This window comes from Dipodomys merriami, unplaced genomic scaffold, assembly GCF_024711535.1.
Source record: "Dipodomys merriami isolate MVZ:Mamm:240054 unplaced genomic scaffold, mDipMer1.0.p SCAF_29, whole genome shotgun sequence".
Lineage (NCBI taxonomy): Eukaryota > Metazoa > Chordata > Mammalia > Rodentia > Heteromyidae > Dipodomys > Dipodomys merriami.
Window position 1 is genome coordinate 3,027,822 of NW_027204381.1, and position 72,089 is coordinate 3,099,910.

Consider the following 72,089-nt stretch of genomic DNA (forward strand, 5'->3'; position numbering starts at 1 on the left):
AGTCATTCTTATCTAGGAATATTCAAATCACTGTGAAGAGTTTTACATTTTTACCAAACACCATGTGTCTCTAAGCTTCCCTTTCTGTATCGCTGGAACCTCATGGTCAGTAGCTTCTGTGTATGATGAGTCACAGTACCAGAAGGCACTGGTCATGTGGTCAGTTACTTCTTGGTCAACAACAAGATCCTTTTGCTTCTAGTAATAGTTGGCTGTCGTTCACAGGGCTTACTCTCTCTGTTTTGCTGGATCCTCATTTTATTTTTCTTCCTGTGAAGAAGTATAAAGATGAGAATAGCATCACGTGCTGCTAAAAATTGCATACAGTTCAGACTGCCCTTGGCTGGGAATACAATGCTACTTAAGTCATCTGTCTTGTGACCTGTGAGTGCTGTGTGGGTAAAGAATAAAGTTCAGAATGGATGTGAATGGATTCAGGCTTTCACTGTGAGAATTACTGTTTGCATTTTTTATGCTTTTTTTGTACATTTTTTAAATTGTGAAAATGCTGTACCAAGGTGTTACAGTTAAATGAGCAAGGTAATGAGTACATTTCTTATTGAGCACTGTTGCCTCCTGCTTTGTTTTGATGCTTTTAAAGACTGTCTATTGTAATTAATTATGAAAAGTTATCTATTACAGAGATCCAGATATTGTCTAAGATTGAGCAAAAGTAAATTAGAAATCTTCATCTGTAGGAAGCAAAAGTGAGCTTATATATACATGAGCTACACAGCCTGGCTCCGAAGAGAAACATTTCTCTTCTTCTGATAAGCCAATGTGTAGTCAGCTCTTCATCACTATAATCAAATAACAGAGAAAATAAACTTAAAGTAGAAAAGGTCTTTTTGGTTTACAGGTTTAGAGATTTCAGTGAATGGCTGGGTGGCTCTAGTGATTGTAAGCTTTAGTTGAGGCAGAAATACCATGGTAGAAAGGCATGGTGGAAGAAATGTGTTCTTTTCATGGAAGCTGGGTGACACTAAAATGCAGAGCCAGAGACCCAGGACCAGGTATACCCTGGACACTGCCTAGTTGACTCACTTTAGCCAATTGGGTCATACCTCTTAGTTTCCATTAAATAATAATGCCATCATTAATGGAAAAATCCATTAGTTAGGCTAGACCTTCATGACCCAGTCTCTTCCATGAAGCATTGCTTCTGAATATTGCACAGGGCTGCACACAACGCATGAACCCTTCAGCACATACCTCTTTTCCCAAGCACAGCATCATGCAATTAATAAATTAATTCATGCAATTTTTTTTGTAAATAGTTACCCCTCTAACAAATATATGTGAGTGTTAATTGTGTGTTGCTTTATCAAACTTTCATGATTGAAATCCAGTGACCATTCTATAGAACTGTGCTACATATTCTTGAGCTCACAGGGTAATGTGGAGAGATGGGTTAGGAAATGATAGTAAGAGAAGGAGTATGTGTATTCTTTGGAGTGTGTTCAAAACTACCTTCCTTCCCTCTCTTAGCAACATTTTAGATGGTCATACGGACATAGCTATTAAGCTACTGTGAGCCTTTCTAGGACTATCCTAGACATATACTAATTATTACAAATGAGAGATTTCTTAACACTCAGGAATGTGATCTATTATAGTTTAAAGGCATCTTAGTAATTTTGTCTATTATTTAATTTTGATTCCATGTTTTTCATACTACAATATTATTGTATTGTGATGTATATATATATATATATATATACTTTCTGTATATATGTTAGATAAATGTAAATAATTTGTTTATTGAGCAGTTCTAAGCCTTACTTATATAGCAATAGGAATAATACTAAGTAAAAAGGATGATAGTTAAATGTTTTAACTTTCTTCTATCTAATTTATTTATAATCTGCATCAAGATGTTTTTCCAGCACTGTCAAGCACTGAGATTCTTTACGTCTTTCTTCCTCCTATGAAAATTACTTTTGCAGTATGTCTATTGATTCCCTTGCCTAGCAAAATATGTTTTATCAGGTTAATGTGAAATATTTTCCATTTCCATGCAGTTAATATTGTCCTTTTGATCAACTGCATTGTTTTAGATTTTGCCCGAGGCCACATTGCAAATCTGTAGGCAAAACACATTCAGGGAGTTGCTTTGCTGTTGTAGTTACATCATGTGAGCCAAGACTTTGCTGTGTGCTGCAGAGATGTGATAGACAGGACAAGCGATGGGGAAACAGCTAAGATCCCCTGGTGCTGATTATAGGGTCATCACTGGCTCCCTTTCTGTTGGTTCAGGAAAGGATTTATCACAATCAACTGATTTATCACAATACACTGAATGAAATTCTGCTAAATTAATTTACCAAGACTTTCATAACTGAAAAATATAAGTTCACTTTGTATGTTCATAAAATGATAACATGCAATGCCCTCACAAACTGCAAGCTTTACAAAGTGAGAGAAAATCTAGATTACTAGTTTCAGTTCAAAGTAAATTAACATGGCATATTGGAATTAAAATGTCTCTTAATACTCTTAACAACTCAAAATTCATTGTACATTTTAGATAATTGTTACAGAAAAACTTTGCATACACTCATTTATCTTAGAAAAGTAAACTACAGGGAAGGAAAAAAGGGATTGGTCTGAATATTAAAAACACAAAAATAGTAATAAAATGAAAACAAACAATTCCATTCTCTTTGTGTGTGTGTGTGTGTGTGTGTATATATATATATATATATATATTTATTTATATATATATATAATTGTATAGCACACCTAATTATTCTTTTTCATTGTTCTAGATAGTTTTGCTTTTCAACCATGTATAAGTTACTACAAAACCTAGGTATAAGCTGTTGTGGGCATGTTTTGTTATGAATTCAAAACTGCTGCCAACATGTGCTTAGCACTAATGCATCAACAATATGACAGTCCTTGTAATGAAAAATAAGGAAATGCAGTTCTATTCTTTTAAATATAGTTCTATTTTTAATTAGAGAATATACATCATATTAAAATTTAAAAAGAATTTCTTTCTATTCCTAAAATTGTAATATAAACAATCATGAATTTCTCTAGTTCACTCACCATTTTAAAACCATGAAACAAACCATAGACTAAAATGTTGAAGCATGTCCATACTAAGAAACTTAGAGAAGCATTAAGAGTCAAGTCACAAGAAAACAAGGGTGAGGTATTTTTGTCCCAGAGAATTTAATTTCTTGACCTCTGAGTCTATTATTGAGATGCAAAAAGGTACAAAATTTTGTTGCCAGATGTGATGCTTAAGTTGCCATCCAAACAGCCTTGAGAGGTGCAAAGTCAATTGCTTTTTAAAGGAACATCCTGTTCAAATAATGATTATGTACTTCATATTCACTCTCATACCAGAAAAAGGTTATTATGAGCTATTTGTTTTCCTAGAAAGAATATCGACACCTCAATTTACATTACCTTAAAATGCATAATGAATCTTGTGGGTAGCACAAAGAGGGGCTGGCTACATGACTTTGAAATAGAATAGTTGATGTGCTAAGTAGTTGGGGTCATTGAAGACTTAAAGAGAAACTTCTCTGAAGAGGAAATAAGAATGGCCAATAGATATGTGAAGAAATGCTCAACCTCCCTAGCCATAAAAGAAATGCAAATCAAAACAACATTGAGCTTGCACCTCACCCAAGTTAGAATGGCTATAATCAAGAACTCTAGTAACAACATATGCTGGAGAGGATGTGGACAGAAGGGAACCTTACTGCATTGTTGGTGGGAGTGTAAACTTGTTCAACCACTTTGGAAAGCAGTATGGAGGTTCCTCAAAAGACTCCACATAGAGCTCCACTTTGACCCCGCAATCCCACTTTTGGGCATTTACCCAAATGATCACAACCAAGACCATACTAAAGCTACCAGCACAATTATGTTTATTTCAGCATTATTTACTATAGCTAAGATATGGAACCAACCCAGATGTCCCTCAGTAGATGAATGGTTCAAGAAAATGTTATCTATCTATCTATCTATCTATCTATCTATCTATCTATCTATCTATCTATCTATCTATCTATCTATTTATCTACCTAGGAATTCTATGCCTCCATCACAATGAATGACATTGCCCCATTTGTCAGGAAATGGAAAGACTTGGAAAAAATTATATTAAGTGAAGTAAGCCAGGCCCAAAGAAACATAGGTCCCATGGTTTCCTTTATTTGCAATAACTATTATAGGTCTGGGACAAGCAGAAAAAGGTCAAAAGCTACGTACATAGGACCAGGTAAGATGATGTTAAGTGAAATGGACCCCAACATAGGGACACAAGTGTTTTTTTCTTTCTTGCTATTTTGTTCCTAACGTATTTATAATGTACCGTGTGATATTTTGTTGCTTTGTATGTTCCTCCCCCATGGTATAACCCATTTTTACTGTATTTGGTGTCGATCTAATTTGGAGAGGGGAAGGGAAAAAGCAAAATGTTTAAATAGGGATACAGGTTGACCCATTATTACAATAAGATGTACAAGACACTATGTTGAAAAACGAGCTTTACAATTTAGGTGGGGGAGGGAGGAGTGTAGTTGTGGAGTGGGAAGAAAGGGATGGTAGGGAAAACAAAGGAGGAGGCACTAATGCTTGATAGGAAATGTACTCATTACCTTGCTCATGTAACTGTAACCCCTCTGTATTTTTACAATAAAAAACATTTAAAAAAAAGAAAAACATGGGAAACTCAAGTCCTTGTTTTCTAATTAAATTTTAATATTGATCAGTGTAAGGATGAAATTCCCACAGTGTAATTTCCAAACATCTTCCTCTCTTTATTTATTTATTTATTTATTTATTTATTTATTTATTTATTTATTTATTTATTTTTTGTTGGTTGTGGGGCTTGACCTCTGGGCCTGGGCGCTGTCCCTCAGCTCTTCAGCTCAAGGCGAGCACTCTACCACTTGAGCTACAGCGCCACTTCTGGTTTTCTGGTGGTTTATTCGAGATTGGAGTCTCACGGTCTCTCCTGCCCTGGCTGGCTTTGAACCGTGATCCTCAGATCTCAGCCTCCTGAGTAGCTAGGATTACAGGCGTGAGCCACCAGCGCCCATCAATCTTCCTCTCTTTAATCTGACATGTTAGTCATGGAATAATTGTAAAGGCTTTTTCATATTTTTAACTTAAATTTCTCCTCTAATTCCATACATCCTGAGATAAATTCAATCCATGGATCTACCATGATCTATTGACCAAAAAACCTTTCATCAAACTTGGATTTTTATGCATTAAAATGTGATTGTTTCTAACATTTTTATAAGATGATTTCTTTGTTGTTTTGTATGTCCCTCCCCCACGGCATAAACCCTGGTTTCACTGTATTTGATGTTGGTATAATTTGTGGAGGGGAAGGGAAAATGCAAATCATTTCAATAGGGATACAGGTGGACCCATTGCAACAATGAGATGTACAAGCCGTTATGTCGAAAAATGACCTTTACAACTTTGGTGTGGGGGGGCATGCTGGGGGGGCAGGAGGGTATGGGAAGGGAGGGGAAGGGGAAACAAAGGAGGAGGCAACAATGCTTGATAAGAAATGTACTCATTATCTTGCCCATGTAATTGTAACCCCTCTGTACAGTATTTTCACAATAAAAAATAAAATAAAATAAAATATTAGCAAAAAAAAGCCAAGTACTATTTTTACACCTCTGAATTCTGAGCTCAGACTTTTTCTCTGTGTCAGATTCGTGGATTAAACATATGGTCTCTTTGAGTCTTCATATACCTTCCTCTGCCTTGTCTCTTACTGGAACTTAAGAGTGCGGTATCCATTCCCTACTTACATGTTTATCTAAGGAAATGATGCTGAAAAACTGGTATGCACATGTGCAGAGTCCTTTCCAAAGGATTACTACATTAGATCGAGCCCGAGGAAAGAGAAGGAACATGTTGAATACAATTAAAAATAGGCATGAATTTATTTAATTTTCTATAATATAGGAGGTCTGGAGTAAACAACCATCCTGCTTTACTCTTCAAAAAGCTGGGGAGAAAGAGCATGGATGCCAAGGCTTTGTTTTCTAACAAGGCCTGTATCTGAGGATAGCTTCCAGAAAGATGTCTGTTTTCAAACTCAGCATTCTGTTATGTGGCTAAGAGCAGGGAAGACAAAGGGAAGCAGAAACAAAGATATGGGCAAAGGAACCCTCTTTGACAGACATTTGCCTGTTCTACTTGGCTTCTTGATCTGAATGTCCTGCAGAAGGACAAGGCAAAAAGCCAAGTAGCCCACTGAGCTTTGAGAAGTGTAGGTCCAAATCTGGGAGGATCTGGGACTAGAAACCTCATAAAGAAGACCTGGGAGGAATTCACTCTTCTCCTGTGAAATCAGGATTTGTGTGTTGAATGAACCTGAGTGCTCCGTAACATGGAACGTTGATGCATCTCTAATAAACAGATGACAAGGGAGAGCAGAGTGCTGTACACATTTGTATAAACACAGCTGCACAGTTCTGACAGTGTTAGAGTACAAGGAATGAGTCCTCCAGAAAAATAAGAAAAAGAGAAAAATCAATTATTCATAATTTTTTTTCTCTTGAACCCCCTGAAACAATGTAGAAGGAAATGGATGGGCACTTTCATGATGCACACATAAATTATGGCTATTTCTGTTGTCAAGTCAGTAGACAAAGACATATTCCATATCCTGTCAGTAGAAGCACAAAGCTAAATCAGAAATGGGCCGGCAAACTTTTGACTTACACTACCATTTTAAAAGTCCCTACGATTAGCTAAATTTTTATTAATTACAGTACTCCAGTGTCTCATGTCTTGTCAGCAACCTAGAATTCTAAGTTGGTTTCATTCTATTGCTCTAAAAGTAGAAAAACTGCCTAGGTTATTTATTGAAATAAGCTTTGTAATATTTAGCATTTGGTACGTATTGTAATATTTCTTACAGATCTGAAACAAAACAAAGCTGGCAGACACGAAACAAGCATGCCTGAATGCTACCAAAGTCACTGACATGTCTCCTTCCTGTGAAGGAGAGCTGAAATGAGGGAAAAGTACCAAGGCGAGAAAAGCACTTGCTGGGTCTTGAATTTAACTTGCATCTGGAGGAGAAAGGAGAGCCAAAACCAGGTGGCCCTGAACAACAGCTCTGCCAAAGCTCTTCAGCCTTCCTTCCTTCACAGGCTAGCATTATTCCCTCAAACAACAAGCATCTGGTTTATCATTTTAAAGCCTCCTACATGGTGATTTATGCTTCATCAGAAAAAGGCAGTGGAATAACAAGAACTCAGCTTCCTTGTTATCTCAGAGGAGATCCTCCTTAGGAACTTCCCACGATGAAAGAGGCCAGGGCAAGGCTCCATGCAGATATTCGGCATCAGATCTGCTGTGTGAGCCTCCTTACTTCCATCATGAAGACAGGGTTCATTCTGTGTTTTCTCTAATGGCATTACAATTATTTGTGTGCCTCAACCTCTTGCCCCCCATTCCCGTCTTTCTGGTCATCTCTAATTTCCATCATGTCCCAAATATTCTCTCAGCAAGCAGACAAAGGGCTTCATACTAACTTTGTAGAGAAAATGAAAAGGGAAAAAATGAATACTACAAGCAAACGATAAATTAAAATTTCTAAAGATTTCTATTCAGATAAGTATTTTTGTCACCACTATATTACTAGAATCTGTAATAATGTCTGGCACACAGAATTTATGTTTACTAAATATCTGAATATTCTTATTGAATGAATCATTGAAATGATTCAAGGTTTTGACATGGATACATCCAATAGTTATTGACAAATATCCTCTGTGTCAGATACTATTTCACTAACTTATATTTACTCCTGAAATGCAAAAGAGTACAGGGTAGGAATTACTCTCAAACCTATTTGGCAGATGAAACTGAGGCAGTTAAGTTTCTTGCCTAAGATCAGCAGTTATGGTACTATCTCAGTAATTTTGATTTGAGTCCATCTTAATCTCTATAATACACTGTCCACTAAAATACAGCTATCTGAAAAGACAAACCATGGGTAAGGAACATTTTCATTCCAAAAAGTAAATCTGCTTCATAGAAACAGCCACCATTCCTGTGTCTGGAGACAGCCATCTCATACCCACTAGATTGGCAACTATTAAAAAACTGGAACTTTCACATTAAAACAGTATGCTGATTCTGTATACCTAAACCTGGGTACTTTGATCTGTGATAAATCTGTTTATAGACAATGTTTCTTACTCTTACATTGCCTACTTGATTATGTTTCCCTTCCAAATCCATCAAGATCAGTGAAGGCCAGGGAGAATTATAGAATAATTGAGACAGTCTTTCCCATTACTCCTTCGCTTTTTGTTCAGGATTCCTTTGTCATCCTTATAGACACTCGGGTGCACTCAGCTGCTGATATCTGCTGTGCTGGGAACCAAATAAAGCCTTTATTCAGTGAGTTTTCAATAGCATTGCATCTTTGCAAGAACCTCATCTATATTTTGTAGTACTGTCATCGGGGTTTTCAGAGCCAGATCTACAATTACTCAACACAATAAAGCAAACCTTCCTGGAAAAGCAATAGAGAAGGCCCAGGGCTGAATACCCGATTGCCAGCAACTGAACTTTGACAAAACTCAAGTGTTCCTAAAAACATTGACTGTGAATATAGGCAAAGTGCACACAGGCATCAAGAGGAGGGCTGTGGCTGGAGGAGGAACATGGCGTGATGATACTACGTGGCTCCGTACCTCCACACAGGGAGATGCCCATTCGTTCTGCATAGTTCGCCTTTTCCTTCCTATCTGGTAATAAATAATGGAGTATTATCTGCTAGAAGACTCAGGAGGGTTTCTGATTTGTTAGATCTTGCCAATTCCTGAAACTTTTGTCATAGACTGCAGAGAAGGATCAGATGCCAGGAATGAAGACCAAAGCATTTACTGGATTTCTCAGGTTGGTGCACTTTTGATGAGCCCTTCATAAAGTTAACATGAAATCTAATGTGCTTCTCTTCCTCTTTGGAATTTATTACTTGTAAATGGTGGGGTGGGGGTGACTGCATACACATTCCAAATAGAGAATGGGAGAGTTTTCAGTATTTCCTCCCTCAGAAGAGACACATGCCACTGACAGGAAGCTTCCATTTGTGACACACCAGATGCTGGATGAGGACTCTGCGTTGCCATCTGATGGTTGTTTTTGTTTGTTCTTAATTGAAAGAAAACATGCTTTCTGGGTGTTTGGTGGTATATTCTGAGGACAACAGCACCAGCTGAGGTTAAACAGGACTATCATTAACTGTATGGATGTTAGAGGAATCTCCTGACCCTTCTGAGGTACCATTTGCTCATATGTACTGTGGAATGAACAACCAATCATCTAAATGTTGTTGAAAAGAAGAACTAAGCTTGTCAAGGGCTAATCCAATGCTTGCAGCAAAAGTTACGGCTTGATCACTATTGTTCCATTTATTCATAGAGACACAGAGCAAGGTATTTGATAAAAGACAAAATCTGGGGAGTTAGAATAATATTGTAGAGATCACAAATCATTTTATTTTCTTTCCTTTTATTTTTCTTTTGTCAGTTGTGTGGTTTGAACTAAGGGCTAGGGCACTTTTTGAGCTCTTTTGCTCAAAGCTAGCACTCTTACACTTTGAGCCACACAGCTCTACTTGAGATAAGAGTCTCACAGATTTTCCTGCACGGTCTGGGTTCAAACCATGATGTTCAGATCTCAGCCTCCTCAGTAGCTAGGATTATAGCTAGGATTATACCAGTGCCAGGCTAGGAATCATTTTCTTTGACTTCATGAATAATACAAAACTTAAAAATAACAAAATCAAGGTGGTAAATATAGTTTAGTACAAAGTTTGGAGCCATATAGACACATCCATTTCAAGGGAAAGATTCATTTTAGACATCAGTCAGAAAGTGCAATTGTTTCAGATAGTTACACCTTGAAATGGATGATCAACTATCCCATGAAAGGAACTATTAGTGACAAATACTCAGTGTAGTGGGAAAAATAATCTTTAGAATTGATAAGTGATTGTTTTAATAGCATTTCTCCTCCTGGAGTATACCATTATAAAAATGATAAAAATAAATAAGGCTCCTAAGCAGCGACCTCTCCTTTTCCAGCAATACATATAATTTCCAAGGCAAGTACATCCTTTAGATGCTATCTTTTTTTATTTTAACTACTTATTCATGAAGCTAATCCATGATGAAAGGACAGTAGAGATTTTTCAGGAATTATTTGTTAAAAAATCAGGTAGGGACACAAGTGGTTTTTTTTTCTTTCTTGTTATTGTTTCTAAGGTACCATGTGATTTTTTTGTTGCTTTGTATGTTCCTCCCCCACGGCATAACCCGTTTTCACTATATTTGATGTCGGTCTAATTTGGGGAGGGAAAGGGAATAAACAAAATATTTAAATAGGGATACTCAGAAGGCTAAGATCTGAAGATCTCCATTCAAAGCCAGCCTAGGCAGGGAAGTCCATGAGACACTTACCTCCAACTAACCACCAGAAAACCAGAAGTAGAGCTGTGGCTTGAGGTGATAGAGCACTAGACTTGAGTGAAAAAGCTTAAAAACAAGTGTCCAGGCCCTGAGTTCAAGCCCCATGACTGACAAAAAAATCTAGGGTTGTAATATTTCAAAATTGCTGAAAATGCCCAGTAGGCAGCTAAGATGGATTCTGTCTGTAATACACTGTTTTTCAGAAGGGAGCTATCTAAAACAACTATCACAATAATAACTAAAGGTATGATTTTAGCAAATACTAACAGAGCTGCAGGAAGAAGCAGAGGGAACACTAGTTCTCTCAATCACACTTCATAATGAGTAGAAGCATCTTTGTTTAACTTTCAATGTATTTTCTCACTCCTTTCTTGTCTCTACTCCCTTGTCTCTTGTCCTAATTGTTTCAAATTCTGGAGAACTTTCAATAGGAGGGTTTCCAGTCTAAACCTCTGAAATCTGACTATCTCTTCACAGAGAGAAACATGCACACACATGTATGGTGAATTTCTCAACATATGTACACACCCTTCCTTTCTAGGAAGATCAAACAAGCTTTTACTTTCATTTTACACCCGATGGTAGAAGAAAGCGATGGCTGGTGAGTTTTCTACTGGGGGAAGACAGTTTTGGGGGAAGAAATAGGTCTGAGAGGGCCTTTTTTTCCTGAAAACTTTTGTTGGGCTGTGTGGATGTGTAGGAGAACAGAGCTGAGGGAAAAGCAGGACTGGTGAGGAGGGAAGGGGTTCAGAAGATTCTTGGAGACACGGGAATTGAAAGGGAAGGAAATGAAGCTTTTTTCAGCATCCTGCAATCATTTTGCGATTATAACTCTTATCTGTCTTTAAGTTTGGCAGCAGGAGCAGGGTGAGAACAAGATGAACACCTGAAACAGTGCTCTTCCCCTCCAATGAAAATGTGCTATTGTGATTTCATTCTTTCATTAGTTAAAGTTAAGTAAATGTGAGAGAGGATTTTCAGGCATTGACAGAGGGCTGCATTCCCAGTCTTCAGGACTTTGTGAACAGACATGGGTAATACCAAAGGGAAAATATGGCACATTAACAGAGTAAAAGAAGGGATTAGGGTAGTGAATGGAGAAGGACAATTTGCTCCTTTTTACTCTAAAAGGGTCCATTTTCTTTCAATAATGAAAGAGGAAAATGAGGCTGTTTCCATGACTTGATAAATCTTTGTGCTCTAAATAGACAAGTTCCTGAAAGAGAAGAGGAAGCACTTCATCCGGGCCGTAGGCACCGGTACAATAAATGGCTTGCTGGATGAATTATTAGAGAAAAGAGTGCTGAACCAGGAAGAGATGGAGAAAGTCAGATTTGAAAATGCCACAGTGATGGACAAGGCACGAGCTCTGGCTGATGCTGTCATTCGGAAGGGGCCACAGGCATGCCAGATCTGTGTGGATTACATTTGTGAAGAAGACTGCCATCTTGCAGAGACACTGGGGTTCTCCTCAGGTAAGCTTCAATGACTTAGGACCAAGTTCACACAGGCCCTGTGTCTAGCTGTGGGCAACCTCCTTATCTCTGACTGCTGAGGCCTTGTTGCAGGTTCCCAGACTCCTCTCTTCCTCCTCCTTCTGCCTCAGTGGCCTTTTGATTGGAGCTCCTTCTTATCCTGTGGATGTGGGCATTCATTTCCTAAGAACAGTCCTAACAGTGTCTGACTCCCTGCTCCAGTAGTGCTCATTATTATTAAGGCTACTATTATTAATACATTTGTTTGGTTTTGTTACATCCAGAGCTCCTTAAAGTGTTTTCATCTTTTTCTGACATTGTGTTTTTTAAAATAAATTTTCTCCATAATTTTGCTTTCTGGAAAAAAATAAAATATACTTGAGAGATGTGATGTTAGAACCCCAGAGAATAAATGAATACTATAACAAAAATCAGAATGTCATTGGTGTCCTTGCCCTTCCTTTTGAGTAAGACTGTCTACTATAGCTCAGCACTCCCTGGCACTGGTCTCCATTACACTTCTCCAAACCACTGCAAAAGGAGAGGTTCTCAAAAAGTGGGAAGCATTGTTCTAGGGATTAGGGAAGGCCTTTGCCTGTGCAATCTACACTGCAGGTGTTTTCTGTGTTTATGTATAGCCAATGTTTTTATTTTTCTTCCATTACTTCCTTTTACTTTTATACTCATCCCCCTCAGTAAAAGGCAACTAATACATTACAGGAAGAGTCAGAATGACTGTAAAATGACCAAGGTATCTACTTCCTTGCCCAATTCCTGGTAATCTATAGCCTCTGAATCATAGACAGGCTTGCACAAACTCCTGTGGGTCATTCTAGAACCTAAGGTCATCTTCTCTAGGGACCAGAGATGTCTCCTCATTCAGGATTTTACCATGATCATGATCATTGGGTGTAATTAGAGGGACTTTATGTGTGTACTCTAATGAGCAAGGAGAAAGGTTATCAGAACACCTGCAACAAATCTTCTAGAATCTCAAGGTTGTAGATACACCCAGAAAGTCAAGAATGAAAAACTGAGAGAAGCTACGGCTGTTCCCTGGGGCTTGAACTCCTATGGGCCATGGTACAGCTGTCTCACTAAGACCAGGAAGTCAGACTACACTTTTCCTGTACCTACAATGGTCCTACGTTCGATGGATATTCTGAAATAAAGACTTAGCGAACTCATTTCTTTATTCATGGAATGCTAAAAGCTTCTGGAATACATTTCTCATGTAGGTATCACTGTATTGAGATCTTTTCAAACTATAAATAACACAAAATCCTTTTCTTATCTTTGATATTGACAACATTCCAGTTCTTGACAGGAATATTATCAATAGGTCTGGAGAATTTTCTACAACAACATTGCCTCATCTCAAGTTTAGTTTGTCTCCTTAGAGCAATGCAGATGACACTAGCAGGCAGACTGCCTTTACCTAGGAGAGCAGACATTCTGGTCAGTGCTCGTGTCACTGACACTAATGTGTAGCACACTTTGTGGGCTACCTTGAAGAATGGCTGGGCCATCAATATCTCATACTAATAATGAAAGCAGACTTAGGTTCATATTTTGTTCTACCAGTTTTCCAACTTGTGACACTTACAAAATTGACTTAATGCTTCTGATGTTTAATGTGCTACTGAGGTACTGAGCTTGGAAAGGGCTGGTCCACAAATACCTAAACTACTTATTGTTATTAATTAATTTCTATTTTGTCACCATGACAAAATATAGGTAATATAAAGAATAGAGGGTAGAGTATAGCCAACTTACAATAGTTTTATTAGATTGCCACATATTTTCCTGCCACTATCATTTCTACTCTGCCAGTAAATTTTATGAACGTTTTCATCTATGCTTCGGGAATCTCATTGGGCCATGGGGGTCTGACTCATTCACAGAGTGTGAGATTATTAATATAAGTGAGGAACATATGGAAATACTTATGGAATTTTGCAAGGAAAATGTTATTGACTTTGCATAAATAGCTGTGATTCTGAATTGATGAAGGTATTTTTATTATCCTTCTAATTCTGAAGACTGATTAAAATATCATCTAAGTTGGAGAGCTTTAGATACTCCATCCTTTCAAGTAGATGAAGATATTCACCTAAGAACTTTATCTCCAGTTTGAGGCTCAGGTTAGCTGTCCCTGTACCTCACTGTTTTCTGGTGTAAAGTATGTGTGTAAAGCATTGACACTTTGCCATCATAGTTTTCCCTGCCTCTAGAATCAATTCTGAGTTGGCAACTTTACACTGCAGTAGTGTTTAGCTCCAGAGCCATCTTCATATACGCCCATCAAGAAAACTGGCTTATTCCATAGCTGATCATACCTCCATTCCATTTTGTCAAGGTGGTGTGATCAAGGAAGTCGGTTAGAAATATTCTTTGTCTTTAAACACTGAATAAACACCCAGGCATTTATGCATAGGAACTTTGTTTCCCAGGAAGCTCAACCTGAACAGATTGATTATCAGTCAGGCCAGAGGGGGAAAAATTCAGTGGGGAGCATTCAACACAGAGGGACAAAGTTCTTTGGAGATAAGTGATTTTTAGTGTGCTTTATCTTCTTTCAGGTTCAAACACTGGAAATTATGCTAATATGCAAGACTCCCCAGATGTATTTCCTTTTACCTCAGGTAACTGTGTTTTTAAATATTCGTTGAATCCCCATCTTTCTAGAAATTAAAGGTCATGGGGTAAATCTAGCCTGAGGGGGGCTACGAGTAATTTGCCATGGGTGGGAAGCTACTCTTTGTTCTAAGTCTATTCTTCTGTCCTGCTGTCCTCCCAGCTTTATTATCCATATTTATCCTACAATATTCTGATCCTGTGTCCTAATCCCCAAATTTCTACCTGAATCAGCGCCTGAACATGTTCAATCACTGCCATAGACATCATGATCTAGACAATCACATGTCTTCATGTATTTTGAAATGCATGACCAGTACATTCATTTCTTTAGTGAGTACATCACATGGTTTGGAGGAACTGAACTTGCATTCAAATAGAGGCTAATGGAATTTTTTTTTACATCAACCATTGAGGAAACTCTTCCTCCTATCACCTGTGAATCAATGTTTAGTGACACAAATCTATCTAGTGTTCACCTTGAGTTTAGCATTCATCATTGTTCTTTAGTCTAGTTCATTTATTTGATCTCACCTCTTACAAGTGTACACAGTACAAAGTGTACTTACAAGTGTACACAGTACAAAGTAATCCTGAAGATAAGACAAAGGCTTATTTTCCAAAACATACCCCTGATATCTACAATTGGGCCTATTAAATAAGCATATAACTTTTTACAAAGCATTTCAGTGGAGCTAACTGAGATTTCCCAGAACCCTTCTGAAATTTTTTGAGATTTCCCAGAACCCTTCTGAAATTTTATCCTATGCTTTAAATCGGTAGGATCAGATTTATCAAAAAAAATTTTCTAACATGTTGAGTATCTTCTGAATGTCTTTATCTATTATAATAGATGTTTATCTAAAGAATTGAGTAAAATGCTGATCTCTGTGTAATTCACAGTTAACTTATGACCATGTTGGCAACTATACCAGAGCGGTCCTTCTAGACCTGATTTCCTCCTCTGTGGCTTTACATATAAATGATGCCAGGAGGAACACAAAGTGGGATCGCAGGGGATGTAATTACTCACACTGTTTATTGTCTCTTGCAGAACCTCAGCAACTGCATGGCAACCAAACTATGCTCCCATCCCATGGCCTAAGAGGGAGTCTCAAGCTTTGCTCCCTAGAAATGGTGCAAAGGATTCAGAAAGCAAAAGCAGCAGAGGTGCTGTGTTCAGAACACAAGGACAGAGTGGGCTAAAGTTACATTTGGGTCTCTCCTGAAGTACAGTGGCTTTGTGTCAGAGCAATTTCTTTTAGATGTAGAAAATCAATGGCTGTTTCCCTACGCAAAGGATCTATCTCACCTTCTATAATTCGGGCTTATATAGAATGTACAAAGTTTGGACTAATTGCCTGAGTGAAAAATAATAGTAACAAAATCATTGGCTGATACTAGATTCTACCTATTCAATAAAGACCATATTAAACATCTGGCAAAATCAATGTCTTTAATCCTCAAAATAATCAATTCACTTTAGAGAGTAGAAAACAAAAGAATTGTTAAAATTGTGTCCATAATCAGACACTTTGAAAGTGGAAGAATTAATCTGAAAATTCAGTATCCTGACTTCAAATCCTGTATATACTTCAAATTTTCACTTGCCAAAATTAAAGGCAGATGCTGAATTGCCATCTGGGCTTGGGCAAACTCCATACCTACTCCCAACTTAAAACCCAAATCTCTTTCCAATTCTTCAGCTATCACTGATGGGATTTGGATTTTTTGATAGGGGAGGGAAGGGAAGCCGTTCTAAAATGAGTACTAAATTAAAGCAAACCAGATTGTTCATCCCGTCTACCTTCTCTACAGATTTATCCAATCATGAACAAGTTGACCCGCAAACGCCTTGCCCTCATTATCTGCAACATAGACTTTGACAGTCTTAATAGGAGGGATGGAGCTGATGCTGATGTTGAAGGAATGAAAATGCTGCTTGAACAGCTGGGATACAGCGTCATTGTGAAAAAAAATCTCACAGCTTCGGTAAGGGTTTCAAAACAGAGACAATGATTATGTCCTAGCTAACATTAGATAGAACGTTCATAGCACAAGGATATCTAATTCTTGAAGTTTATAATAAACACTTTCACTTAGAGTGTGTCTGATATTCCATATCCCCTTCAAATGCAAGAGTCCCTTAGCAAGCTTCATGTATCTTGCTGGGAAGTATTCCATGAACTTAGTAATGCTCTCTTCATTCACTCAACTCAGGATGACTTCCCATTAGCTTCCTTTCTCACTTTTCAGAGAAGACTTCAATTTTCTTTCCTCTTTCATTTTTGTGGACTAGTCAAAGCTTTCATTAAATGTCTTTTTGTTAGTTTCTGAAGGTATGACGATAAACTTATAGTGTTATGGTTTCCTTTAGGAAATGATCGAGGAGATGAAGGCATTTGCAAACCGCTCAGAGCACCGGGTCTCTGACAGTACCTTCGTGGTGTTCATGTCTCATGGGATCCAGGAGGGGATCTGTGGGAAGACATACTCTGAACAAGTACCTGATGTATTGAAAGTCGACACTATCTTCCAAATGTTGAACACCTCAAATTGCCCGAGTTTGAAGGACAAACCCAAGGTGATCATCATTCAGGCCTGCCGTGGAGGTGAGTGCTGATGTCTTAGAACTCAAGCCAATCAAACACTGAGTGTATCATCTGTTGACATCTTTTATTTCTCAATGTCTTCATGTCTGTCTATAAATGTTAAAGGACACCTGTCTTCATGACTCAAATATAGCTTTTGTGAACTATTTCTGGCTGGGAGACACTTGTTTCATTATTTAGATTGGAGAGATACCCTTTGCAATGGTAAGACCTTAATGTGTCAGTGCCATTACAGTTCATTTGAGTGTTGCTAAAACAATGGCTCTTGAGTTTGGTGGAGCCTTTTAGGAGCAATTATTTCTCTTGGGAGTTAGTAGTAACAAAAATCAAATTTTTTTCTTTCTAGAGAACAAAGGGGTGGTGTGGCTAAAAGATTCAGCAGGAGTCTCTGAAGATGAGCTGTCAGCAGATTCAGAAGGCTTTGAAGACGATGGCATTAAGAGAGCCCATGTAGAGAAGGATTTTATTGCTTTTTGCTCTTCAACACCAGGTAATGGATTTCTTGCAGAACACCATTGTGGAGATTACTAGTAGAGAGATTGACACTCAAATGCTAGAGCATGGACATCTGAACCAATTCAAGGTTCTCAGGAACACATTTAATTACCCTCATCCACAGAGTGGATACTTACAGATTCACTAAATTAGTAATTAGAAAACTCCTCCATGGTGTAAAGTATATTTTCTGAACCAGTGAGAGACAAACAGAATTAATTAGAAGACTTTCCACACTAAGACAAGTTAGAATCTGACCTCATATAGGAAAGTGAGAAATCTTGGCATTGCCCAGCAGCTTAGTTTTACCAGACATCATTACTTCGAAAAATGAGGACGGGATGTGCTGGCAGAATGTCAGACAAAGTACACTGCAGCCTTACATTTGGGTGTGTTTTTAACTAGAAAGATGGCATGTGTGGGGTGAATAGATCTCAATGACTTTAACCATAAGTTGTGATAAAATTGAGATTATATCCTGACCTTAATTTAGTACATTTTAAACTACCTCCAGTTGTTTAGCCTCTCTAGTCTTGGAATCTTCACACCCACACCCACATAGACAAACAGTAGCATTCTTTGCCAAGACCCTGCCACTCTTCTCTGCTAGATTCTGCCTTTTCTATTAGCCTTTCAACTCCTTGGACTTAGAGACTATAGCACTTTAATATTTGCTTTTTTGTTTTCTTTGGTTGGTTGTGGGGCCTGAACTCTGGGCCTGGGAACTGCCCCTCAGCTTTGGCGAGCACTCTACGTGAGCCACAGTGCCACTTCCAGGTTTTTCTGCTTATGTGGTGCTGAGGAATCGAACCCAGGGCTTCATGTATGCAAGGCAAGCGCTCTACCACTGAGCCACCTTCCCAGCCCCCACTCTAATATTTGCTTTGTACAAAGCTCCCTTCAGCTTCAACAAAAATATACCCACTTAACTACATTCACTGGAAAATGGTAGTCATCAAGTATACAGAAGATAAACTGAGTAACATGCTACAGCTGGGATAGCTAAGCGATCCCTGTGTTTCTAGGCAGAAGCCAGTAATACGTTTTGAAATCCTGTATTTACAGGTAATGTTTCTTGGCGCCATGTCGCTAATGGTTCTCTTTTTATTATGAAACTTATTGAAAATATCCAAGAATTTGCCTGGTCTTGTGACTTGGAGGAAGTTTTTCGTAAGGTAGGATTTTAAGTGTTTCTCTCCTCTACTTCCCTTTATTTTGACCCTTCCAGCCAAAATCTCAGACATGTCCAGTAACATCATTCTTTCCAAAGGAATCTTGGTGGTTTTTGGTGAGTCAGTGAATCTAGGAGCCAGATCAAATCTATTACAAGCCACAACCTGTAGAAGACTTTAATTCCTATCCTGCTTTGTGTAGACAAATGAATAATGGCCTGTGTCTGTCACAGCTATCAGATCCAGCAACTGTCATATCCTGCAAAGATAGGCCTAATAGATGTAAAAATCTTATGTTTTTATTATTTATTTTCATTACATTAATTTGTTTTCCCAGCTTAAGTCGAGATTATTCATTCGGAAAAAAATAAAAAAACCTCTCCGCACTTTCCCTTTTAGGTTCGATTTTCATTTGAGCTTCCAGATGGCAGGACACAGATGCCCACCACTGAAAGGGTGACTTTGACAAGATGCTTCTATCTCTTCCCAGGACACTGAGTAAGCCAGTTGTATCAGCATCTGTGTGTAGATGGGTGTGTGGGAGGTCAGGTCTAGGGGAAACTGGGGGAAAGCTCTGCAATCCCATTCTAGTTTCTAGGATGGTTTAATAAATGGGGAGGAAATGAAGGGACGGCTTTTCTGTCCAGAGCACATTGCAATGTTAACTTTCTAAGAGGTGGATGGCCCTTTCTCAGTGTTGGCTACTATAAACCAAAGGGTAGTCACAAGATTACAAAAGGATGTTTAGGCCATATTGAAATGTCGCAAGGGCTTTCCCTTTTGTATGAGTGTGTATGGCCCAGTAGAAGATAGTATTATAATTTGCATATCTCTTAGCTAAATCTTTCTTATATTTGTGCTATTTCCTTTCCCCATAGGAAGCCAGGAGTTCTGCCATTTTCTGTCTGTTGTGAAATCCTTTCTTTCTATTGGTTAAAACATTTGTCAATTTGTTCATTGGAAATAAATATTTCTTTAAATGATGCAATAAAGCTGAAGACTAAATATCCTGTGATGTTTGTTTGTTGGCATGCTGGGACTTAGAGCAGGTAATAGGTTTCTCATTTGTTAGTATGACTCAGGAATGAATTTGCATATGGTGCCAACCTTTCTTTTTAGATACTGTTTACTGGATTTCTGCTCTAGTGATACATATATCAAGTATGCAAGTTGCACATTAGATTTGTGAGTTTCAAGAATGTAGAACTGGCTGGGAGCTGGCTACTCAGGAGGCTGAGATCTAAGGTCATGGTTCAAAGCCAGCGGGATAGGAAAGTCAATGACTCTTATTTCCAATTAACCACCAGAAAACTGGAAGTGGTGATGTGGCTCATGTGGTAGAGTACTTGCCTTGAGTGCAGAGCTGAGGGACAGTGCCCAGACCCAGAATTCAAGTCCCACGACTGACAACAACAACAACAAAAAAGATGCAGAACTCAACATTAGAGACCTATAGAAGACATACATTTTCCCTGACTTTTTACAGTCCCTGGAAAAGGTGAAACTGTCAACACAGGTGAAACAATCAACATACAAATAGGATACCCTGCTAACCTCTTTCTCAATGTAATGAATACTATAGTTGGCGATTAATCATTCACTCAGTTGTGTTATGCTTACATAAGAACTGTATTTCCAGTTGCATGCATGTATTCTTTCTAATCCTAAAACCCCTTCTAAGTCAAAATGAAATTTCTGACCTTTTGAGAACCTTCAAACTGGACTGCAATCTGTTTCTCTCTCTCTGCCCTTCCCTCCCTTCTTTTCTTCTCTTCCTCCCTTCCTCTCTTTCTCCCATTCTCTAATCACCCCTCTGTTCCTCCCTTTCACTATTTGTTCTGGACATATCTATTTTGTACAATTATGCATTTAATGCATTTTTCTATTACAGCTTGAACTGCTTCACGGAAATCTTTTTTTAAAGAATGTCAAAATGTAGAGGTAAACAATCAAATATTAGGTCAGTTTTAAGCAGTGAAAGTAAAGCATGTAGGGAAGAGGAAAAAAGAGTTCCTTGGGGATATCTCAAATATGAAATAAAGATTGTACATGTGACCATATAAGATGACGCTAAGTAAAATGAACCCCAAGATATGAACACGAGCTCTTTCTTTGTTGTTGTTGTTTTAAATGTACATGTGATTTTTTTGTTTCCTTTGTATGTTCTTCCCCTGTTGTCCCTGTATATCCCCTGTTGTCACTGTACTTGATTTTGGTACCCTGCATTTGTATATACATTTGTCTAATCTGTGGAGGGGAAGGGGAATAACAAAATGCTGAAAAAAGGACACAGGATGACCCATTGCACCAGTGATACCCACAGGACAGCATATTGGAAATGAACTTTACAACTTCTGGTGGGGGGGATGAAGATGGGGGAGGGAAGGGATAGTGGGAGAACCACCAGGGAAGGGGTAACAATGCTTGACAAGAAATGTACTCATTGCCTTACTCATATAACTGTAACCCCTCTGTACAGCATCTTTACAATAAATTAAGAAAGATAAAGATTGTAGCAGGGCAGAGAGGGAAGATGATTTATACATTTAGACAGAAAAAAGCTAAGAAAACTAAACCAGATTCAACTTTTTTTGATTCATGCTTTTAATGAGCAGAGGTAGAAATACTAAGAGATCATAAAAAAATAAAAGAGGTGTGGGTGAGTCAGAGAAAATGAAAAGGAGTAAACAATCCTGAGGTGCCAGCCATCAGGACAAGGTTTAATCATTATCTTTCAAAAAAACTTCCCCTAAGGGAGACTAAATTTGCTTATGACAGACAGGTCAGTGTCATGACTACAGGGGTTTTCCCAACAGGAAACTAGTTCTGAGTTTCACAATGTAACCAGAAGTCCCACCCCCTGCAACTCAGGAAACTCTGGCAGAGAGACTTTCATTTTTGGGTAGAAGGCTCTCTCCAAGGCTGCAGGAAGGATCTAAGGCTGTTTGCTCCCTCATGGCTGGTGAGTTGGGGTCTCTTCCTGAGCTTGGACCAGGAATTGGGTTTTAAAAAACAATCGATTCATTGTTCTGTAGCAGGCAGAATCAACAACACAGGACCAGACCAGCAAAAAGTAGAATTCTCTCTCTTGTTGCTTGTGTGTATAATTCACTTGGATTGAGATGCTGAGGAGGTATGGTTTTCAGTTTTATCTGGATAAGAGAGGAGCTAATCCCTGTTTTTTCGATTTATGGCCATCAAAGGAAGAGTGAATATAGTAGCATCATGTGTGTAAGAGAGAACTCTGAAAATTTCTAAATGTACTTGGAAAACTTTCGCTTTCCCTTCATTCTGAATTAGTCATTTTGGTCCTAATCATTCTTTCCAGAAGCAGATCTTAGACCTTTTGGGCTTCTGCCCCACCTTTCTCTTATAACAAATGGTACTCTTTATCTAGTTGAAATTAACTCCATTTTCCTCACCTTCTCCAACTGGTTCTGGTATAAGTAAATCAGATACAGGATTTGTTGGATTGCTATCAGAGATGCTAAACTACTGTCCCCCTGTCTGCATGCTACATTCATGAAATTTGTCATAGAAACAGAAACTACAAAATATTATGAGACAGGAAATAATTTGGTATGTAGGCAGCTAGTATTCAAACACAGCATCTCCAATATGTGGCTTTATTCTTGTTAGTTGGAAATAAAAAGGATGGATTAGATCCAAGTTCTGTAATGTCACTAAACATCTGTCATCATTTGATAAATTCTGTTAAAAAGTCTTCTTCCTCATGTTGCATAGCTCAATCTTAGCCAGACTGTGGGCATTTGAAATCTTTAAAATAGCTGCAGTTAATTCCTCTAAAGATGGCCTGGCATAGGTTTATCCTGGAAGTACATGTTTAAGAAAGATAATCAGTTACTTAATTCTCAGTTCTCACACTCTAGGTAGCTATTAATGGAAATTTCTTACTTGAAAAGTAAGAAATTCTCCAAGAACTTTTCCTGCCTTTCAAAATATATTTTAAAAAATCTATCTACTTTTCCATGAATCCTTTTTAGTGTGATTTCACATACATGAATAAAAAAATTATTTACTGCACTTTCCCTAGTAATACTTCCTTATGATTATTTCTCTTTACTCCTTTTTCTCTATAGTAGAATTATTTCAGGAGTTATATCCTTTTTTCTTTTGCTTTTTTTCCTCGTCATTTAAAAATTTATTGCTATTATAAAGGTGGTGTATAGAGGGGTTACAGTGATTTAAGTCAGGTAAGGAGTAAAAGTCTTTGAAGAAAATGTTACCCCTTCCTCCGCTATCTCCCAGCTTTTCCTTCCTGTCCCCACCCAAAAGTTGATAGTTCATTTTCAACACAGTGTCCAGTGGTTACCATTTCTGCATTTGTTCCTCCATTTCTGTGCCCCCTTTCCACTCACAAAGACATATAAATGAACAAACAGAGCCAAAAGTAAACAAAAATAGCAAAAAAGAACAAAACAAACCTCTTGTTTTCATTTTCTGAGTTCATTTCGACAATTATTGTTTTGTATGATCAGATGCACATAGGCATTGTGCCTTTCCGTTTCTCTCCTGAGAGTATCCTCCTTTGGTCTCATTGTCAGGATTTATGTTACCTAACAACTGAAGCTCCTAAAAGGCAGGGACAGATTTTTTTTTCTTTTCTTGTTTGCTTCATGAATTAAGGCATTTGTCTGTAAAATACTAAGTTAAATCAATATCCTTGGCTGCCTCTAAGCCAAGGAATCTGGCTTACCAGTTACTAGAGTGGATAAGGGACCATTAGATAATAAATGTGAAAAGGTTGAAAGATACTAGATAAAACCAAGAGGCTTTATGAATATAAACAACCTAGATTCTGGCAATTGTTAACTAAAATTCCCAAGGAATAATCTCCAGTAATATCTCAAAACATTGTATCAGTCTTTTTTTGTTTCATTGCAACCTCAATTCAGTATCTTTTGTAAAAAAACCCACAAATATACCAAAATAATTTTTTTAATTGTATTTTATTTTATTTGAGAACATACTGTACAGAGGGGCTACAATTACATGGGCAGGATAATGCATACATTTCTTACCAAGCATTGCAGCCTCCTCCTTTGTTTACCCTTCCAAAATAATTTTTGATAAACTTCCTTCTGCATGACCGCCTCTTTATTCTCTTAAGTGAATATTTAAAAGTATGCAATGGTAAATATGCTGCAATGAAAATGGTTGTGGTGGTCATTTTAGTGTGGCTCTGTTTGTAGTCCACTGGATAAGTGTCCAGGACTGGAACTGCTGAGTCATAAGGAAGCTGTATGTTTTAGACTTTTGAGGAAACTTCATACTACTTTCCAGAATGTTTAAATAAGTTTACATTCCTACCAACGATGTTAATAGAGTACCCTTTTAGGTATATCCATGCCAGCATTTGTTATTGTTAGTTTTCTTGAAATAGCCATTCTAACTTGGGTGAGGTAGAATGTCAATGTTGTTTTGATGTGCAATTCCTTTATGGCTGGATCTTGAACAGTTTTCATCTTTTTTTTTTTTTTTACATCTTCTTATATCCTTTTACGTCTTCTCCTGAGAAGTCATTAGCTTATTAATTGGGTTGTTGTTTCTTTGAGGGTTTAGTTTTTGGAGGTTTATTTTTTTAAATTTTATTTTATTGCACAGATGCTGTACAGAAGGGTTACAATTACATGAGTAAGGTAATGAGTACATTTTTCTGAGCTCTAAGAATAGTTTGCATCTGAGGCCCTTGTCTGATGCATAGCTGGTAAATATCTTCTCCCATTCTGTGGGTTTTCTACTTACCTTGTTAGATATGTCCATTGCCAGGCAGAAACGTTTAAGTTTGATCCAGTCCTTCTTTTACTTGTTGACATTCTGTATCTTTACTTAGTAAAGTTTTACGCTGTGTCTGGGAGCCCTAGTGTTTCCCTTACTCCTTTCTGTAATATTTGCATGATTTTGGGGCTTACAATGAGGTAGTTGATCCATTTTGAACTGATTCTAGTACAAGATGATATATAAGAATCCAACTTTAGTTTTCTGCATGTGGATAGCCAATTTTGCCAGCATTATTTACCAAGGTAAGATATGGAATCATCCTAGATGCTCTGAATCAAGAAATTATAGTATAAATACACAATAGAATTCTATTCATCCATCAGAATCACATTGTACTATTCATAAGAAAATGGAAAGACTTGAAAAAAATTATAAGTGAAGTAAGCCAGATCCAGATAAAAATAGGTTTCATGTTTTCCCTCATTTGTAGTAGCTACAATGTGCCAATAGATCTCCATGTAAACACACTGGATGGTAATAAATAAATAAATACATTGGGGCCTGATAAATTATACATGTCTCTAGGCATTCACATTCAGTTAGACCAAAGGAGAACATTCTTACATCAGGAACACAAAAGTGGGATCCCTATGTGCATCTGATCATATAAACTGATATTGACTGAAATGAACTCCAGGAAATGGAAACAAGAGTTTTTTTTTCTTTTTTGCTGTTTGTTTTTTTCAGTTATCTGTCTTTGGGAAGGTAAGGGAGGCACAGAAATGGTGGGACAAATGCAGCAGTGGTAATCAACTAGTTACTATGTTGAAATAAACTGTACAATTTGTGGGTGCAGAAGGGAGGGGAAAAACTGGAAGAAAGTGAGGCAAAGAGTGACACTTCAAAAACTGTACTCATTACATCACTTAGACAACTACAGCCCTTCTGTATATCACTTGTATAATAACAATAAAAATGCATAAAAGTAAAATTATGCAATTGTATTTTGTAATTACCAACTGCAAGAAGATACTGAGAGAAAAATGATAAAATTTGTCTAAGGTAAAAGGTACATTTGGTAGAGTGATCTCAGGTTGGCTTGATTAAAACTCTAGCTTATCTCTATTGTCTGCACAAGTATTCAAAAAGCAATGTGCATCTGAACATTGCCATTTCAAGTTTGTGCCATATATTTCTGCTTTTATTATAGTACTCTTTTAAAGCTCAGCTCCACTAGCTTCCTGACAATATCAAGATTTTGTACTTTTGCTCATACTACTCCCTCCAGAAATAGGTTCCCTTCAGAATATAAGCCTCTGAGCCTCCACTAACCTTTCAGGTCTCAGTTTCAAACCCAGCCAACTGCCACTTGATGAGTGCTATTTAAAAATGCTTTTCTTGTGCATATGCTAATAATAAAATTAGCTTATTTGCATGGCACCCATCTCTCCATCTACTTCTAAGCCTTAATACCTGGGAATGTATTTACAAAAGGGTATTTACAACACTATCAGATAATCATTTACAAATAGGTGCTCATTGATTATCCTTAAATGAATAGGAGAGTGAGTGTAATGTCCCTGTACCTCAAATCTTACAATGTACTCATATTCAGTAATCAAACTTACTTAACTTGCCATTAAACATAAAGAGTTTCATTAATAGTTGGATCATGCCTACATTTTATTCATTTGTGCTTACATCAATGTGTGATTAAAGAGTGCATTACTGAAGACCACTTGAATGCCACAAGTAATGTAGACCTAGTTTAAAGGCTTTGACCTTGCAGAGCTTAAAAAATAATAGTGGGGTAATGACAAGTATATTGGGAATTATAATTATGTGGAGAAAATTTCTGGTCTAGGGAAAAGCAAGGTACCTCAGGAGCACATACACTTGTCCCTCCATGCAGCCAGGGGGCATCTGGAAGGATTCCCTGAAGAAAGTACAATTAAAACTGAAAGATAAACAGAGGACACAAGAGGAAAGAATGAGTTGGGTAAGGAATTTAAAATGTAGGTAAAGCCCTTGTAGGATTTTCTAGAAACTTAAAAAAGGGCAGAATATGTAAAATATGACAAGCAAGGTATTAACAATATTGGAAGAATGAAAACACCTTAGATGATATTGATCAGAAAGCTTTGTGATCTAATCTAGGTACTGGAATATCCTGCTTCATTGTAAAGAATAGAAAAGGAAATAGGGAAGAGTTTATAAGCTTGCTGGAGTAATTGAGAAAGGAAGTATGTTGGCCTGGACAGAAAGACATAATCAGGATCAAAAGAAATTGTCAGATTCTGTAAATATTGATCAGAGAAAGCCAATACAATATGGATTGGACAGAAAATGAGATATAGAGAAATGAGACCAATGGGTGTGCTGTCTGTCATCAGGGCTGCTGTTTCCTTACAGGTTAGAAAGTGTGTACTAGCAGAGTACAAAAGAGGAGAATTAAAGTGTACAGTTCTGCTTTAAGTGTTGAATTTAGGAAGTTTCTGGGTAATGGTAAAAAGATAACTCATTGATACTGAGAATACAGTTCTCAGAGTTAGGATCTATGTCTAGACTGACTTCATAAATTTGAAAGTCAGTTGTTTCTTATTTAAGGCTTACAATTGGTACACTGAGATTAAGCAGTTTATGGAAAGAGGATTTTAGGCAAAATCTCATTTAAAAATTCTGTTATTGCAGTTGAAAATAAAAAATGCAGGTTTATGATGTAAAATATGGCATTTTAAAATATTCATATATTGAGTGATACCTAAATGAATTTAATTAACATAGGTGTTACCTCCTATAATTGTGTGTGTGAGAGAGAGAAAGAGAAAGAGAGCTGAGAATACTTAAAATGTACTCTCTGAACAACTAACAATACATCACTATTAACATATTTCTTCTAAGGAAATGTTTCCCGTAGCTCACATCTCTCTAACTTTCTTTCCTCCACCACAGACCTTGGTAAGCACTATTTTACTCTTCATTTTTAGTTTTGTATTTTTAAAATGCACATTTGATAGATCATGAAGTATTTAACTTTAATACCCTGGCTAGTTTATTTTACTCCCATGTTTTCACAAATGACAATTTCATTTTCCAATGGCTGAATAGTAGTATCCCATGAGTACATGTACTACATTTTTTAAAAATATATAATTTTATTGTCAAGCTGACGTACAGAGGGGTTACAGTTACATACATAAGGTAGACAGTACATTTCTTGTCAAACATTGTTATCCCTTCCCTCATTTTTCTTCCATTTTCCTCCCCGCAATGCACCCCCAACATTGCAAAGTTCATTTCCAACACGTTATCTTGTGAGTATTGCTGTTACATTGGTTTGCCCTTTCTTCTTTGTCTCAACATTTTGTTGTTCCCCCTTTCCTTTCCTATTTGTGATAAATGTATATAAACTATATAGGACACCAAAGTCATTCTTGCTTTTTTTTTTCACCTATGGTTTATCCCGTGTTGGCATTGGGCTTGATTTGGTACCATGTACTACACTTTGACAAAATTTTTTTCATGGTATTTCAGTGAGATTTATGTAACGCACAATAGGTGCTCCATAAATTTTCACTATTGTCACTAATGCAATGTCATGGTTAACAACAGAATATGATACACCAACAGAATTTGAATCCTAATAGATATAATCTGGTTTTATGCAAATTAGGATTTATGCAACCGTAATTAATACATTTAAGTGATATTTATATTTATGATTTTTTTTTAGTTTAAGGTAGGAAAAATAAATATCCTACTGGTTTATTGTAAGGGTATGGTATATTTATATTTATAAAGAAAATAGAATATAATTGATAAATAGTGATTATTTGAAAATGATTTTTGCTATGGGTATTTAGTATAACTATAAAAGTTAATACACATTTTACAGTTATATTACATGCTGAGACATCGTCTTTTTTTAAATCAATTGATATTAAATAACTTGTTTCAAACCAAGTATATACTATATTCTGGTATTAATTTAAACAGGTGAAAGGGTTCTACAGATACAATGAAAGATGTGTGTACTTTGTTGCTGAGATGGTAAAAGCAGGATGCACTTCAAGGGCATTTCACATCATAGAAGCTGTGTTTAAAGTTCAGGAAAAATTTGCTAGTTGTGCATATAGTGGAACAAATTTTCCTGTTTCTTACAGAAAACAACTTTAAGAAAAATCCATTTAAGATGGCAGAAGTTGTGGGCAAAAATATCCTCACTGGTTTTTTGGAAAATTTGGTACAAAACAATAAGGTGAAACTTGAGGAACAGGACAAGGAAACATTTAACAATGCTGAGTGGAGAGATAAACGTTGGGTCTTTGTGGACGCTTTGCAGCGGAACCCTGATATTATTACACGTCAAGTGCTAAGGGAAACAATCCTTAAAGAGAAGCCAAAAGGCAATGATGTCAACGGTAAGTCTAGAATAACTTACAATGGATAACTCAAAATTCCGGATCCTCAGTGTCTTCTCGATTTTCTGATCATTCTATTATTGAAATACCATTTTCATTAAAATAATCACTGTCTTTCCTACAGCCTTTGTCTTTAGCAGGGTGAGAACCAATTCCCAAAACAGAGTCCTTTTGTTTAAACAGAAATAATTAATATAGAAACACTGTAGGAAAAACCCTAAACTTAGAGATTCTGTCATCCTGTGAATTCAGTAACTTGGCACAAGTTTCTTAACCTCCTCAGACATCAGTCTTAGGATCTGTAAAATAGAGACAATTCCAATAATTCTTCTTATAACTTGTAAAGTTGCTAACATAGTAATGCCAGGTACCTGATAAATCCCAACATACTAGCACTCATCTCAGGCTCTCTATAATGAACTCTATACATTCCAGAGTCATTTAGCTCTACCTTCATATGCAATATTTCTGTTCAAATATTCTAGTAGTTCCATAAGCCTACCTAAAATTATACTTACTTCCTTTATTTTGTTCCACCTTATTCCTTTTACATCTCAGTGAATAAGGCTAGCATCTAGTAAGTTTCTTCCACTAGATCATAAATCTAGTTTTTTCAGTAATCATGTAATAGTAATCATTAGAATAACTAACACATAAGACATATCTACTTAATATGGGATAAATAGGCAAATGAAGGCCATGCATGCAATAAATATTAGTTATCATTATAATTATTATGTAGGAGCTACAATTTAGAATTTTCTAAGGCTTGCCTATTTCTGTATTTCCAAAAATATAAAAAAATCTCCATGCCCAAATGTTAAGTTTTATACCTTTGCACAACTTCTGAACCAAATTGAACTATATTACTAGAGTCCAAATGTACAGATACAAGTTACTGGATGACAGACAGTTTCCCATAGAGCCTAAACATAAATCTTTAGCCCTAATATTAGATACTACTAATGAGTAATTACCAGTAAGCCATTTTTTTATAGAGAAGGGATGTGAGCATGCTAGATGTCCAAGACTATATCCCAGGATACATTCTCATTAATATTTACACTAGGTCTTCTGAAGATTAATTGCTTTTTTCAATATTTAGACTGCTTGAAAAGTCTCACATTTAAAATAATCACGGGTAATACAGAACATGATAATCAAATTTTAAGTAAAAGGAGATTCAAAGTGAGTTTAGCAACCACAAGGATCATAATGAACATTAACATCTACAAACTACTTGAAGAGCCAAGGCTTTTTGTAGAAAGGAGTACCCTGTAGGCCCTTTTGTGAGTGGTCTGGTGGACCCTTGGACCTACTGGCATTGTAGATTCATCAGTAATCCCTGTAATCTGAGTGCACTAGCCCTTTGGAATAGGGCACTAAGTGAGATATTAGAATAGGTAAAGCCTCACAAGTTCTTTAGGCAAAGATATAATTTTAAGGATTCTTAGCCAAGCCTGGAGGTTATAGAGTAAAGAATATAAAGAAGACAAACTGTTTTTGTTCAATTTCATTTGACAAATGCATAAATACATACATATAGACTGCATGTGTGAATGCACACACATGCACTCTTATGTTCTGAGCACTGTTAATTATTAGAGACATGAACACTCAAATTTCTACCTACCAAGAAACATGGCTTTCTCTTGTTCTATACGTGCTCTCCCTTTTTGTATCAGTTTCAAGGGACAGAGTTTCATAAGATTAAGAACATAAAATTTTTGTTTAAATTCCTTCTATTGCACTGATTGGTTATGAGAAATTTGGGGCGTGGACTCCTCTGTATTTTCTGTTTTGCAATGAAATAATTTTTGATTTTAGAATTACATATACATAGACATTTTCTCTAGTACCTAAAATTATGTCAGCATACCTCTATCTCTCCAAAAAATAAGAAAATAAAATCTTTGACCTGAGATAAAATATCACTATCATTAAAGAACATTTTTCCTGCTGGGCACCGGTGGCTCATGCCTGTAATCCTAGCTACTCAACAGGCTGAGATCTGAAGATCACGGTTCAAAGCCAGCCCGGGAAGGAAAGTCCATGAGACGCTCATCTCCAATAAACCATGAAAACTAGAAGTGGTGCTGTAGCTTAAGCAGCAGCGCACTTGCCTTGAGCTGAAGAGCAGAGGGATAGCGTCCAAGCCCAGAGTTCATGACCCATGACTGACAAAAAAAAAAAAAGAATACTTTTCCTGAGCATCTGACTTTAACATTCAATGACAGATAACTGAAACCTATTTCTTCTAGAAAGTGTAAGAAGTCAAGCTGTTTCTGAAATGAGTAATTTCTGAATGATATAGAATTCAAGATTTCAAGTGTAGTGGTGTGTTTCTATGAATCACGTGGATTAGGTGAAGAGACTTATTGCAAAATGGCATGCAAAATGAAGTACCAACTGTATATGCCCTTGAATTATGGGAAGTAATGCAATGATAATATTTTTGATACATTAAATAAAACATATCGAAGTACTTTTCCTGCTTATATTTACTTGGTAAATTGTGGATCTTAGTAACTTTTAAATGTGGATATAAGAAAATTTTGAACAGACCATTTCAATTCATAGCATTTTCTAATGAATAGCACCCTGAGAAATACTTAATATATTTTTGCTTAGAGACATGCAAATGTACTTTGATGAGTAAATGCTACCAAAGTAAAACAAATGGAAAAATAAAAATGTTTCTGTAGAAGATGCAAAAGCCAAGTTTGGTCTCAAATAGTAGGTTCCTCAGAAAGGTGAAAATCTATTGTTTCATTTTTGAGAGTTTTTTACTCTATCAATGAATTCTTTCTCAGTTTTTACCCATCTCTTTATTTATACTGCCTACATATTAAAATGTCTTCTTGGGATTCCTTTTTCTCTTAGTTCTCTGAGGTACTTAATTGAGTCACAAAAGCAGAAATCATAAATTACCTTTTTTTTTCATGTTTCCTTACAGTTCGTCCTATCACCGAGACTAAACCAGCTGAGTCAGCAGGGTCTGATGTCCTCCAGCTTTGTCCCCGTGAGAAATTCCTGAGACTCAGTGCAGAAATGGCAGATGAGGTACAATGCTTGGTGCATGGAAGTGAGGGCAAAAAACAACTGCTCCCACTAAAGACATAATTTCTTAAATCACCATTTTGGGGAAAAGGGACAGTGGTAAACTTTCTCATTGAGGCTTTCAAGGAATTGCTGAATAGCTTCAACCAGATTCCAATTCTCCTTCAACTTGCTGATAAAATGTCTGGTGCTTATATTCACTTATTGCTTCTGTTTGGAATTTGTGGGAAATTTAGTTATAATCATAGTATAAAAATGTTTACTGAGTTGAAAACACTAGACATGAAGGATTTTTAAACAATATCATTAATGTTTGAAAAACACTGATGTGCTAAAAACTGTATCATCAAACCCAAAGGATCAATTTTGTTTATTCTTACTGGAGCCAGTGATGAATAACTATCACTAACAGTAAATTTGATCTGCAGCTTGAATTCTAAGAAAGATTTAATTAAGTGTAGATAAATTTATAGAAGGTAAAATTATTCGAGTTTAGTTAAGATTCTTGAATAACCATTCCAGATATGTTCTGTTCCTAGCTCTGGACACTAAAGAAACAGGAAGGCAATGTCTTCTGATAGAGGCTGGGGAGAGGAAACTACCTAAGACCTAGTAAAGCAACACTGATGGGGGTATGCTGCTCTTTGACTAATTACTTTTGTGGCACTTGGGACTGAATTAATCAAGTAATGTAGCACTTGTGATCCAAAGTGGATCCAGGAATATAAGAGATTCAGAGAATGCTAGTAAATTAACCTTACTGAATATCCGTTTTTTTGTAGATCTATCCAATAAAGGAAAGAACTGGTCGCACACGCCAAGCTCTCATTATATGTAATATAAAGTTTGACCACCATTCTCTGAGGTATGGTGCGGAAATTGACATCAGAGGAATGGAAGGGCTGCTTGAGGACCTGGGCTATACTGTGACTGTAGAAAGGAACCTTAAAGCCATGGTAAGAGCTCCTCACTCATTGTAATCTTAATATACATTCAGTACAGCCAAGGTAAGAGCTCCTTACTCATTGCAATCTTAATATACATTCAGTACAGCCAAGGTAAGAGCTCCTCACTCATTGTAATCATAATAAATATTCATTACATTTCCTTGCTGTCTGACAAAACTCTTTACAAGCATAGGCCACATCTGTATTTATATTGTGTGTGTGTGTGTGTGTGTGTGTGTGTGTGTGTGTGTGTGTGTGTGTGTGTAATATACAAATTGTGAAAATAGACAAATGAATCTCTACATTTTAGGCAGGTATTTCTCTTTCTGCTACCAATATTTTTTTCTATCATGTAAATGGAGAAGTGGAATATGTATCCACACAATTCTTAGTTCTAAAGTAGGATAATTATAATTTATTGCTAGTAATTTGTAGAAAAATTAATGCTAACACAAGTATGAGCTCTGACTTGGTGTGAAAGTTCTTCCTAAAACTGGGAATGATTGTGTAAATGAGGCAGTTAATGTCCAGCTTGCATTGGTCTAGGTTAGAGTGAAGAGAGACAACATATATTAATATTTGACATAAAAAGAATAAAAATAGCAATGAGAGATGTGAGAGCAATGCTTGATGAGGTTCAGAAAAGCTTCTGTGAATAGACAGCATAAAAATGAGACAGGATTACAAAGAATGACATGCTTTGGAAAAATGAGTAGGAAAGGTTTTCCAGACAGAGGGAGCTATAAGTGAAAGGGCTAACTTGAGACTTCTACATGCATGGCCAGGCAGAGGGAATAATCTGAAGAAGGGAGTAATCAAAAGTGGAGTATCAGTGCTAAGGTTTGTTTTTCCTTAAAGCACATGTGAAAAGATACAGAGAGAAAGTTTTGTGGTTCCTTTATCAAGGCTCTCATTTGGTGAGAAAATGTAGTATGAATAACATAAATAGATGTATAATATATCAAGAAGACTGTTTACAGTATGTCAGAAAGAGCACAAAGATGGAAGACACAAATCAAGAAAATAAAGTATTATTATTGATTAACCACTCTGACAAGAGCCTTATGCATGTTTCCTGCTGCTGATGGCAGATTTAGAATGCCAGATAATTTTTACTACTTGTTCTACTGCAGTAGACATTGTCCTTTTCCAGGATATGGAGTCAGTGCTGAGAGCTTTTGCTGACAGACCAGAGCACAACTACTCAGACAGCACATTCTTGGTGCTGATGTCTCATGGCACCCCACATGGAATCTGCGGAACTATGCATAGCGATAAAACCCCAGATGTGTTATTTTATGACACCATCTATCAGATATTCAACACCTGCAACTGCCGTGGTCTAAGAGACAAACCCAAGGTCATCATTGTGCAGGCCTGCAGAGGTGGTAAGTTCCACGATGAGAAATCTAATGGCTATGAATGGGGTTGAAGAAGATCCCGCACACATCTTACACTGCATCTTGTTCAAATATTCTAAATTTAATTACTAGGAAATTCTAATAGATATGTCATGAGATAGATATGCCATCCAGACAAAAAGTCAACGAAGCTCCTTTTGAGTTTAGATACACTACTTACCAAATAAACCTGATAGATGGCTACAGCACAGACACAAAGTATACAAATAGCCACAGAATAGATATTCTTTTCATCAGCACATGTCATCTTTTTAATAATGACTATATATGAGATCAATTGCAAATCTTAAAAAATTAAACAACAGTGAATTATTTCATTACATCTTATCAGACAACAAAAGAAAGCAACCAGAAACCATCAGTAAGAGAAACTATAAACACATGACAATTGAACAACCACTTGAGGAAAAAAAATAGTTATTTAAGAAATTGTGGGGAATTTATTTTATTGTAATTGTAAGGGTGATGTCAGAGGGGTTACAGTTACATAAGAGAAGTAATGAGTACATTTCTTGTTGAACACTGTTTTCCTCTCCCTCATTTTCTCTTACTTTCCTTTCCTGGATTCCCTTTCCCCCACAAGTTGTAAAGTTCATCTGCAACCTAGTGTCTTGTGAGTATCACTGTTTACATTGTCTAAGTATTTTGCTATTCTGCTTCCCTTCCCCAACTCAGATAAGCTTATATACAAAATATAGAGTAACAAAAATCAAAAACTCTGACAACAGATGATAAACCAAAGGGAAAAAGAAGAAAAGAAAGAAAGAAAGAAAGAAAGAAAGAAAGAAAGAAAGAAAGAAAGAAAGAAAGAAAGAAAGAAAGAAAGAAAGAAAGAAAGAAAGGAAGGAAGGAAGGAAGGAAAGAAAGAAAGAAAGAGGAAGGAAGGAAGGAAGGAAGGAAGGAAGGAAGGAAGGAAGGAAGGAAGGAAGGGGAAGGAAGGAAGGAAGGAAGAAGGGAGGGAGGGAGGGAGTGTAGGAGGGAGGGAGGGAAGGAGCGAAGGAGGGAGCAACGGAGGGAGAGAGGGAGAGAGGGAATGAGAGAGAGAGGGAGGGAGGGAGGAAAGAAAGAAAACAGAGAAAGGAAGGAAGGAAAGGAGGGAGGGAAATAAGGAGGGAGGGAGATGAGGAGGAAGGAAGGAAGGGAAGGAAGGATGAACTTTATTCAGTATATTACATACTACAACCTTGGGCTGGGAAAGTGACTCAGTGGTAGAGTGCTTGCCTTGCATGCCTGAGGCTCTGGGTTCGATTCCTCAGCACCACATAAGCAAAAAGAAAAAAGCCGGAAGTGGCGTTGTGGCTCAAGTGGTAGAGTGCTAGCCTTGAGCTGAAGAGCTGAGGGACAGCGCCCAGGTCCAGAGTTCAGACCCCATGACCGGACCAAAAAAAACAAAAAACAAAAACAACAACAACATAAAACTACCACAACCAAAATACCCCGTTTCCATATCTTGACTTTCATTTCGATTAGCATCCTTTTATATGGTCATATGTACATAGCTATTGAACTATTGTGATCCACTGCTAGGACTATCCTAGAAATATACTAATAATAACAAATGAGAGAAACCATGGAGCCTATGTTTCTTTGAGCCCCTCATTTCTCTATTGATAAGAAGTAGGATTCCACCAGTGCCCAGTTCATACACTGAATAAAAGACAGACTATTCAATAAATGAGGCTCTTAAAACCAGTTATCCACATGTAGAAGACAGAAACAATCTGACCCTGCACAAATATTAATTCAAGAGATATCGAAGATCATAAATAAGACCTAGAAGATGGTTATATATACAAGTATCACTTCATGATTAAGCAGAGGCAACAATTTCCTGAATAGAAATCCAATATATCAAGAAATAAAACAAAGACTGACAAATGGGATTCTATCAAATCTAAAACCTCTGTCCAACAAAGGAAATAATCACAGAAAGAGGAGTCAGCCTACAGAATGGGGAAAACATTTGGCATATGACAAGAGGGTTGATAATCAGATTTTTTAAAAACTCAAAAACTTAAACAAAAGAGCAAGCAATGCAACAACAATTTGGCCATTATCTAAAAATAAAAAATAACAAAGGATGACAAGGATGTGTATACAAAATGAACCCTTATAGTACAGCCAAAATCCTCTCAAAACTTAAATTAGAACTACTATATGATCTTATAAAGCTACTTGTAGGTATATACCCAAAGTAATCAAAGTCAGTGAAATAAAAATTTGTATACCTATCTCTATAGAAGCATATTCACAGAAGCTGATATATGAAATCAGACAACAGGTCTATTAATTGATTACTGGATAAAGAAAATGTGGTATTTATACACATTGGAGAATTACCTACTCAACAAGAATAACACATTTACAGGAAGGCTGATGAACTTGTAGAGCACTGTGCACAATAAAACAAGCAAGGCACAGAAAAATACCACATTTTCTCTCAAGTGAGGAAACAAATAAACTAACAAATATGCCTGTAAAAGTCGAGGGTAAATAGCAGTGAATGAAACTGTTCCTTGGGGAAATGGAGAGAGAGACAGAGAGAGAGAGAAAGAGAGAGAGAGACAGAAAGAGAGAGAGAGAGACAGAGAGAGGAGGTAAAGAGAGGGTGCATATAACCAAGGCTTACTACATTCATGTATGGAAAAATCACATTAAATTAATACATAAAATTAATATGTTAATAATTATAAAAAATTAAAGGGAACAGAGGTCATTGAATAATAGCAGTACATTATTATCTCTCATACATTACTTATGGTTGAACAATAGGGTGTTTATAGAATATGGGGGGATTGTATTTGAATTTTCGTTTGATGCTCAACTGCTTCATGCCTACTGGAAGATTCATTTCATCTTCATTTGTGTTCATTTTTTAAATAAGTTTTTATTGTGAAAATACTGTACAGAGGGGTTACAGTTACATGAGCAAAGGAATGAGTACATTTCTTGTCAAGCATTATTGCCTCCTCCTTTGTTTTTTCCCTACCATCCTTTCCCTCCTACCTCCCATCTCCACAACTACATTGCCCCCTTCCCCTCCCTCGCCTATATTGTAAAGTTTGTTTTTCGATATAGTGTCTTGTAGATCTCATTGTTGCAATGGGTCAACTTGTATCCCTATTTAGATGAATGGATCAAGAAAATGTGGTATATATACACAATGGACTTCTATGCTTCCATCAGAAAGAATGACATTGCCCCATTTGTTAGGAAATGGAAAGACTTGGAAAAATTATGTTAAGTGAAGTAAGCCAGGCCCAAAGAAACATAGGTCCCATGGTTTCCCTTATTTGCAATAACTAGTATATGTCTGAGTCAAGCAGAAAAGGTTAGATAAGAGGATGATAAGCAAAATGAACCCCAAGATAAGGATACATGTGGTTTTTTCTTTCTTGCTATTATTTCTAACATATTTATAAGCTATAAGGTACCATGTGATTTTTTTTTGTTGCTTTGTATGTACCCCGCCCCAAGACAGTATAACCCCTGTTTTCACTGTATTTGTGTTCATTTTAAATTGAACAATTTAGCTAAAATCTGGAAGCTAAGGTTTGTGTGTTACCAGGTAAGGAGTTAAGTAGTTATATCCAGAGTGTACAAAGAGATCAACAAATTAAACAGCAAAGCAACAAACATCTCAATATGAAATAGGGTAAATGAATAGAAGAGACAACTCTCAGAACAGGAAATGCAAATGGCTAATATAAGTGTGTGTATTCATGTGTATGTATGTGTATATGAAGAAAAATTCAATATCCCTAGCTAAAAATAGAAATGCAAATCAAAATTATATTCTAATTCCATTTCACCCAATTCATCAAGAAAATAAACAACAAATGCTGGTGCACATTGGGGAGGAACCCACATGTACCATTGATGTGAATGTCACCTAGTGTAGCCACTATAGAAATTAGTATGTAAACCCTGAGAATGGCTCCAGGCTGGGCTCTTTTAGTTTCTCAGCAGCTAGCTCCTCAGGGATAGCTGCTGTTTGCTGAAAGGCCTCAACTCTACCCAGAACCTAGCCTTATCACAACATCTCCAAGCTAGAGGAAACAGTCATCTCCCTTTTTTGTGATGCTCAAAGCAGATCTCCTTCCCATTGAACTAGCTTGGGAGGTGGATCACAAAATCCTGGGCAAAGCAGAGCATTTTTTTGCCTGCTCACACAAACTGACTAAAGAAACCATCCAACCCACAGGAAAATCAAACACCACAAACAGACAGAGACTACAACAAGAGACTGGTTATGGACATAAGGCAGATATATAGGATCTTCCCATTACCCTCCCCCCCCCCCAAAATCAAAGAACTCTTTTTGTACCTTTTATTTAAAAAAATTTTCTAAAACTTTTTTTAATTTTTAACTTGAAACAAATTTTTTTGTTTTCTATTAACTTTTTTTCTTCCTCTTATAATTTTTATTTTAGGGGTATATGTGTGTGTACTTTCTTTTTCTTTTTTTTCTTTAAAATTTTTTTTTTGTTTAGCTCTACTGACCATTTGATCCTTTTTTTTCTTTCCTTCTCATTCTTTTCACTTTTTCTTCTCTTTCATTCTTCTTTGCATGACTTAATTGCTGTTCTGCTCATCCTCAGATATACCCATAGTCGATTATTAGACCTTAGCCCTCATTGTGTACACACTTAATCCAGAAATGTATTACTCAATTTAAAACCTCTTAGACTTAAATTCCTTACTATCAGTACTACCTCTTTATACTTATGTAATATTTTAAGCATTTCATTTATAAGTTTTTCACATCTCCTTTCTATCCCGCCCATTCTCTTATTCTATCCACGTTCTTCTCTGAAAATTAAGTTTTGAAATTTGCATAATTTTTAAGTGTTACACTTTTTAATATTTAATTTTTGTTTTTCTTTTTTTTTATTTTATTTTATTTGAGAACATACTGTACAGAGGGGCTACAATTACATGGGCAGGATAATGCATACATTTCTTACCAAGCATTGCAGCCTCCTCCTTTGTTTACCCTTCACCTCCCTTCCCAGCCTCCCCCCTCCCCCCCCCCAATTATACCCCCCTCCCCCCCCCCCACCGACATTGTAAAGCTGGTTTTGACATGACATTTTGTACTTCTCATTGTTGCAACAGGTCCACCTGAATCCTTACACGACTTGTTTGCCCCCATCTCCTCCACATGTTATACTGACATCAAATATAGTGAAAGCGGGGGTTACACTGTGGGGGAGGGACATACAAAGCAACAAAGAAATAATCTTATAAATGCGTTAGAAACATATGCATGAAAGAAACGAAAACATTAAAATACATATTAAGGGTTCATTTTCCTAACATCACATTATCTGACCTTTTCTGCTTGACTCATACCTATACTAGATATTGCAAATAAGGGAAACCATGGGACCTATGCTTCTTTGGGCCTGGCTTACTTCACTTAATATAATTTTTTCCAAGCCTTTCCATTTCCTAACAAATGGAATGTCTTTTTTTCTTTCTCTTTCTTCTTTTTTTCTCTCTCTCTACTATCACTGCATCCAACCTATTTCCCGCTTTGGGATTAGGATTTAGTTAATTCTCCCACTGCCTTTCCACATCCCTCTATGCCTATTTTTACCCACATCTCTCCCTAAACCTAATAATTTCTGTTTGCCAAATTCTTCTTTGCGGTTTGTAGCAAATTAATACATAGTTGTTTGATGTTGAATAGATATATCTGTTGAACTAGATTGTATATGCAGACTTTTGACTGTGCAACTACAGACTTTGGTTGATGCTTGCCTTAAAATAGTGTGCTAGCACAAAACTGGTGCTACTTTCATCCCAAATGGGCAGAGCAACCCGGAAAAACACAAGAAAAATGGCAAGTCTGGGTATCTCAAATCCCACTCATGATAATCAGGGGACAGAAAAGATAAAGAATAATCCAGAGGAGAGTTCCCAAAAAGCTCTACAAACACTACTGGCAAACATGGTAAATAAAAATATTGAAAACCTGCAAAGGACTCTGTATGAGCATGATAGGGAGAGAGAGGAGGCAAAACAAAGCTTAATACAGGAATATCATGAGCTTGAGGAAGCTACTCAAAGATTGATACAGGAATTGCATAAGCAGCTTGAGAACACTCAAAGAGAAATAAAGGAATGGCGTGAGCAAGCTGAGATCACTCAAAGAGAAAGTCAAGAATGGCTTGAACAGGCTGAGAACACTCAAAGAGAACTACAGGAACTGCGAGAAAGTGAATAAGCTAACCAGAGAGTAATACAGGAATTCAGAGAGTGAGATGAGAATACAGACAGATCACTAAAGGCATTCATGGAATCCATAAATGGAGAGCTGAAAGAAGTCAGGGAGACCACAAAAGGAATGCTGAATGGAACCCAACAGAAGGAATGGGAGTCCAAGGAAACCATAACCAATCAACTAAGTGATTGGAGAATAAACACTGAACACCACATTAAGGAAGTAAAGAAGTTCATACAAGATCTAAAAGAAAGCTTCAACAAAGAATTTGAAGCCATCAAAGCCGACCAATTCGAAGGAAAAGAACTAAAAAACAAAGTAGAAAGTCTTGATAGTAGGTTAGACCATGCAGAAGATCGAATTTCGGGGATTGAAGACAGCCTAGATATTATAGAGAAAGAACATACAACCATCCAAGACAAACCCAAGAAATATGATAGATCTATTCAACACTTGGAAGATACCATCAGAAGTCCTAATGTGAGGATAAAGGGCGTAGAGGAGCACCTAGAGACAGAAGTTAATGGTCTAGGAAATTTGTTTAACAGGATCCTAGCAGAGAACTCCCCAAACATGCAAAAAGATAGGCCTATTCAGATACAAGAAGCTTTTAGAACTCCGAATAGACCAGACCAGAATAGGACATCCCACCATCACATTATAATCCATACAGGATCAATTCAGACCAAGGAAAAGATCATTAAAGCTGTCAAGGAGAAAAGATCAATCAATTATAAAGGGAAGCCAATTAGAATCACCTCAGATTTCTCAGCGGAGACAATCAAAGCAAGAAGAGCTTGGAATAATGTATGCCATGCTCTAAAGACAAACAACTATCAACCAAGAATTCTGTACCCAGCTAAACTCTCCTTCATAACCGAAAGTCAAACAAAAACCTTCCATAGCAAAGAAATATTGAAACAATATATCTCCACCAAACCAGCAATACAAAAGATTCTTAAAGATGTCCTACACATAGAAAACCAACAAGACCACAATAAAGGACAAGAAACCGTACCCAAACTGAGAATCCAAGAATCATAGGAAGAACCAAGTAGCTGCAGCCCCCAAGAAGGTGGAATAAGTGGCAGGAACTCCTAAATACTTCCCAGTCCTATCTCTCAACATAAACAGATTTAACTCTCCAATTAAGCGACATAGACTGTCTAGTTGGATTAAAAAGCAAGATCCTTCTATCTGCTGCCTTCAGGAGTCACATCTTGCCCATAAAAACAAACAAATTTTCAACGTGAAAGGCTGGAACAAAATCTACCAAGCAAATGGCCCACATAAACAGGCGGGAGTTGCAATCCTAATATCAGATAAAATAGACTTCAAATTAAAATTAGTGAGAAGAGATAAAGAAGGTTGCTATATACTAATTAAGTGATCTGCCCTTCAGGAGAATATTGCAATTCTAAATATCTATTTGGCAAGCAATGGAGCACCCAAATATTCAAGAAACATTACTTTCCCTCAAAACCCACATAGATGCAAAGACATTAATTGTTGGGGACTTTAACACACCACTTTCCCACTAGATAGATCAACTCAGCAAAAACTCAACAGAGAAACCGCAGATCTAAACAACTGCATAGACCAACAAGATTTAACAGACATCTACCAAATATTTCACCCAGCACCATCAAAATACATGTTTTTCTCAGCAGCATATGGAACATTTTCCAAAGTAGATTACATTTTAGGCCACAAAGTAAACTTGTCCAAATTCAGAAACATTGAAGTTATACCTTGCATTCTCTCAGACCACAAGGGAATAAAATTAGAACTCAACACCAAAAGCCACCAAAGAAAATCCTGTAACACATGGAGGCTGAACAACACACTGTTGATCACCAGTGGATCATGGAAGATAAAAAAAAGGAAATTCAAATGTTCATGATATTCAACAAAAATGAACACACAAATTACCAGCTCCTCTGGGACACAACAAAGGCAGTATCAGAGGCAAGTTTATACCTCTGAGTTCCTACATCAACAAATCGGAGAGATCTGAAACCAACAATTTAATGACACATCTGAGCCTCCTTGAAAAAGAGCAGGAAGATAAACCCCAATCCAGCAAATGGAAAGAAATAATTAAAATTAAATCAGAATTAAATAAATTAAAATCCCAAAAAACCATAGAAAGAATCAACAAAACAAAGAGTTGGTTCTTCGAAAAAATTAACAAAATTGACAGACCCTTAGCAAATCTTATCAGAAAAAGAAGAGAACACACCCAAATAAATAAACTCAGAGATGGGAATGGAAACATCACCACAGAAATGACCAAGATTCAGAACATTAGAAGGGAATACTTCTCAAAACTTTATGCTAATAAGTTTGAGAACTTGACAGAAATGGACCTTTTCCTAGCAAATACTGACATGCCAAAACTAAACCAAGATGAGTTAAGCTATCTTAAGAGGCCCATATCTAGCATTGAAATAGAAACAGCCATAAGAGACCTCCCATCTAAGAAAAGCCCAGGACCAGATGGCTTTACAGCGGAATTCTACAAGGCCTTCAATGCAGAGATCACACGAATACTCCTCCAACTCTTCAATGAAATTGAAAGAGAAAATTCACTACCGAACTCATTCTATGAAGCCATCATAACCCTCATCCCAAAACCAGGCAGGGACTCATCAAAGAAAGAGAACTATGGACCCATTTCTTTCATGAACATTGATGCAAAATTTCTCAACAAAATTTTGGCCAATCGACTTCAATTCATCCAAAAAATCATACACCATGATCAAACAGGATTCATTTCATGGATGCAAAGTTGGTCCAATATACAAAAATCAGTTAACATAATTCATCACATCAAAAGGAGCAAGGATAAGAACCACATGGTTATCTCAATAGATGCAGAAAAAGCATTTGACAAGATCCAACTCCCCTTTATGATAAAGGTTTTGGAAAAATTAGGAATCCATGGAACATTCCTCAATACAATAAAGTCTGTATATGACAAATCTACAGCCAGCATTAGACTTAAAGGTGAAAAACTAAAGCCATTTCCTCTTAACTCAGGAACGAGACAAGGATGTCCACTCTCTCCACTTCTCTTCAATCTAGTATTAGATTGCTTAGCTACAGCAATAAGACAAGATGCAAACATAAAGGGGATCCAAATAGGGAAATAAGAAGTAAAACTCTCCCTCTTTGCAGATGACATGATCTTATATTTAAAGAATCCCATAGACTCCACTCCCAAATTACTCAAGCTGATTCAAAACTTTGGCAAAGTAGCAGGGTATAAAATTAACCCCCAAAAATCAATGGCTTTTCTGTATGCCAACAATGAGAAAAGTGTGGCTGAAATTAGGAAACCAACTCCATTCGTAATAGGCCCACAAAAAATAAAATACCTAGGAATTAACTTAACCAAAGAAGTGAAGGACCTCTATGATGAAAACTTTAAAAACTTGAAAAAGGAAATCAAAACAGAACTTAGAAAGTGGTAAAAACTCCCATGCTCCTGGATTGGAAGCATCAACATCGTGAAAATGGCAATACTTCCCAAGGCTATCTACAAATTCAATGCAATACCTATCAAAATTCCAACCTCATTCTTTAAGAAAATAGAAGAGACAATCCAAAAATTCATATGGAACAATAAAAGACCCCGAATAGCAAAAACAATCCTCAACAGAAAGAACACTGCTGGAGGAATATCAATACCAAATTTCAAACTCTACTATAAAGCCATAGTAATCAAAACAGCTTGGTACTGGTACAAGAACAGACCTCAGGAACAATGGAATGGAACTGAAAACCCAGAAATGAACCTACAGACATATAGCCATCTAATTTTCAATAAGGGAGCAAAAAAAAAAATAGAAAGGATGAAAGACAGCCTCTTCAGTAAATGGTGCTGGCAAAATTGGTTAACTACTTGTAGAAAACTAAAGCTAGATCCTTATATATCACCCTGCACCAGAATCAACTCCAAATGGATCAAAGACCTCGGAGTCAAAGCAGACACTCTGAAAACATTACAGGATGGAATAGGAGAAACCCTAGATCTCCTTGGCACAGGCCAAAATTTTCTTAATAGAGACCCACAACAAATCAAAGAAAGGTTGGACAAGTAGGATTGCATGAAATTGCAGAGCTTCTGCATGGCAAAGGACGTAGCTGGCAAGATCAATAGAAAGCCCACGGACTGGGAGAAGATCTTCACTAGCCTTAGAACAGACAAGGGTCTCATATCTAAAATATACCTGGAACTTAAAAAATTAAATCCCCCAACAACAAATCTTCAAAGAAACAACTGCCCAATAAATAAATGAGATAAAGACTTAAAGAGAAACTTCTCTGAAGAGGAAAGAAGGATGGCCAATAGACACATGAAGAAATGCTCAACCTCTCAGTCATAAAAGAAATGCAAATCAAAACAACATTGAAATACCACCTCACCCCAGTTAGAATGACTATAATCAAAAACTCTAATAAGAACAGATGCTGGAGGGGATGTGGACAGAAGGGAACCTTACTGCATTGTTGGTGGTAGTGTAAACTTATTCAACCACTTTGGAAAGTAATCCAGCAATCCCACTTTTGGGCATTTACCCAAATGTTCACAAACAAGCCCACACTAAAGCTACCAGCACAACTATGTTTATTTCAGCCTTATTTACCATAGCTAAGTTATGGAACCAACCCAGATGCCCTCAATAGATAAATGGATCAAGAACATGTGGTATATATACCCAATGGAATTTTATGCCTCCATCAGGAAGAATGACATTGCCCCTTTTGTTAGGAAATGGAAAGACTTGGAAAAAATTATATTAAGTGAAGTAAGCCAGGCCCAAAGAAACATAGGTCTCATGGTTTCCCTTATATGTCTGAGTCAAGCAGAATAGGTCAGATAAGTTGATGTTAAGGAAATGAACCCTAAGATATGTATTCAAATTTTTTTCTTTCATGAGATTATTTCTAACACATTTATAAGATTATTTTTTTGTTGCTTTGTATGTTCCTCTCCCACAGTATAAACCCTGCTTTCACTGTATTTGATGTTGTTAGAATTTGTGGAGGGGAAGGGAAATAAACAAAGTGTTTAAATAAGGATACAGGTGGACCCATTGCAACAATGAGACGTTTAAGTCGTTATGTCGAAAATGAACTTCACAACTTTGGTGGGGGCGGGGGAGGAGGGTTGGGTGGATGGGTAGGGGGGAGGATGGGATGGGAAGGGGAAACAAAGGAGGAGGCTACAATGCTTGATAAGAAATGTACTCATTATCTTGCCCATGTAATTATAACCCCTCTGTACAGTATTTTCCCAATTAAAAAAAAGAAATTAGTATGGAAGTTCCTCATAACACTAAAGCAGACCTACCTTAAAGACTCACTATATATGGAAAATGTATATCATGGAATAATTATTTTCTTATTCTAAGTAAATAGGTGGTTCTTCTGTGATTTGTGATAGTGTCATTATTTGTATATGATTCAATCTATTTCTTGGTTCACTACTCAATAACATTAGAAAAGAAAGGAAAAGTGTGTGTGTGTGTGTGTGTGTGTGTAACTAGTTAAAATTAACATTAACAATGAGTTAGGTGGGCAACTGCGGTATCCATATGGAAGGAGAGTCAGTGTAGAAAATTGTTGTCTCTAGTAAACAGTGGAGGAGTGTGGCTCAGAGATTCACCAGCAGCCCTGGCAGACAACTTTTCCGTGTCACAGAACCTGGAGGAAGATGCTGTTTCCCTGAGACACAGGGAGAAGGACTTCATTGCTTTTTTCTCTTCAACACCAAGTATGTGTTTTCCACTTCTACACTAAGGTTACCTTTCAATAATTCCAAGAAATAAGATGAGACCTGTTCAGCAATGGTCTGAGAGTAATTTTGATTGCTGTCAATGCATTTCAAATAAATAATGTTATGATTTGGGGACAGAGACACACCCACCTTAAAAATTGTGCTTTGAATAGAAGTGCTGCACTTTATATTCATAGTCATAGGAAATTATTAAAGCAACTAAAAGAAGGAATATCCCATTTTAAACACCACTTAAACAACTGATTCTGCTTCATATTGAATATATTTAAGGTATTTGAGTAGAGATGTAATGGAATGCAAGCCCAATTGCATTCTCTCCATACTTCCTTTCCGATTCTACCTACAGTTGTGCAATTTCATAACCCCATAAGGATGAGAACACCCTTTTAAAAGAATAAGGACAAGACATGATGAGACTTCTTAACTCCAAGGACTTAGTATTTTACATCTAGGTAATCAGATTAAGTCGTGTTACTTTTATTTTTCTCATTTTCAAATTATCCATTCTTATTGATAAATCGTTTTAAAGAAGTAAAATGAAAATAAAATTTTCTACTAATTTTATGTATCCAATCAAATGTGGTTGGAGACAATTATTAGAAAAACAATAGCAGAATTTATGCCCTGAATATATACCTCTCGTTAACAAACATTCTCTTTGTCTACATAAAATCTCTCTTCTCAGTACATTTTAAGCCTAAGATACAGTGTTATTAGCTGTTATTACTACATTCTATATGAGATCCTTGAAAGTTCTCAGTCTTATGTAACTATAAATTTGGTTCTTCTTGCCAATTTTGCTTATTATATTGTGAAACACAGAACAGTTTAATCTGAGAATGATCTTGGAGCCAGGTGGTCATGTTTCGTCATGTACTTATTATGTCAACTTGAAGAGTTTCTTTCCTTCCTTCAGTGCTAGAGAAGTGAGTGGAAGAAACATTGTAGATGGCTCCAAGAATCACAGTGCCATCATCATGCTAGCACCTGCAACTCTAATTAGCTTACTCTTTAGTGCAATATCTTCCAATTTGTTGTTGCATATGTAGAAAATGAGACAATGTAAAGTTCTATACTTCCTCTAAATATATAAAGAATTTTCTGTACCGTTTATTTTTCAAAAATAAATAAGATATAATAATACAATTAGTGAAAGATAACTGACCAAGGCATAAAACTTTTTTCTTCACAGATAACTTGTCCTATAGAGATCCCACATACGGCTCCCCCTTCATCACTGAGCTCATCCGATGCTTCCAGAAATATTCCTGCTCCCGTCACATAGTGCAAATATTTCAAAAGGTAATTTCTTTAATTTTCTAGTTATACATTTTGTTCTTAAGAAAGTATTTATCATTATTCACCTTTCATATGAAATTAACAAACTTTGTCAAAAAGAAAAAGTGAAATAGTACCTGATTATTTTCATTCAGGAGTTTAAAATCTAGTAAAAACAAAACAAAACAAAAACAGGTCAAAATGCCACCATGGAAGCTCAAAGCAGAACAAGAAAGGCTTAAATGTGATAATTCCTCCAAATATAATTCTTATTCCCTCTTGTTACTGGGGGTTGAAAACAGGGCTTAATGTTTGCTAAACACATACTCTTACTAGCCCTTTTTGTCTTGATTATTTTCGAGGAACTATCTCACCTTATGCCTGTGCTGGCCTAGTCTATAATCCTATTTGAGCTTCCCATATACCAAGGTTAACAGACATGTTCCACCACACTTAACTTTGGTTGATATGGAGTCTTGAGAACTTTTTTCCCTAGGCTGTATTCAATCTCTACCTTTCAAGTGTACGGGTTTGAATCATGCCCAGCTCCAATGGATGATCGATTATCATGTCTGTAATTACAAAACAGAACAAGGAGAAAATGGAAACTGATGGTCTAGATGAGGAATAAATGATTGTTCTTGAAGTATACAGAGTTACACAGGGCATGAAAGCTAAGACATTGAGTAGAAGTCTGAGGGAATAGGAATCCATCAACTACAGGAGTATTCTTTACTCCCAGAATTATCTAGCATATAGTGCAAAAGGTTTCTATAAGTTTATACAGCTTATCTTATCTAAAGCAGTGTTTGGTTCTAGGTCCAACAATCATTTGAAAACCCAACTACTAAAGCCCAGTTGCCCTCTATTGAACAAATTACACTAACAAGAGATTTCTACCTATTTCCTGGGAACTGAAAACAGTAAGTACCAAGAGTAGTTACTGGAAGCTAAGTTAAATAGGAGTATAATAATATTGGTAATAATACAAAATGATCAAAGGAATTGATTATTTATATAATCAAATTAATGATCTTTGGTGATACAGTTTGGTGATTGGTAATGTTCATATATCTACCATTTCTTATTCTGTATTTCTGATTCTCCAGCTCTGTGCATCTGGATTCTTTGGCTTATTGTTCTCACACTGTTCTTAAGAGTGTAGCTGACAGACCATTCAGAATTTAATTTCAGACCTCCCATTACTCCTTCGAAACTCATGGAAGCTCCTTGTTAAACCTTAAATATTTTTGATTAAAGTATTGTAGAATGGGTAGTTTAAGTTCAGACACAATGATTATTCACTCATAAGAGCTTTATCTCTGACTATTTTGTGGTATTAAGTTCATTTTCAAAAACATGGTTTAAGTTATATTTTATTCCAAAGTTTATTTCAACTCTGTAACTATATACCAAAGTTATCTCTCATCCTTGCTTTTTGAGTCTCCAATTGTAAAGTGCCAGCCAAACCAGTGTCAGTGCCTAATTTATCCAAAAAAATCAACTGGAACACTCTTTTTTTTTTTTTTTACTTCACCTGGCATCTATCAACAATTACTATATACTAGGTTCTAGTCTAGATGCTGAGAACATATCAGTGAACCAAGTTTATATTCTAATGTGTAGAGACAGATCTGAATATAGATATGGAAACTATCATTGGTCATAGAGTGATGAGTTAATACAAAAATAAAGGAGGAAAGAGAGAACATGAATGATATGTATTGGACTGCTGTAGAAACATTATTTAGGAAAGACTTCTTTGAAATGATGAAATCAGAATTATGAACTGACAGGTGGGAGTAAACTTGGTGCTTCTTGTGCAGGAAAGTGTCACACCTGAGGCTACAGTAGAGGCAAATATTTTGTTGCATAAATGTGTTAAATATGCTTAAGAACTGGTCAGGGACCATGTGACTAGAGGAGAATGTGGGGAAAAATGGCAGAAAGAGAATCAGAGAATTGGTGATCCAATTGTAAATGCTTTATAACTGATATCCACAGAGAAAAGAAAACCTTTTAAGTGTTCTTGGAAAGAGAAATGATATGTCAGGATTTACAAAGATCACTTGTAGTAGTACCATTTCCTCCAAGATCTAAGAACAAGAGAGAAAACTGATACAGATGAGCGATAGACGGGCCTTCCTGGGAAATGAGCTTCACTTGCTACTTTTTCTTTCTTCTGCAGAACCATAGCATCACAGCCTTCCATGAAGAACAGCCTTTACTGATACAGCACATGTATGAACATTCAGAGACCTCAGAATTATCACTGGAATTCAAGGTTCTCGCTAATAAAGCTTCTACCAATTGGCTTGCACCCTAGTCTAGTATTTATCCTTTTCTGTTTGTAAATAAAATAAAAACAAATAAACCGAGTATTTAGGGATTATGTAATAGTGAATATAACTGAAGATTGCATGGTGAATGAATGAAGTTAAATGAAATAAGATAAACTCAATAGATTTCCTATTTTCTAGCTCATATAACAGAGAGGTAATAGAGTGACAGTTGCCAAGGACTGAACAAGGAAGAACTCTCTTTTTACCCATTGCTATCACAGAATACCTGGGATGGGGAACTTAATTATTTATTAAAATGATGATGATGATGATGATGATGAGGAGGAGGAGGAGGAGGAGGAGGAGAAGGATGCTTTTGCCATTATTTGAACACAGGGGACTCATGCTTTACTCAGTTTATTTGCTCAAAGCTGATGCTCTACTACTTGAGCCATGTGTCTAGTTCATCTTTTTTGCTAGTCAGTTGGAGATTAGGAACATATACCTGGCTGGCTTTGAACTGCTATCCTCCATATCTCAGCTTCCTGGTAGCTAGAATTATAGGAATGAGCCACTGGTGCTTGGCTAAAATGAGGCATGTTATTTAATATAGGGGAAATTTGGTGGAAGGATTAAAAACAATCTGGATAAGCCCTCTTGGCTTCATTGCAACAGAAAACAAACTGAAAATGAACCATCTACATACAGAAGTGTGATGGTCATGCTTTATAATAGCAGGTTCTTGCAAGAACCCATTCTATAAGACCATGAATAATCATTTTTCTCAGAGCAGTGTGCCCATAATCTAATTTATTTATTCCTGGCTCAGCACATATAGCTTTTAATATCGGAACACTGAAACATTATGATCCAACCTTCCAGTACAAACCTATGCAGGGCACATTAAAAAAATATTCAAACTATAGCAAGGAGATATAGTTCAATTGGGTATGGGGTTTCAATTGTACAAAATGAAATGAACATAGATGCAAATATCCTCAAATAAATAAAAAAATTAAAAACTTGCCAATTGAATTCAACAGCAAGCTAAAATGATAATACACTATAATCAAGTTGGTTTCATTCCAGAGATGCAAGTACAGTTCAATATACATAAGTCAATTACATGTTAATACAGCACACAACAGAGGAAAAACTGAAATCATTTTCTCTAAAGTAAAGGTTGAGACAAGGGTGTACATTCTTCACCCTCTTAATATAGGGATAGAACTTCTAACCAGATACACAAGAGAAGGAAATAAAAGGTATTTAAATAGGAAAGGAAGAAACCTTATTTCTACAGATACATGATTCTATACAGAAAAGATTATAAAGATTTCACCCAAAATCTACTGGAACTGATAAACAATTTTAAATGTAGCAAGATATATAAATCAACCTACAAAAATCAAGGCTTTCTACATACCTACAATGAATAATAGCATGAGAGCAAAATAAGAAATGCACTTTCAATTACTATAGCCTTAAAACAATATCTTGGTTTAAATTAAGCAAGTAAGTGAAGACCTTCATTATGAAAATTTAAAAACCTTTAAGAAAGTAAAGAAGATTCCAGAAAATAGAAGGATCTCCTATGTTCATGGATTAGCAGAGGTAATACTATAAAAATAACTTTTATCAAGAGCAATCTACAGTATATGGAGAGACTAAAAACAATGTTCATCAAAAATTTCATGTGATTCTTCTTAGAAATAGGAAATAAGATAAAGCCAATATCCATTAAGAATCATGAAAGACCCTGAATAACTGAAATAATTCAAAAATAGCAATGTCAGAGGCATCAAAATATCAGACTTCAAATTATACCACAGATATAGATAACATGGTACTGGGAAACAAACAGGCATAAATACAGTGAATAGAATAAAAGATTCAGAAACAAAATCATACAACTACAACCATCTGGTGTTTGACAAAACTGTGTTATCAAAAACATACATTGGAGAAATAGTATCTTCAACAAATGTGGCTAGAAAAACTTTTATCTATATGATGAAAATGGAAGTTAGATGCCTATATTGTACAAAAATGAACTCCATATGAGCAAATAATCTTAATGTAAGACCTTATACCTGAAATGGCTACAGGAAAACTCTGGAAGACATAGGCACGGGTAATTTTTTTTACATATGAATCCAAGTATTCAGCTAATAATAATAAAAATAAAAACCAGTATTGCATCAAATTAAATAGTTATTATAAATCAAAAGAAAAAATTATAATGTGGCTACAAGAACTAGATTTCCTAAGCTTACATTCACAATCCCAGCCCCTCATTCCATGTCTGCTAGTGGATACACTGCGAAAGCTATAAACTTAAATGCAATACCAACCTATTCCTTTGTAGTGATTCTGCTAGGCATCTTAATTTTTCATTACAATGAGTAGCACCTGATCTCAGTTCATTGTCAAGCCAGAAATATAGGCTACCCATCTTCTCTTTCCTTCTTTTAATACACACCAAATCAATTTCTATAATCTAGATCTTATCAAACTACACATTATTTACATTGAAAAATACTAGCATTATTGAGACTCTGAGGAGTACAATCTGTAATATGATTTTCAAAATCAAAATAGTTATGTATCAATTACCTGACACAGTTACCACTGCATTATAAACATTTAATGGTCTCTTAGCGAAATGCTGTCTAATTAACTATCATAACCATGCTGCACACTTTGGGAATTATTCACTGTACACTGGCTCTTTGTACCCTGTGACCCATATTACCCTATTCTTCCAACCCAGCCACCCCCAGACCATCATTCTACTCTCTGCTTTCATGATCTTAATTCTCTTATGTCCCATGTGTGAATCTGATTATGCAGCTTGTATCTTCTTACACATGGTTAATTTACTAACTTATTTAGAAAGACATTGTTGCTCAGGCTAGTCATTAATACCTGAGTTGAAGTTTCCTTCCTCCTCAGTCACTGGAGTAGCAGAAGCTGCAGCAAGCCATCACAGTGCTCAGCTTCAATTCTCTTCTTTCTAAAAGACAGTAAACTACAGTACCACCAGAGAAAAAGGCTGGATAATATTCCATGGAGCACACTTACCACATTTTTCTTATCATTCCATCTCTTAGTGAATACATAAATTAAGTTCCTATGTCAAGTATTGTGAATAATGCTATAATGAATGTGAACACAGAAATTTCCTCCAGACTCAGATTCAGATTTGATTTACTGTAGATTTATACTCAAACTTAAGAATTCTTGACTCATTCAGTTGTTTAATTTAGTGTGTGTGTGTGTGTGTGTGTGTGTGTGTGTGTGTGTGTGTGTATTCACATAGTGGTACTGAGGCTTGATCTCAGTGCCTCACACTCTTGGCTCGTTTGCTCAAAGCTGGTGCTCCACCACTTGAGCCACACCTCTACCCCAGCATTTTGATAGTTAATAGGAAATGGAGTCTCAGAACCTTTTCTACCTGGGCTGGCTTCAAACTGAGCTCCTCCTAGTTTCCAACTCCTGAGTAGTTAAAATTACAGAAGCATGAGCCACAAGCATCTGGCTTAATTTTGTGATGAACCTCCAAACTATCTCTCATAGTAACAGTACTAATTTATATGCCCCAACTGATTGTAATACTGGACTTTTCTATATATCCTTCCCAGTGCCTGGAAGATTACTTTCTCTTACAAAGGAAAATTCACCTGCTGGAGTCCAGGGCTCTGTGAACTTTTCTTAGCTTAACTACTCCAATATCTCTCTACTTTAAATGCTCCAATCATTTTTTCACCATCCCTAGGATAAAACCCTGTCCTCTACATGTTATTGTAAGGTATGTTGTAGTCAAGCTTTGACTTATCTGATTTCTTGTCCTTCTACCACTTTTTATGATGCACACGGTCAATTTCCTTTACCACTTCATCTTTCTTTGTTTTCTCCTCCATGAACTTATCCACTACCTGAAATGACCACTTCTGCCAATTCCATCTACCCTAAGAAGTTGATCAATAACACCCTATGAAACAGTGACATGCTCTCTTTGGTAAAATCTACTCTGTGGTAAATAATTTGTATTTCTGTTGTTACAGCCAGCCTCAAAGCAGCAAAAAATATTGTCATTCTACAAAAACATATACACTAATCCACACTATTTATTAAGGAATAAATATATTAATTATTTTTTCAGGAGCTACTTAATAAAGGTTTGCTCTATATACTGAAAATCATTCCATCTTAAACATAACTACTGGATCATTTTCGAGCTTCTTGGCTTGATCTTTTCTTTGGGCATTTAATATTCTTCCTGCTTTTTTTCTTATCAGAACAATTTGTCTCTATCAGCTAATTTGGAACCAGATGCCAGGACTTTCTGAGCATGTGTATTGAAGTGTTTACAAGAAGATGCTTATCAAGTGTTTGCAAGGTTGATATATCTACTCCTGCTGCTACTTTCAAATGTCCAATCCATCAGGAGCAGAGAATATTGTTAAGCTCTTAATAGAGCACTATCCCCAGAGAACACCAGTGCACTTACTGGAATGTTGATTACATCAAATGCCTTTTGTTTTGAAAGGGACAAAGAATCACCAAGTCTGCAAACAACCAATATAACTGCTTAAGTTAGCTCTGAGTACCTACAGTATTTTAGGATTTAGTGGACTGCATTTCACCTTTGTCTTACCTCAATCCTGTTTTCCTGCTCCTTCCTTTTCTTGTTGACCAAGAATGTTCTTCCATAATTTTCAGGAAATTCTATTTCTGTACTAAAATGGGTTTTCTAAGTAAAAAAAGAAAGGCTATGGTAGGTTATAAAGATAAATATACTAAGGTGTGATATTATTTTTTTAAATTGAGATTAGGTGATTACATAAAGTTCACATATTTCACAGTATTGTAGAATAGTAATAAACTTACACATTTTTACCTTCACAAGGCAAACTGTCATTATCATGTGAATTCTATGAGCTTTGACAATACAGTTATTTCTTCCACATCAGGTGATATTTATTTATATTGTGAAAATACTGTACAGAGGGGTTACAGTTACATGGGCAACGTAATGAGTACATTTCTTATCAAGCATTGTTGACTCTTCTTTGTCCCCACGCCCCCCCCCCGCCAAAATTGTAAAGTTCATTTTTTGACATAACATCTTGTACATCTCATTGTTGCAATGGATCCACCTGTATACTATTTAAACAATTTGTTATTTCCCTTCCCCTCCACAAATTATACCAACATCAAATACAGTGAAACCAGGGTTTATACCGTGGGGGAGGGGCATACAAAGCAACAAAGAAATCATCTTATAAATATGTTAGAAACAATCGCAAGAAAGAAAAAAATCAAGCCATAAAAGAAATGCAAATCAAAACAACATTGAGATACCACCTCACTCCAGTTAGAATGGCTAAAATCAAGAACTCTAATATCAACAGATGCTGGAGGGGATGTGGACAGAAGGGAACCTTACTTCATTGCTGGTGGGAGTGTAAACTCGTTCAACCACTTTGGAAAGTAGTATGGAGGTTCCTCAAAAGACTCCACATAGAGCTCCCCTATCACCCAGCAATCCCACTTTAGGTCATTTACCCAAATGTTTACAAACAAGACCACACTAAAGCTACCAGCATGACTATGTTTGTTGCAGCATTATTTACTATAGGTAAGATATGGAACCAACCCAGATGCCCCTCAGTAGATGAATGGATCAAGAAAATGTGGTATACATACACAATAGAATTCTATGCCTCTGTCAGAAAGAATGACATTGCCCCATTTGTTAGGAAATGGAAAGTCTTGGAAAAAATTATATTAAGTGAAGTAAGCCAGGCCCAAAGAAACATAGGTCCCATGGTTTCCCTTATTTGCAATATCTAGTATAGGTATGAGTCAAGCAGAAAAGGTCAGATAATGTGATGTTAGGGAAATGAATCCTAAGATATGTAATCAAATGTTTTTTTTTCTTTCATGCAATTGTTTCTAACACATTTATAAGATTATTTCTTTGTTGCTTTGTATGTCCCTCCCCCACAGTATAACCCCTGCTTTCACTGTATTTGATGTCAATATAATTTGTGGAGGGGAAGGGGGAAAACAAATCGTTTAAACAGGGATACAGGTGGACCCATTGCAAAAATGAGATGTACAAGTCGTTATGTCAAAAACGAACTTTACAACTTTCGTGCGGGGGGGGGAGGGAGGGGGGGCAGGGAGGATACGGTGGGGGGCGGGGGAAGGATGGGAAGGGACGGGAAGGGGAAGCAAAGGAGGAGGCTACAATGCTTGATAAGAAATGTACTCATTATCTTGCCCATCTAATTGTAACTTCTCTGTACAGTATTTTCACAATAAAAAAAGAAAGAAAGAAAGAAAAACATTTAAATCCTTATCTTGGGGTTCATTTCATCTACCATCAACTTATCTGACCGTTTCTGCTTGTCTCAGACATATACTAGTTATTGCAAATAAGAGAAACCATAGGACGGATGTTTCTTTGGGCCTGGCTTGCTTCACTTAATATAATGTTTTTCAAGTCTTTCCATTTCCTAACAAATGGGGCAATGTCAGGTGATATTTGTATTTCTTTCCTTTTGCTTAGTGCAAGCTGTTCCCTCTTTCCCTCTCATTCCCTCCCTCCCATCGCTGCCTTTGAGTTGTTTAGTTCATTTTCATCTATGTCCAGTGCAGCTGATGGGCCCCCTGCTGTATGTTTTCCCATTTCCATATGATTCTGTGTCCTCCTCCTAGCTTCCCTCAGTTTCACATACACACACACACACACACACACACACACACACACACACACACACACACACACATACCATATATGTGATCAAGAGCATGGAGCCATTTAGCAATGATATGACAAAATGAGTGGAAGTCCTTTGCTTTATGAGTCTACTTTGTCATATCTCCTTGCATTTTGGCTTTAGCATCCACATACCAAAGAAACCATGTGCTGTTTGTCTCTTTGCTTTTCGCTCAAAATGATTTGCTCCACTTACATTCATTTCCCTGCAAATGCCATTATTTTGTCCTTTCTAATGGCTGCAAAATATTTCATTGTATACAGGTACCACAATTTTTGGATCCACTAATCTGTAGTGGGACATCTGGGCTGTTTCCATATCTTGGCTTTTGTGAACAGTGCTGCTATGAACATGCATGTGTCTTGTATCCTGGTTCCTGTTGCTCAGGATAGATGCCTAGGAGTGGTATGGCAGGTCATAGGGGAGGTCTTTATTTAGTTTTTTGAGGTACCTCCAGAATGCTTTCCAAAGTGCCTATATAAGTGTACATTCCTACCAGCAGTGTAATAGGGTTCCTCTTTTTCTACATCCCCTCCAGCAATTGTCATTGCTTGACTTTAGGATGCGGGCCATTCTGACCGGGGTAAGGTGGTATCTCAGTGTTGTTTTATTTGCATTTCCTTTACAAAGGTGCAATCTTATTAATAAAAAGATAGTCATGATGTACTTTTGTAGTGACATAGAAAATATATGAATTTAAAGTAAGCAAAAAACAATTGTAACTTTGGAAGAGGATTAATAGAGTTGTGTTTTAGGTTCACAGAGGACTGGTTTCATGACCTCTTTCACCATTTGCTTATATCAAAATATTCAAATGATCAAGTCCTCTATGTAAATGAACAGTATTCACATATAACCTAGTAATGTCTTCATGTAGACTTTAAATCAGCTCCAGATAACTTATATTAACTAATGTAATGAAATTTCTATATAAATAGTTGTTAATATTGCATCACTTAGTGAATCATAACAAGAAAAACATCTGTGTATGTTCAGGAAAGAAATAACTTACTTTTGGGGGCACAGTCAATCCACACTTGGTTTAGTCTACAAATAGGGCACTGTCAGTTGTGGATTGCTGACTATATTGTCTACTACAGATGGGGGTAATAGACAAAGTAGAGAGAAACCACAAACCACACAGAAAATATGTAGACTTTATTTTACCTAATCTACTAAGCCCCAAAAGAAATGCTATCATATTAGAGTTCAGTAAGAGAATATACGCATTGAAGTAAACAACTTTACTTCTCTTTATTAACTTATATATATCACATATCATATAGTAGAAATGCTCATCAATTATCAATTACAAAACTATAATCATGTTCTTTATAATTTAATATTTTATATTAGACTGAAAGCGTTGGATGATATTTCAAATCAGGCAAAACCAGGATGCTGAATGTCAATTTCTATTAAATATACTATAAATCATTAATGTTTAGTATTTCAAAACTCTACACTTTTAAGTGAGATATGAGTTAAAATCCACACATATGTGCATGTAAGCATTTCTAGGTATGCATATAAATGAACATAATGATTCATATTTCCACTAAATACATCCCTATCTATTGTTTTAGTGAGTATACTTTGTAATATTTACTATATAATAGTTACTATATAATATTTACTAAATATTGAATCAACTTTTAGGCATTATCCTATTTTATAGAAAGCTCTGCATTATATTGCAAAGTAGTCTTTTTAACCAGTTTCAAATTAACAAAGTCTTTAAAGTATACAGAATTTTTAGGTGGAAGTAGTTGAGTTGAGACTGAAACCTTATCTCTAGAGCCTAAAATAAATGAAGTCAATAAATCACATAGTTACCTGATTAATTGAGCAAAGAAGATGATAAAATGTAAAGGGCAATAAAGGTTCACAGTGAAGGTTCAGTTTAGAAGACAGAGCAATATGACCCTTTAAATTAGTAGCTAAAGTTTTATGCACACTAAAAGACATTAAATATTTTGATAGAATATAGGAGTAATTTATAGAACAGTATTGTAAATATGCATGCTCAAACAAATTGGTTGGTGAAACCACATTCAGATCTATAAAGTCAAGTAAGCTCACCAACTTAATTTGGGGGAAGAATTAGTAGGCTGGCTTCTCATGATGAAGCAGTTAAAACTAGAACTGTCTCAAAATCAAATGTGTTTGAAGTATCACATGATACATTCTGAGCTACTGTTTTTCTCATTTGTTCCTTTCATTTTTCCTATTCATGAAGATATGGCTTCATCCTGCTTTCTATGGCAAACTTTCCTGACTTTGATTTCCAAAAGCCAGAGACAACATGTAAAGGGGGAGGAATTTGTGACATTAAAATAATATACATCATGATGGATAGGATGTAGTTCTAGGAGCCAATAAGCATCAGGGAGGTAGAGATTGCTCTACCTTGCAACAGAAAAATGACCAAATAGCTTGAAAATGGTTCTTGTAATGGTCAATATAACTAGAGACCAGTCACTAAGACACCCCATTGCAGACTGCACGTAATTGCCCAAAAGATATCACAGATGGAATGTAAGGGAATAGTCCCAAGAGAAAGTTGGATTTGTATCCAATTTTGTGAAAAAAGTTGATAAATATAAAATGTATGTTTTTGCTGCACTGACATGAAAATACTAAACAGCGACTAATATGTTTCCATTTCTAAGTTCAAAAAATTTAAATCTAACTTGAAAGGTTCAGTTTTTCAATTCACATTCTATTTTATTGACTTTTTGTAATATTTGCATAACAGAAAACCTTTCAATGATTCTTATATCAATTGAAAATTATTTTCCATTTATCACTTTTCAGTCTGCATTTCCTAGTATACTCCAACCACTTGTTTTCTGCAATAAAGTTTAATGTTAACTGTGAAGCATTATACTTCATTAAAAATTCTACTCTCTTACCTAGAAATATCTTGAACTATTGGAAAATCTTGAAATACTTTGTGACCTTAATGTGTAAAAGGTCACTCTTGGACTTGAATTAACAATTTTGACTGAGTTTCTCTGTTAGGATTGAAAATAGCTGACTGAAAATGAAGAGGGAAAAACCATGCCTTCCATTTAAGGTTTGAACTTTTGATCGGCTTATTTAGAAACAATGCATGCCAGGGGGACTGTGGATAGTATTTTGTTTATTTTTAGTTTCATTTCTACAAAGCTGTATATAATGAAGAAATTTGTTTCAGAACTGAACTAATGAAGTCTGAAAATTGAATTTGACCATTTTTATTAAATGTATCTAAGTTGGCACAAAGCTTAGAAAATCCCTCTCCCTTGAATACCAGGTGGTTTTGAATTTTTATTCCTAAAAAGATTAAATAGAAATCCACAAAGAAAACATTAATATGTACCTTCACTGACTATTAGCACTTCTAGTTTGATATCTTATTGACAAAGTGGTACATCCATAGTTGAACTGTACCAGTTCATCCATTTATCTACTAAAGACATCTTAGTTGTTTCCTTGTTTGACAATTATTATTAAAATCTCTGTATGGATCAATATGCAGGTTTTTGCACATGGAATTTTTATGCCTTGTTTTCAACTCCTTAAGATAAATATAATTGCTCTATCATCTGATAGGAGCATATTTAGAATATTTGGAATAAAGAGCAAAAACGTCTTCCAAAGTGGTTGTACAATTATGCTTTACCCACAAGCAATGAATGTTGAGTTCCCAATGCTCCACATCCTTGCCACCATTTAGCTATATCAACATTTTAGGGTCTGGTTATTATAGTAAGTATCTAATGATATATCTTATTGTTAATCATATATGATTCTATTTTTATGACTATTTTCTGCATATCTTCTTCGATGTAGTGTATGTTTAGAGAATTAGCCCATTTAAATCAAACTGTTTTCACACTGTTAAAGCTTACAATTTGTTAGAATATTTTAGAAAACATTCATTTATCAAGACATGTCATTTGTACACTGAACCTATAGTAAGTTCTTCAGTTTTTCCTACTATGTTACAGGATGCCAAGGGAGTACCTTCTTATATCTTTATGTCTGTCTTTTCAAATTTAGGGGCAGTGATTTATTCTGTGACCTCAATTCTCTGACAGATAAGAAGAGTTGTTGATATTTTTATTAAGCCTTTTCATTTATTCTTAGAATGAAGAGCATAATTTCAAATATCCTCAGTGATAAACTAGGAACTAAAAGTCAATAGTGTGCTTTCAAGAGGAAAAAACTCAAGTTGAAATAGGATAGCTGAATTTTGAAACAAAGTTCTGTGGGGTGTTTTTGGCTTTCTCTCAGTTCAGACCATAACTCTTGATTACTTTACTCTAATGTTCTCTTTCATTGCAATCACCACTGTAAACAGATCTTTCTTCATCCTGAGTTCTATGTCCTGTCACTGCTTAAACAAATGGAAGACTTCAGAGTTTTGTTTAAATATTAATAGTTCCCTTTTTTGGTTGGTTATGGAGCTTGAATTCAGGGTCCAGGCACTGTCCCTGAGCTTTTCTCTAAGGCTAGTCTCTTCTACTTAGAGACAAGGCTCCACTTTCAGTTTTTGAGTGGCTAATTGGAGACAAGAGTCTCATGGACTGCCCAGAATGAGTTCCAAATTCAATCCGCAGATCAGCCTCCTGAGCAGCAAGAATTACAAGTGTGATCCACCAGCACTTGGCAATGTTTCCATTTTTTTCTGTCGGTTATGGGGCTTGAACTCTGGGCCTGGGCGCTGTCCCTCAGCTCCTCAGCTTGTTTCCATTCTTTAAGTTAGGTGACAACAATGAATCTTGCTCTCTCCATTTCAGATGTGTAAAATAGTTATGAGTTTGCTGAAAACCTCTTATCCAAATAGCTTTCCTTTAGCAATTTTCAGCTTTTCTGGGTAAGGGGAGACAACATGAACTTTTTGAAACTGAGGGTGACATGCATACTTTATAATGTGTTGGTAGAAATCTTTTTATCTATGTGTCTATATCACAAACTTACCTTGAAAAGAGGTCCAAAAACATATATTAATTTTGCTTTGTCTACTAATTTAGTAGTGTCTTGGAATTGAGTTTATTTTTATACAAATGCATGTAATTCTGGAATAAGACTATAATGAAGGCATTACCATGATTTTTGTAAGATCTTTATGAATTATATCTCATTTTTCTTTCAATAATAATACCTTTGTTTTGATCTGCACTGCATATCTGATCACCAAATAAAGTGATTCCTCCCTCTTATTTTTTTCTTTTCTTTTTAATTACAAGGTTTTTCTTTAGTAAAAAAAATAACAGAAGGTAGAACTATAAATAAACTTTAAACCCCCAAAGCTATACAGTCTTAGTTACAATGAAACTATCATGGTTGGAGATGTTACTTGGAATTCCTCTTTGGGAGAAAAGGCCTTAAACAGGCAGTTTTATGAGCCACTTCAGAAATATCCTTAAAGATACTGTTTAAAAACAGAAAACCCACACTGAAGAGGATGGCTCTGATGAAGGAACAGGGGTCACAGCTCTCTCAGAGATTCCCCAAAGACCTCCAGCAAGTTTTGAGAGCAACGGCTTCTCCCCTGCAGAGATATGTGGCCCTCAGGGCAGCCATTTTCAACAGGAGGGCATTATTTTGGAAAATGACTACTTAGAAAAACAAAATTAGCCACACTCCTTTATAGTCACACTTGAATTTGATTTAAAAAAAGAACCTACAACACTCACACATGATTCTAATATGAATTCTACTTAAGAGACATTAAATTCAGAATTATAGCACTCATAATTTCCAAAAGATTGTAACAGCTTCTTTACCCACTGAAGGGTACATAGGGTACAGCTGTTTTGCCTGAATGTATTCTTAAATAAGTGACTACCACCACTCCAAGTTTCCTAATTATAGCTCAGTTACAGGTTACTGACCACAAGTTCATCTTCCAGACTTTCATTTCCAACACAGATTAACTACAATGGAGTCATTCCCAAAGTCTTAGGGGGAATTGGGAAAGGGCTGCTTAAATAAAGAAAATAGCCACTCCTGTGGCTTGTTTGGTAAAAGTTTGTAATTTTCTTTCCCAATACATCTTTTCATTAATAACTTCCATTTTATCCTGGGCTCCTCCTCTGCCACCTCCCACTCTATCTGCTGGATTTTGGCCACGTGTACCTCATTCATTTGTATCAGCTGCAGTTGTAAGATAGACATTTGTTGATGGTATTCTTCTTCATGCATCTTTTATGCAGCACCTTCCTGAAAGATTTTGCTCCTGTAATTTTTATTGGCTGTTATTTTGACAGCTGAACACAAGGGTTCACGTTCAGAGGTACCCTCACATACTAGAAAATGTATGCGTTCTTTGTCCTCATTGTACAATTTGAAACAGCAAATGATTCTTGGGCTGCAGTGTTAAGGTGGAACTTGGGCTCTCGGGGCCCTCCTTCATGAGCTCTGAGTGATTTCTTGGTCATTGTTTATGTGCCTTTCTTTCACTTAATTCTGAATTACAGAAGAGAAGATGTCACTTTTCATTCACTTTTATATTTCAGGCATAATTTTGTTGAATGGAGAGCTTGAATAACACTTCAATCTGTTATTTGTTGCAACAATGAGAAGTACAAAATGTCATGTCAAAACCAACTTTACAATGTCGGTGTGGGGGGGGGGAAGGGGGTATAATTGGGTGGGGGGAGGGGGGAGGCTGGGAAGGGAGGTAAAGGGTAAACAAAGGAGGAGGCTGCAATGCTTGGTAAGAAATGTATGCATTATCCTGCCCATGTAATTGTAGCCCCTCTGTACAGTATGTTCTCAAATAAAATAAAATAAAATTTTAAAAAAAGATATTTATGTATATTAGCCTTCAGTTTTTCTTAATTATAAACCAGAGGAAAAGTCCTTCCATAGAGTTTAAAGTTCCTCATAGGTTTAAGGACAGAAGAAAATGAAATATATGAAAGCACACTGTGAACTACAACATATTATGCAGATGTGAGTGACATACAATAAAAGAAATGTGAAATTAGATTTAAATTACCAGCAGTGAAGAGAGCCTGCTAAGCAAGACTAAGCATGAGTAAAATATACATCCTCAAATTAATTTACACACATGCTAACGTGTTGATAACTCACAAGAGAGTATTATATTTAACTAGGAAATATGAAAGAGAGAATTAAGCCAGCTAAAACAATCAAATACTATAAGATGATTAGTATGTCTAGAATATTACAGAATTAAAGTAATATAAGTAACAGTAAACTGGTGTTTACCAAGACAAAGGAGGCAGGTTAGGGAGATTTTGATAAAAGCATAAAATACTTTAACTGAATAGAATATATAATATATATAAATAAAAACATAATGTTATACCAATATGTTTGTATTCTTGAAAACTGTCAAAAGAGTAGATTTCAGTAATTCTCACCACAAAAAATAAGTATGTATTAGCTGGGCACTGGTGGCTTATGTCTGTAATCCTAGCTACTAAGGAGGCTGAGATCTGAGGATCATGATTTGAAGCCAGCTTGGGTAGAGAACTCTATGAGACTCTTATCTCTAATAAACTACTCAAAAATGCTGAAGTGGCACTGAGGCTTGGAGCAAAAAGATGCTCAAGGACTCTATTCAGGCCTAAAGTACAAGTCCCAGGACTGGCCAACAAAACAGAATTATGTGAAGCAATCTCTTAATTAGCTCACTGTACTATTTCAGAGTATATACTTTTAAACAACTTGCTATGTATGATAACTATGTAAAAGTAAAGTAAATGAATAAATATATCTTTATTTTATGAAAGGATATATACCCTTGATGCTGCCCAAATCTAAACACCCCTTTGCCTCTTTGTAACTTACAACAATACAGTGTGCCTACTCATCTGTATTTTACAATACAAGGCTATCTACATTTCAGAATGATCTTTTGCAATTCTTTTGTATCATCGTCATTCAATAAAGTTTTGTCAACAGAAGCATCTCCAAGTGGTATTATTTATCCTTACACATTTAGTTAAACAATATTTAAACAAGAAGAACCTATGACATAAAAATAAAACTTTTTCTTACATGATGAAAATATACAAGTTATCTCCATTTGGTTCCTGTCTGTGAATAATTATGGTGGACTGTGTTTGTGCTCTGCTGTATCACCTCGCTGTTTAGCATAATTAACCTTAGAAATCCTTTTATCACCTTTAATGCACATTAAAGTAAGCTTTCAAGTGCTATCTGAATACACAGAGTAAAGACATGACATGTGCATGGTTGGTATTAGTAAGTGTATTGCATATGCATATGCACATTTTAGGCAATGTAAAAAACAGTATTTCAAACAAAAATGTCATTGTTTCCCATTTCTCAGGCATGGAAAACAATAATGATAATTTTCCTTAAATGGTGCTTGTCAGAATAGGTTTCCTTTTGAGAAGTCATGGTTTCTTAAAACAGCATGAGTACACTTTAGAAAAATGCTAGAGTCTTGGCTAGCCGCCTGCCGTGCAACAGCATGCTGCCTGTTTACCTCAGGCCAAAGATGTCATTTGTGCTATCTGGGCCACCACATTTCCTCTGGCTAGAGGCCCATTTTATGTGTGCACAGAGTTTCCGTCAATACTAGTGTGTGCAGTTACTCTACACTGAATTTTCATTGTCTTTCTGGATGTTAAATGTATCATATGCCTAGAATTAACAATGTTACTTAAAATTTGTCCAGTTATCCAGAACATACACTTTAAAAATATAGAGGGATACATTAACTGTCAGGGATATTGTGAGGTCCAGAAAAGTTCCAGATTAGGTCTCAAATTAATAAATTTTAGAAAATCTGAAGTAAAAAATTCATGTTTACAATGACTCTATTATTCAGGAACAAAGAGCCTTTATTTACACTGACTTATTCTGAATGCCCATACACTGCTGGTGGGAATGTAAACTTGTTTGACCACTTTGGAAAGCAGTATGGCAGATCCTCAAAAAATTAAACACAGACTACCCTATGATCTAGCGATTCTACTCCTGGGCATTTATCCAAAAGATAACCAACATCCATCTACACAACCATGATTCACCATTACCAAGGTATGAAATCAGCCCAGATGCTAATACTCTGCTGGTATACTCTGCTGGTGGGAGGGTAAACTTGTTCAACCACTCCAGAAGGCTGTATAGAACTGCCTCAAAAAATTCCATTCCTGGGCATTTATCCAAAAGGTTACAAAGCAGAATACGATAAATCCACCCACACAACTATGTTCCTTGCAGCACTATTCACCAAAGGTATAGAATCAGCACAGATGTCCATAATAAACAAATTGATCAAGCAAATGTGGTATATATACACAATGGAAAGAACATTGTACCATTTGTAAATAAATAGAAAGACTTGGAAAATATGTCAAGTGAAGTCAGTCAGGCTCAGAGAGTCAAAGGTGGCATGTTATCCCTCATATGTGGAAGCTAGATTAGCTTATAAATTTTAAGTAAACACATTAGGTATTAGATAGAATATGCACCCTTTGCAAAGCTTATGCATCCAGATTCTCATCGTGGACTGTCCTTAGCATGCCCTCTCTCAAGGCAAGGGACGGCAAGCACCCAATTGCTAATGACAAGAATATCTATCTTACTCCCCTCTCTAGGAGAAAGGGAAAGTGTTAACTTAAGAAGGCCAAATGAGGATCTGGGAAGGTGGCTCAGTGATAGAGTGCTTGCCTTGCATGCATGAGGCCCTGGGTTCGATTCCTCAGCACCACATAAGAAGAAAAAGCCGGAAGTGGCACCATGGCTCAAGTGGTAAAACACTAGCCTTGAGCATGGGGACAGCGCCCAGGCCCAGAGTTCAGGCCCCATGACCGACAAAAAAAAAGGCCAAATGAGGATATAGTTCTTAAATTACAAAGTGTAAGTTTGAGCTATGTTACAAGTGATGTATGTTTCTATCATTTTCTCAACATTAATAAAGATAAACTGTGGTGGGTTAGAATTAAGGAGTAGCCCTCTGTAACTCTGAATAGGACTCTTCAACTGGGTTAGTCAAATTGGCCAATGCTTTTCTTTTAGAAGAGAAAAGAGAAGAGGAAGAAATTGAAAACATCACTAATCCTACTCTAAGAACAGTTTCTCAAATTTATCTGCAAATCAAGACAAAAGACTAGATTTATTTGTACTAAATTAGGCCTGTGGTGTTAGGTTCCCCGACCAGTATCCCTGAAGTTACTGAATTGTACAATTTATTGATAATTAATATCTAAAACCCATGAAATTATTTTCTTGAGGAGATTAAAAGCTCTTCTGTTTGCTTTTATTTAATGCATAGCAACTAATACAAAAATATCATTATTCCAATGTCTTACAGGGATGAACTTTTACTTAATCTTATCTGATGATATAGATATTATTTTAATTCCTATTTCACACATGAGAAAATTGGGACCACTTAAGTTACTTTGGAAAGATTATACAGGAAAGGAGGAGAGTCAATTATTACACACAGATATGCTGCATGAAACTTCACCAGCAACTTGTGACAGATGATCGCATGTTCTTTGGATGGATGGCCAAGCAACACAACAGTAAAGCCCAATTCAGGGCATGCACTGTTTTTACTTACTTATTGCCTGTAGCATACAAGGGAAGATATACCTGCCTACAGACTTACTTCTAGAAACTGTAGTAATTTCTCACTCACAAAGAAGAGCTTGTTTATACCTGGCTATGAAAAGGAGAAAACGCATAACAGCCACTACTGCTGATTGTAAGACAGCCAATTGACCATACATATGCAAAGAAAATAACCCTCAGGCACCCTGTAATGGACATTGCATTGCACTTAATCTGGAACTCCTTAAGCTGCTATTTATCAACCTCACACTTCCAACTCTACTTGCCCAACCTTCAAAAAGAGCTCAATTGTCTACACACATAGAGGTGGTCTGTCTATCAACTTGCCAGAGCTACTCACTAGTTAATGGCAATCTAAAATATATACCCAGAGCATCACTTCATTTGTTTTGATCTTAATCTATCCATTTAAACTATTGAACTGGGTTAATATGCCTGGCATATGCTGTATATGTTTAGGTTCAATAGCAAATTATATTTGGTCATAAAGTACACACCCCACTGCATGCATTGAATACTGTCTACTTGCTGGGATGCATAGATGCATAGCTAAACACTGGCCCTTGTGGAATGTTCCACATAGTCTGTCATCTCCAGTCTACTGCATGCACCCATTACAGTAATAGAAGACAGTAATGATAAAAAGAATAAAATAATTATTAGCTTTTTTGTTTTGTTTTGTTGGTCATGGGGCCTGAACTCTGGGCCTGGGCTCAAGGCTTGAGGTCTACCACTTGAGCCACAGTGCCACTTCTGCTTTTTTCTGCTTATGTGGTGCTGAGGAATCAAACCCAGGGCCTCATGCATGCAAGGCAAGCACTCTACCACTGAACCATGTTCCCAGATCTTGAGTGTTTTATATAAACTAGAGAGTAGCTATTATTTTTAAACTTTGTAAAATGTATCATGAAATTTTATAATGAACTAATAAAATGGTTGTATTGCCCTGATCTTATAAATAAGCTAACTCAGAAACAGAAAGATTGGTAGTTTGCCCCAGATCACCTAGCCTAATTTCCTAATCACTAAGGACAATAATGTCAGGGACAAGGTGAGAATCTTATAGATTAAGCTTCTGAGGTAATTTGCAAATGACACCAGATTAGTAGAAAGACACACCATGTTTTGGCTGGGGAGAATCATGCCAAGAATTAATTGAAAGACTTCTTTGCCTGAACAAATGGAATGAGAATACAAACTAGTTATGCACATATTGTGGCATCTTGGAGGGGAGGCAGTTGACAGTTATTTTTCTGTATGCAACTAATGTTTAGCTGCTTACATGGAATACTTTCTGTTGTTATTATTCTGTACTGCTTCTTGGAATTACTTTTAAAATTTAAGTCCAAAGATAAATGATTTTCCATACTAAATTATCACGTTGCAGCTAGCCTCTAGTTTTGCCCTTTTCCCTTGACTGTTTTTGTTGACCTTATGGTCTTTTATCTGACTACTTTTGAGTTTGAGAATTGGTATTACTATTGTACCATATAACTATTTCTTCTACTTACCTCTACTGAGAGGTGGTTTCTGATGTGTTTATAATTCCTAAGCAGGAACAGATTTTACTATTACATGAAGAATCACATGTGGGTATGTGAGACAAACTACAGCACAGATTTGGTTTTTCCTTTCAGTGGAAGACTAATCAACTAGTTCCTTTAAAGAAACACAGTGTCTTGTTTTCTAATTTTAACATACACGCAAATCTTTGTCTGTTCAAACTTCATAAGCACTTTTAGTTCTAAGTAGATGGAAAAAAAACTTATCAATCCTAAGAAAGTAGTAATGGGACTTATTGGTAAATAATCAATCATGCTGATTTGCTAAATCTTTCTTAAAATACCGTATTGAGTTCTAATATAAGTGGTTCCGACCTTTTGCCTACTTAAAGGAGAGTCAAGACCAGATATTTCTTAACTTTACACATATTAAGAGCACTATTTTATGTCACTTGATTCAGTTTCTCATATTTCCCAGTAAACACTAAAATGTGACCACAGAATTGAACTGAACTCATTAGATGAAGCACTTTATTGGTCAAACGTGTCATCTAAAATCCAGGACAGATTTAATTTGAGGTTTGAAATCAGAATGATGCTGAAGACAGCATTCTTCCTCCTTGACCTTGTTCTGAAAACAAATTGCTTCAGGGATTTTGCAGAAAAAAATGTGGTGTGTCAATTTCTACAAAATGAGCAAGGGCATTATGAAACAGTGCCTGGTTTGAATGATAAATCAATCTTGTACTTTTATCAAAATGTAGAATATCAGAATTCTTTGAGCTTTTTTGGCCAGTCCCTATTTTACCTCTTAAAACACATGAACTGAAAAGGTTGAAATCATTACACAGAGCAGATTACTGAAAAAAATCATGTTAAAAATAAGTTTATAATACTTGGGTTAAAATTTAAACCATATATAGTCAGCTAAACCATTCATTTGATCTTCACATTGCACTCCGTAAAAGAAGAATGTGCAATGAAAGTTGACTATGGAGGTGCACAGACATTGGAGTAATATATAAAATTTAATATAACCAAGACTTAATCTTCACCACCTTTATATTCTAATAGAGACAAACAAGGAATTTTTTGTACGTTTTTATTGTAAAAATTCTGTACAGAGGGGTTACAGTTACAAGTAATGAGTACATTTCCTATTGAGCATTGTTGCCTCCTCCTTTGTTTTCCCCCTACCATCCCTTCCCTCCCACCTCCACAACTACACTCCTCCCTCCGCCGAAGTTGTAATGTTCATTTTCAACATAGTGTTTTGTACATATTGTTACAGTGGGTCAACCTGCATCCTTATTTAAGCATTTTGAGTTTTTTCCCTTTCCCTCCCCAAATTAGAAAAGTGTATGTACAAGATGCAGGGTACCAACATCAAATACAGTGAAAATAGGGGTTATATCATGGGGAAGAACATACAAAGCAACAAAAACAATCACATGGTCCATTATAAATACATTAGAAACAATAGCAAGAAAGAAAAAAGATATTTGTGCCCCTATCTTTGAGTTCATTCCGCTTAACATCATCTTATATGTACATAGCTTTTGTCCTTTTCTGCTTGCCCCACACATGTACTAGTTATTGCAAATAAGGGAAACCAGACAAGGAATTTGCAAATCATAAAAATGAAATCAAATTTCGTCAAAGATAAGTATTTTCCAAAATTGACAAGGTGATGCATAGGGTAATAGCATCAGAAATTATCAGAAAAATTATGTTTATAATACTTTCTGCAAACATAGATTCTGTTTCCAAATCCGACTCCCTCTCCCACATACCAAGCTTCAGAATTTGGAATAAGTTAGAATATTCAGGAATTACTGAGCATGTAATAAAACCATGTTATTTAAAAAACTACAACCAATATTATTCATACCACTTATAAATGGTTAAAGATAGCTGAAAAAACATTAAATAGCTATGAAATCTTAAGTGTAGTGGGTATACATAAGTATCTATTTTGTAGAGCTAATATTCAAGCATTGGAAATAGTGATCATTCATGGTAGAACTTGAACAACGTGACATTAACATCATGTAGCAAGGTAAAGAGCTACAGAATATGTCCTGTTGAATTTGCTATTTCAAGGTCTGTCTTTGTTTTCTGAACTGATTCTTTTCAGGACACCTTATTTGCAAGAATGATTCATAGTTAGCTAAAGATAGGGCCTGAAACACATGCTTAACGGCAACAGGTACAGGTATGACTAATAAGGTCGTGGTCAGTTCGGTCCTGCATACTCTCAGAAATGACAATCTTAACCTTAGACACCACATGCCAGATTTACTTTCTTCAGACCAGTAATGTTGTCATTTTTATTTTTAGGCATACAGAATAATACGTTTCCTGAGTTCTCAAATAAGGTTTCAAAATTTAAAGTTGAGAAAAAATTTACTTGCTGAAAATACCAGCAACAAATGGTATATGTAAACTAAAAACAAAAAACAACAAAAAAAAGAAAAGCATTGATAAGGTAATGGGGTTATGAGTTTTGTTAAGTTCTATTTCTAACTATCTCTAAAAGACTGGATGTATGAATACAACGAACTATAAATATTATATTTTATTAAACTAAATTTAGGAAAAGCTTAAGTGAATGATCAGTTCCTCAAACATAGATTGATTTTTCCTATAGTAAATATCTTCAGTCAATCAGTGTTTATGTATTCTTTCCTTCCTTCCCTTCCCCTCTTTTCCTTCCCTCCCCCCTCCTCTCCTCCCTCCCCCCTCCCTCCTCCTTCCTCCCTCCTTCCTTCCTTCCTTCCTTCCCTCCCTCCCTCCCCTCCCACCCTTCCTTTTTTCCTTGTGCTACTGGAGCCAGAACTCAGGCCTGTGTTCTGTAGGCAAGCCACCCTCCAGCTTTGTTCACTTTAACTAAGATCTTCTCATCTCTGCCTCCTACATATCTGAGATTACAAGCAAGACCACCACATACTGGGCCCTTGCCTCTTTCTTCTTTATACAAATTCAGCCTAATCTTTAAGGATGTCCTAAAATGTCTGTATTTATTATATAATCGGCAATATTTTTCTATCATGGGTGACATATCCACTTAAGGGTTTTTATACTATGGTTGTTATAAAATCTTGAGTTATCCAATTATCAAACAAAGTTCCATTTTTTTTTAAAGAGACCAAGGACTGCAGTT

At 36.3% G+C, this 72,089-nt stretch overlaps 2 protein-coding genes across 5 annotated transcripts; both read left to right on the forward strand.

The window, feature by feature from the left end:
* Positions 1–11,025: 11,025 nt before the first annotated feature.
* LOC138838827 (caspase-1-like) lies at positions 11,026–19,877 on the forward strand. 2 transcript variants are annotated; one of them, XM_070038192.1, is made up of 10 exons: positions 11,026–11,082; positions 11,690–11,956; positions 14,539–14,601; positions 15,648–15,763; positions 16,412–16,585; positions 16,971–17,205; positions 17,552–17,695; positions 18,766–18,875; positions 19,272–19,370; positions 19,751–19,877. In XM_070038192.1, exons 1-9 carry the CDS (start codon positions 11,076–11,078, stop codon positions 19,368–19,370), a joined length of 1,215 nt encoding a protein of 404 aa, XP_069894293.1. In that variant the 5' UTR covers positions 11,026–11,075; the 3' UTR covers positions 19,751–19,877. The 2 variants fall into 2 exon arrangements, with proteins under 2 accessions (XP_069894293.1, XP_069894295.1); XM_070038194.1 differs by lacking the exons at positions 18,766–18,875; positions 19,751–19,877 and having other exon boundaries at positions 19,272–19,365.
* Positions 19,878–21,747: 1,870 nt separating this feature from the next.
* Positions 21,748–50,157, forward strand: LOC138838828 (caspase-4-like). 3 transcript variants are annotated; one of them, XM_070038195.1, is made up of 10 exons: positions 21,748–21,834; positions 28,778–29,035; positions 31,992–32,098; positions 32,878–33,051; positions 34,196–34,430; positions 35,047–35,076; positions 46,334–46,474; positions 47,691–47,800; positions 48,596–48,699; positions 49,965–50,157. In XM_070038195.1, the coding sequence occupies exons 1-9, from the start codon at positions 21,828–21,830 to the stop codon at positions 48,692–48,694; spliced, it is 1,161 nt and encodes a 386-aa protein (XP_069894296.1). In that variant the 5' UTR covers positions 21,748–21,827; the 3' UTR covers positions 48,695–48,699; positions 49,965–50,157. The 3 variants fall into 3 exon arrangements, with proteins under 3 accessions (XP_069894296.1, XP_069894297.1, XP_069894298.1); XM_070038196.1 differs by lacking the exon at positions 35,047–35,076; XM_070038197.1 differs by lacking the exons at positions 35,047–35,076; positions 46,334–46,474.
* Positions 50,158–72,089: the final 21,932 nt, after the last annotated feature.

Coding starts and splice junctions, on each gene's coding strand:
- LOC138838827 (XM_070038192.1), top strand. Junction 11,957..14,538: donor GACACTGGGGTTCTCCTCAG/GTAAGCTTCAAT, acceptor ATCTTCTTTCAG/GTTCAAACACTGGAAATTAT. Junction 15,764..16,411: donor AGAAAGCAAAAGCAGCAGAG/GTGCTGTGTTCA, acceptor CCTTCTCTACAG/ATTTATCCAATCATGAACAA.
- LOC138838828 (XM_070038195.1), top strand. Junction 33,052..34,195: donor AAAGGAACCTTAAAGCCATG/GTAAGAGCTCCT, acceptor GTCCTTTTCCAG/GATATGGAGTCAGTGCTGAG. Junction 46,475..47,690: donor TTTTTTCTCTTCAACACCAA/GTATGTGTTTTC, acceptor TTTTCTTCACAG/ATAACTTGTCCTATAGAGAT.